Below are 69,034 nucleotides of genomic sequence, written 5' to 3'. Positions count from 1 at the left end.
AAGAGACTGTTACTTAGGAATCAGAAGTTTTGTGGAAAGAATACAACTAATAAAGAGGAACTAATATTTTCTTGTTCAAACATATTAATCATAATACTTAATGCCTATGGAACAAGCTTTTATGAGACATGTGGCCAATGCTTTTTAAGTATTTGCTCATTTCATCCTTATAGAATCCTGTGAAACAGGCATTATACTAGAGTTAACATCATTACATGTACATATTTGAAGAATAGGCACAAAGTAAAAATGTAATTTACCTGGAATTACACCAGTGACAGACCCATATTTTTAGCACAATACTGGACTGTGTCTAGCTAAGTGGGATCCATGAGGGATTCCAGTCACCTGTAGGATAGATGAGGGAACATGGGCAGTTCTTGTTTTCTGAAAAATGTACAGATTCAAAGCCATGAAATAGGACTTTGGTTTTCAATATTAGATACAAGAATCTCAGGTCTAGATTTTCAGATACAAGTGATAGTGTCTGTATCCGAAAAATGCCTGATAGATGTTGAAAAAAATATATATATAACATGTTGATATTTTTTTCTTGGTGATTATGTTTTCCAATGTTATTTATGCACCATCAAGCCAAGTATCTGTCTCTGTTCCTAGGTTCTGGGGAAGAACGTTTTCCAGATTGAGAGTATGAAATCTCTCCTGTCTCTCACAGATGATCACATATTGTTTCGATAAGCAGACCTGAATGAATTGATCTCTGGGATGGCTGTGCACTAGAATCACTGTAACTGGTAATGTTGACTACAAATCATAGAACGACATTCTGTACACTGTGAATTAAAGAGTTCTAGGCTGTGATGCTAAGTTTAAAAGTCTATTGCAACTGACTTTGATTATAGTTATAGTTATAATAATATAGTTATTATTAATATTGTAAACTAAGGCAATACTATGGCAATCAGGGTCACTCATGCAACCTGCCTGTGTGTCCACATATTGAACAGATCTACTCTTCAGGGACTGGCACCCAAGGCTCATCCTGGTGGCAAAAAAGCCTATTGACAGCTGTACGTATCCTGTCACGCACACCATTTTCTGGTTAGCACCAAAGGTTGCTTTTTTTGTTTGCTGCCTAATTTTTTTCCCTTGTTTTTTCCCTGTCTTTCATTTGAAAGAAAAACAAAATGTTTTGCAAATAGTAGTACAGGTTTTCCATTCAAGTAGAGCAGAACAGTATTTATTAGGAAAAAACTAAATTGCACAAAGCGAAATGTTGCTTGGCCAGATACTTTTCTTAATTTAACCAACATACTATTATGAAATATCATTAGCATATTTCAACATTGCTCCATGTGAGAGTTAAGAATACAATTATGATCAAATATCTTGGTCCTAAATTTTATTTTATTTTTATTTATTTATGTTTTTGGAGAGAGGGAGAGGGAGAGAGAGAAAGAGTGTGAGCAGAGGAGTGGAGCAGAGAGAGAATCTTAACCAGGCTCCACGCTCAGCATGGATGACGGGGCTCAATCCCATAACCCTGAGATCATGACCTGAGTTGGAATCAAGAGTTGGACACTTAACTGACTGAGCCACCCAAGCACCCCTCTTGCTCCTCAATTTTTCTACTGTTCATGTATCCTGCTGGGGGTAGCTCTTTAAAGAAATACAATCATGATGTTTAAGCTTTGCCATGTACAAACACTATTCAAGACTATAATCTAAGGAAATAATATTGGATCAACTAACACACTGGTGAAGTTCTTATTTCTTTTCCTATTTTATTTCAAAAATCATGTTTTGTTGATGCTTCCCAAAATAAACTATGGCATTTATATAACGAATTTCCTAAAATTAAGAAGAAAATGAAAAAAAAAAAAAGAGGGACGCCTGGGTGGCTCAGTGGTTGAGCATCTGCCTTTGGCTCAGGTCATGACCCCGGGGTCCAGGATTGAGTCCCGCATTGGGCTCCCCGCAGGGAGCCTGCTTCTTCCTCTGCCTGGGTCTCTGCCTCTCTCTGTGTCACTCATGAATAAATAGATAATATTCTTTTAAAAAATGAAAAAAAAGGGGTACCTAGGTGGCTCTGGCAGTGAAGCATCTGCCTTCAGCTCAGGTTGTGATCCTGGGGACCTGGGATAGAGCCCCACATCGGGATCCCTCTGTCTGCCGCTCTCCCTGCTTGTGTGCTCATTCTCTATCAAATAAATAATAATAAATAAAATCTTAAAAAAAAACCAAAAAGATAAAAAAGAGGAGGAGGAAGTGAAGAAGGAACATTACATGATGTATATCCTGTAGGAGGTATTACCTTCAACACACTTTATTACCAAGGTACAGAGAAGCTACATAACTCCCCCCAAATCACATGAGTGGTGGAACTAGGATCTGAATCCCCATGATCTGGCTCTAGAACCTATGTTCTTAACTTCTTTTTTTTTTTTTATGTTCTTAACTTCTACATCATACCACTCTTACTATAACTTTGGAAATGCTGCTTTCCTAATCTTTCACCTCTGTAGGTCTGTGAACTGTTTTTGAACATGAGAACCTACTGCTCTAGAAACAGAATATTTGTTTTAAATTATTCTTTTAAATTATAATTTAGATCATCTTTAATTGCATCGTCCATTCACATACTTGTAGTCTTTCATAATGGAAGCTTATACTAGTAAGGTAATCCCTGATTATCGCACAGCCGTGACTGTGTATATATGAGTTACCTGTAAGTATATCAATACACACACCTGTATTGTGCTCTGTCCCCAGAGCCCATTCCTTGTTCTCGGGGAATTTACAATTTACTAGGGGAAGTTAAGCACTTAGCAGATCAATGTCAGCGCAGTATCTAAGAGGTCAAGTACAGGTTGTGGAGGGGGCAGTCTCTACTTGGGAGAGCTAATTCAGTCTAGGATGCTCAGGGAATCAAGAGCATCCAGACCTGGAGAGCACGATCATCAGCTGGAAAGGTGGGAGGGGATGGAAGGGGTAGAGAAAGGAGGAGAATGCAACAAACCTGCAGTACCATACTCTACAGGATCACAGAACAGAACAATGGGGAAGGAAGATTCTTCAAAGTTTCCTAGGATTCTCCAATGACGACCCTCCAACCCCAGATGGTTAAGTCCTTGAGGGACTCTAATCGTTGCCAGAAATGTCTGTGCTTCCTTTGCTCTCCCCACCAGGGTGAGAACAGCTCTAGCCTCTGCAGCAGGCCTTGAAGGAGGCCCCAGTGTAAGAGGACAGGATTCTTCTTGTCTGCTCCACTGTGCGGTGGGCTCCCAGCTCCCCAAGAGGATTCCATTGTCCCTGCTATTTGGCCTGTGAGAGCAGCACCCTCTTTCCTAAGAGGAGAAAGCTGTGGGAGCTGTGCCCACTCCTACAGCACCAGTCACTGAGTAGTGTTCTCCTCCTCCCGCTGCCACAACTCCCACTCCCTGGCGCCTTCTGCCCGGTGTCTTCCCCTGGAGGATGGAACACAGCTGACTCTTCAAGAGAAAATCAAACCAGTCACCTGGGGTCAGAACGATGAGCTGCCAATATCTTTTTTCTTTCAGTACAGACCTCTTTTCTCTCTCTCTCTCTCTCTGTGTGTGTGTGTGTGTGTGTGTGTCTGTGACTTCGTGTGTGAGAGACCTAAAAGGCTGCCTTTGCTTAAGTCACGTTGGTAGAGCATTGTAAAAAGAAGGAATCCATCATGTTTATGAGGAAACCCACCTCTTAAAATATTTAGGGCCCTTGAACATACAGGAAACAAACCTGATTTCAGAAATTAGTAATGCGCATTGGCTTGCGTGGTAAAAGCGACAAGCGATCTACTAAAATCTTGCTTCTTGTTTTTCACCTGGGCACACAGCAAAAGCCATCATCCCAACCTTTATTGCACTTGTACATGGCTATAAACTCGGTTGTAATTAAAGTAATGTGAAGGGAGTGATATGTGCTCCCTCAAGGACAGACCCTGAAATTTTTGTATGTGCATTTCTCCACGCTCCTCCCCCTCTTGTTGTCTACAATTAGAGAAGCCACATATTGAAGATGGAAGGGTTCTTATTGGTCTGGGATTCCAAATGAACCCTTGGAGCAAGACTCCCCCACTCCCTCCCTCCCTGCTACCCCAGCCCAACTGCCACACACATACGCACACGCTTTTTTTTTTTTTTTTCTGTCCTGGAATCCCAGCCCTAGACTATTAGATAAGAGAGAAATATGTACGGGCACCTGGGTGGCTCAGTGGTTGAGCATCTGCCTTCGGCTCTGGGTGTGACCCCGGGGTCCTGGGATCCAGTCCTGCATGAGGTTCCCTGCAGGGAGCCTGGTTCTTCCTCTGCCTGTGTCTCTGCCTCTCTCTCTGTGTCTCTCATGAATAAATAAATAATATCTTTTAAAAGAGAGAGAGAGAAATATATTGTTCTTCCCTTGAGTCTTTAACATTTTGTATGTTAGCTTCTATAGCTCAGCCTACCCTAACCGACACAGAACCTCTAAGTTCTCATTCTACATTTGTGAAACATTTTATACTACAGATAAATAAAACTTTCTGGCCTAGTGATATGATTCACTTACCTCTTGATCAATTAAATTCCTTTGATGAGGTAAAAAAATAATTCATTGTATATTTACTTTTCTTTTATGGCTTATATGTTAAACTCACACAAGTAAAACCGGAAAATAACATTTTTCACCCAAGAAAAAATGTTTCACTTTAATGGAGAGTTCTTTTATAGGACCACAATTTGGCTGAAGTGCCCTACTACACTTAATCATGTATTTCAAATATATGAAATCAAGTTCTTGTAATATTTCTCTATAGCTCTTAGGATAAGGATTCAAAATGATAAAATTTTAATTTGGACCTCAAACTTTCTCTCTTATATTTCAGCACATCTTGTGTAAGTATGCTGGACGTTAGTGTGTTCTTCTGAAACACAGCTGTCAAAGTTTTCTTTACATAAAATTTTAAACATTTTAAAAATGTAAAACCTATTAACAAGCCATAGTGCTGGATATTATTAAAATATCTTTTCACCTAATTGGAAAATTATTAATACTGGTGATGATTCTAAAGTTACTAAAATTTTGCAAGAAGCTCTGATTTATCAGGCTGTATATATTATGCCGTGAACATTCAAGGTCAAGGTTCCTGGCAGCTGTTGGTCTAGACCTATGCCTATGAAGGAGTCCTATGAACTTCCACTATATATGCCAAGGCAAATTTTTTCCCACTGTATTATCTTACTTTTTGTACAGATTAGCAAAAAAACAAAACAAAACAAAAACAAAAACCACAAACTCAGGAAAATTCTTTCTTTGGTTAGTCATGATCAAAATACTAAGATGCCTACAAGGATCCTTTAATAGAGAGGACTTTTATAACAGACTCAGTTTCCTGCAAGAAGAGAATTGTGCATCATTTAGCTTGAAATAAAACTTAAAAATTGGAAATTGGGCTTCATATGAAGTAAATTCCTTTTTTCTCCTCCTAAGTCAGGGGTTTCTTCTTTGTTTAGTGGAACTTGTTACAACTTAGCTAAGTCAATTTTAACGCCATCTAAACAAGTCACTGCTTTTTTCTTGTATCCTGAACTGAAATTAGAAGCAAAAGTATTTTGTTGCCTATACATTCTTTTTGAAAGACAGGAAACTAATTTTTTAAAATTTATTTAAAAATGTAGCCATAGGAATCTCAGAAAAGTAGAGAAGGCAGTAAGTACAGATTCTCATAATATGTTCATGAAGTCAAGCACTCATCATCAATTCTTTGGCAAGGACTATCTCATTTCGAAACTGCCCCCCTCCCCGAATTCCAATAATATATATCCATACAAACATTCATGTGTAAACACACATAAATAATCAAAAATGCTCAGATACCAAGGGTAAACTGATATTAACAAATAGTTTAAATCAAATAATGGTGATTTCTAACATTTGCCTCTTTTTGTGTTAATTAAAAAGAATAAAGAAAAATATAGTATATTGATTACTAACTTCAGGAAGAAAATACAATGTGAGGAGATACTACTATATACTATGGGTTAACCACAGTCATTGAAAAACTGTATGAGTGAGTTGTGATTCCAGGAAGCAGAATAGAGATTCCGTTTACAGCTGACAGACTGGACAAATGCATTTATTACTTCTTTTCCACCAATTTTAAATTGAATTCCTTTGAATTAGCAGGTAAGATATTCTTTTTAAATATACAATGGCGGGATCCCTGGGTGGCGCAGCGGTTTGGCGCCTGCCTTTGGCCCAGGGTGCGATCCTGGAGACCCGGGATCGAATCCCACGTCGGGCTCCCGGTGCATGGAGCCTGCTTCTCCCTCTGCCTGTGTCTCTGCCTCTCTCTCTCTCGAGTCTCTCTCTCTCTGTGACTATCATAAATAAATAAAAATTAAAAAATAAAAATAAATATACAATGGCGACATAACAGGAAAGAGTAAAGGTAACAAAAACTGGAAGAAATAAAAACAGATGAGATCATGTTTGGAGAAGAAAAGAAAAAAAAAAAAACCCTATCAGCCAGAACAGGTACAAAATGGGACAGTTGTGTAGGTAAGAAGAGGCTTACTCTTCAGGCTACTGAGAAACTGCAAGTTCAGTTTACATCAGCTGAAAGTGAGCTGTGACAAGATTTTATGAGTACCTAACTGAAGGACCACTTAAGAAACAGATGATTCACTCATTGCTATAGGAGCAACTGGATTGTCATGTTTACCTCCAGATAAACTCGTAAACTCAAAAAGGTGGGAACTTCTTTTATTGTTATTGGGGTCAGAGATAGAAACAGAGCAGCAAACATTAATATAAATCTAGATTTTCACAATAAATATGGAGAGGTAATGGGTGAGGAGGAAAGTCAGCTCTGCTGCTCAAACACAAATAGCATACTCCAAGTACACCTGTTTCCAATTTAGTCATTATAGGAGTCTCCATCTGGCTCCCTATGTCTGCAACATGAAGGAAAACTAGCCTGTAGGACAAGGTCATACATTTCAAGATAATTTGGCAGTATTATTAAAAGTAAATATGAGGGACACCTGGGTGGTTCAGCAGTTGGGCGATTGCCTTTGGTTCAGGGCATGATCCCGGGGTTCCGGGATCAAGTCCCACATCAGGCTTTCTACATGGTGCCTGCTTCTCCCTCTGCCTGTATCTCTGCCTCTCTCTCTCTCTCTCTCTCATGAATAAATAAAATCTTGGGAAAAAAGTAAATATGGGGGTGCCTGGGTGGCATAGTCAGTGAAGTGCTCGACTCTTGGTTTCAGCTCAGGTCATGATCTTTTTGTCATGGGATGAAGCCCTGCTTGGGGCTCTGCATTTAGTGCAGGGTCTGCTTGGGACTCCCTCTCTCTTTAAAATAAATAAATAAACCTGTAAAAAATAAATATGTACAGGTGCCTTGAATAAACATTTGCACTTCTGGTGTCCACCCTAAAGAAATACTTGTACATATGCTTATATATATATGCACATGAATATTAGTTTAGCATTTTTAAAAAAGAGGAAGCAGCACTAATGTTTATCATTAAGGCACCAATAAACAAAGTACAGTACATCCTTACAAACAATACCATCCTGTCATTAAAAATTGTGTTGCATGGAGATGAAAATAAGAACAATGTAAATATTACATATCTTGATTGGAGGGATAGTTATATGGGTATATACATTTGCCAAAAGTCCATCAAACTTATTTCTACATTTTACTGGGTATAATTACATACCTCAACACTTAAAACTAACAGAGAAGCCATCATAAGTTTTGCTGTGATGTGTTAGGACATAAAGACAGGAGATCTGAGGACAAAATATTTTGTAGATATTTATGCTTTAACAAAAAGGGAGGTGCTTATGATAGCAAAGAAGAACAAAGAGTAACACAAAAATTTAAAATATACAAATGTATGACAGAGAATATAAATTACAGACTTTTCCTACCCCAGTAAACCAAAGACTATTTTGATATGAGTACCTGATAATGAGCAGCTAATGGCTGGTTCTTCAACTTGGCCTCTCATTATAATCACTGGTAAGCTTTACAGGAACTACTGATGCCTGAGTCCCATTCCCAAAGGCCGTGATTCCATTGGACGAGGGTATCACATGGGCATCAGGAGTAGGAGTGGTGAATGCCTCCCAGGTGATACTACGATGCAGCAAATCTTAGGAACCAACATCTAATCATTCTCAGGTTGAGCTGAAACCAGTGGAATGAAACTCAAAGATGGCTTTAGAAGCATTTGATGTATTTCAAATATATTTGATGTATTCAGATTACTGAATAGATGCTATTGACATAAATAAATGATTTAATACATAAACCATCAAAAGATGGGTATGGGGATCCATCCTTTTTATGTTGCTCAACTAAATGATATGAGATTTGCTAAAGAAGCTGCATTTCTTTTTTTTTTTAAAGCTGCATTTCTTAAGATGAATGAAGATCACTACTTCTCAATCAATAGATTTGTTCTCATTGTTCTCATTCTGTCTTAGCCTCTTTTGTATTATCTACTCTGGCACAAGGATACTTACAAGGACACTAATTGATACAAAGTATATAGGTTTTTAAACCCTTCTTCCAGATACACCCTTCTGAATCCCATATCATGACTGAGTATGAAAACGGAACAGAAGAATACCTCCTGACCATCTCTGAAACCTTCCTCTGGTAACCTCACAGTAACATCCAAATATGACTAAGTTCTGGCTGATGGTTGGACTCCCCCCTCAGAAACACTGTTAAGAAACAGTCCCCCATCCCCAGGGACCAGTTAACAATGAGGAGATATGCAGAAAAGCATGTTTGATGACCAACTCTTAATCTTTTCTCCAAGGGATGGGGGCTGATGCCAATTACTGAGCCAGAATGAGATATTCTTGCTTGTTCTCTAGCCAACATCTCTGTGTGCCCAATCACAATGATTTATACCCATGATGGAAGGATTAAACTCACAGGGGTAAGATAATCTTATCATGTGAAAGCCAAATGCAGGTAAGCTGATTATCATGGAGGGTTTGAAGCAAGAGAAACTGGTTACAGAACTCTAAACATTTCTTATTATCAGCAAATGTGCACAGCAGCTGCTGGTAATCACCAATCACAACAAGCAAAAGGGGAAAATATTGTGGATGCACCCAAATTCCAAATCTTGGCACCTAACTGAATTTAGCACAGAGCATCAGCATGAATTCAAATATGTGTGAATCACAGTAATCATGTGAAGTGCTAAATCACACATTTCATGGTTTATTCAAGCTATCAAAAACACGGTATTCCATGTACAACAAGTTCTACCAAGCTTTTAAGGGTCAAACTTCTGGAGTCACATCACACATACATCCACACCCCCTTTCCAACAACATGATTTGTTACAGTATTATACAGCAGTTATTCAACAGAAAGCGAACAATAGGATGTATAAATTAGGGATACTGATGAGAACATTCATCAAAATTAGCAAAATACCAATTCAAAGGACTATGTATGTACATGTATGTATACATACCTCTGTCTATCTATCCATCTACCCAACCACACACATAGACACACATACACACAAAAACATATATATGTTTATGATTGGAAAATTTACTACCCAATATTTATTAAACTTATCAATAGGCCCAATTAACTCATTGAGTTTATTATACAGAGAAAGTTAAGCACAATAAAGGTCGAAGTGAGAAATCCTTGCAGTGATAGAATTGTTCCATTTCTTTTCTTTAGTGGTGTTACACAAACCTACTTGTGTAAAACTGCATAAAACCAAATAATACATACACACACGAAATACACAAATGTCTGAGTAGATCTGAGTAAGATCGGCAGATTATATCAATGTCAATTGATTGTGCTCAGTTGCGACGTTGTGCTTTTGCAAGATATTTACCATATGGGGATACTGGATAAAGGGCATGCAGGGTCTCTGTGTTATCTCTTTTCACTGCGTGTGGATCTACAATGACATCAAACTAAAAGGTTTACATATAACTGAAATGCAGGGACACACGTGCAAAGATAAAGGGAAGCACGAGTTGTCATGGGGCACCCGGTAGGGGTGTATGATCTACATTGGGAGGTGAAAGGGTTTGAGTAGAGAGGAATTAGCCAATTAGCATGCAAAATTAAAGCAATCCAGGCCAGGTTATGTAAACAATATTGTTTCATCTAGAACACACTGTTGCTGAGTATTATTAAGTAATTTTTGAATGACCTCTAGGCAAGAACGAAGAGATTCTGTTAGTAAAAGAGTGAAAGAGTTAGTGAAATGGCCAGTTATTTACAGAATATGATTACATTGATGCTTATGGATCCAAACCATAAAAGATATGTGAAGCCCTTTAAGACTTCTATCTAGAGACATTAAAATGACCTAACGCCATATAGTGAATATCATGGAGGGGCTAAGACGGAGGCATGGGGAACACAAATAGTTGCCAAAATCCAGGTGAAATTCAAAACAGAATGCCTATCACAAATTGGGAACTGGGCAAATATTTGCTGAATGAAAGGAGGCAGTGGTTGTAGAAATGGTGAGAGGGAGAGGTATAGCCTTCCTTGAATATCCATCCATTGGATATAAATGGCGTGGTAGACAAAGTAATCAAATGACCCCTAGATTTCTCCTTGAGAAAATTCAGAAAGAAAGAACTCCAGGGTTACAGATATGCATCTTAAGTGTTTAATTATACCTTTAATCTCCATATAAACACAAGTGTTAGCTTGTAATTCCTTTTCTCCTTTCTTTCTCCTTTCTCTAATGAAATATTGTGATCCACCTTGTACAGGAAAAATTGCATGACATCAAAGATTAAGATAACAAGACAAGCAGTTTCATCTTTTTGTTTAGAGTATCCCAAACCACTCTAAGTTCTCCAAAAATTATAATATTGCATTACATTTTTTAATTTCACTTTGGAAAGAAGTGTACACTACACTTTTTGTCCCAAGTATTCAAATAATATGTTCCTCCTGGAAATCAAAAGTGTAGCAGTCACCTGGACTACATAAGCAATGACCCTCAATAATTTGCAATGCTTTGAAGACTGCCAAATAGGTGGCAAAAACACTCATTTTAACTTCAAGATAACATAGCGCATTTCTTTTATGATATCCCTGCAGTGGTGAAAATGGAAATTATTGACTCTGGGAACCAGGCCTACAGTGCTGTTAATCACTGTATTGCTATTAATTGATTTCTTTAGGAGTAAGCCAGACCCAGGATGCTACTTATTAGACCTCTCTCCCACTCATAATACAGTGATTTTGATATTCCTTACAGAGTTTTTAGAGGAAAATGTTTGGTTTTCAGAACAGAGATGCCTTTGTATGAAACAAATAAGAACCCAAATAAACTCTACAGTAATAGGTTGAGTCTTCCAATGAGACTTCAACTGTTCTTTTCTCCTCAGCATTCTTATAAGTAACCAATTTGAGAATATGCATTCAGTTCTGTTACATTGCATATGTGCATACAGACCTCAAGAACTTTTATTATTTTGAAATAACATTGAGGGGCCTTGCTACTTTGTTCAACATACTTAGAGAAATCATTCCATTTTGTCAAACAAAGCACCCAAATTTCTAAAAGCTAGGAGCTAAAAGCCACTACTTTATTTCATTTTTTCCCCATCCATAACTGGCAATGGAGAGCATGAGATTAGATATTAAATAAAACTATAACTCATATGAAAAACTATTTAATGGTATATTCAAAATAATAGAACACTAGGCTGACAAGAATACATTTATGGACATATATAAACAATAAACATATGTCTATCTTAACTAGGCAAAATCAGAGCACTGTTATCCAACACATTAGAGAGTTTGATTGATTGATCATTTTGCCCTTTTTCTTAATAGACTATTACAGTAGTAGACAAAAGAAGAAATAATGTGCCCAGCCAATCGATCTGTATCATATTGGAAAGGTCAAAATAGAATTGTACATTACTACTGTCAGAAATGTATAAAACATTAACATTTCCATACTATATTCTCATCACAGAAATTGTAATGGGTACTGAAGAAAACACAATATACCTCCATTCTTATGATCACAATAGCTATTAAATTGGAAATGAAATGGCATAAATCTAATCACAGGAGAGGTGCTGACTGGAAGAAAATACTACAGATTCATTCCTTTCTTTTGCAAGATCTTGAGGTCTCATTCAAGCCATCTTACAAGAACTTGGATACCTTTCTTACAAGAAACGCTAACACTGACACATGTGTACTCAGGACTTACAGAATAATATCTGCTAGAAATCGGCCAGGGCATAACAAAATACTAAATAATAGTAAATTTAATAAATATGATGAAAATAAACATAATAATTAGGAAATCAATTAAGAATTACATTTTTTGGGGCGCCTGAGTGGCTCAGTAGGTTAAATGTCTGCCTTCGGCTCAGGTCATGATTCCAGGGTCCTGGGATTGAGCTCCCTGCTCAGTGGGGAGCCCGCTACTCCCTCTCCCTCTGCTCTCTCTCTCTCATACGCTCTCTCAAATAAATAAATATTTTTAAAGTCCATAACAGTTAAAAAATGAAAAAAGATTCACATTTTGCATCTTGTTAAACTGAGGAAGTACAGAACCCTGTAAAGAACTACACATAAGTGTAAATATTCTATGAATAGCTTCAAATTGAAAACATTATGTATTTTTAAACATTTCTTGTCACTATTCGCTCTGTCACTGTGTTATTTACAAAGGATTGTAAAAAAAAAAATACAGTATTTCCAGGGGTGCCTGTGTGGCTTAGTCGGTTGTGTCTGACCTTTGATTTCAGCTCAGGTCGTGAGATCTAGGGTGGTGAGATCTAGCCTCAAGTCAGACAGGCTGGGTGTGGAGCCTGCTTAAGATTCTCTGTCTTCCTCTGGTACTCCCCTCTCTCTAAAACTAAATAAACAAATTTTTAAAATACAATATTTCTTATTAAACTCTGTTAGTACAATACCAACTTTATATTGTATTATGTGAGATTTTTAAAGTCATAGTGTGTGCATGAATTGTACACACATGCACACACATCAAACCATGCATTATGTTACTTAATTAATATGCCTAACAGGACGACACTAGAAGATTCACAGAGCAAAATTTTTTTAGAGATATGAATTCTAAGAAGCATTGAAAATTTGCAGTCCTTCTTAGGCTTGAAGATAATCGTATTCTTTTTCTTCCTCCTGGCAATTCAGTTTAGGTTGAAAATTATGTAGCAGACATCTTATCATAATTCCTACCTCTGAGGGTCCCTGGGTGGCTCAGTGGTTGAACATCTGCCTTCAGCTCAGGTCATGATCCCAGGGTCCTGGGATCAAGTCCCGCATCGGGCTCCCCGTGGGGCTCCTGCCTCTCCCTCTGCCTACCTCTCTCTCTGTCTCTCATGAATAAATAAATAAAATCTCTAAAAAACATTCCTACTTTTGAAGAAACTCAGTAATGATATTTGCATGGGAGGCTGCATTGTTATTTTTAAATGCCCTTATTTTGGAAAAAAATAGGTATTAAACTCAGCATAATTGCTGAAGACACAATATTTATGAAAATGAAAACTTCAAGCAAAGTTTTGTCTTTGGAAAAAAATCAACTTAGTATTAAAAATCAAATGTAAATCAATACATATTTGAATGCCTAGAAAGTAGAACACTTATGTATTTATTACGAAATACACACATGATAAAAAAGGGGAATGTTCCCAAGGAGTTTATAATCTAGTACAGATATAATAAAAGGGCTGAATACCAATAATACTACAAAAGACATTAAAATATACGGTAGGGAAAGTTAGAGGAAAAAGAGGTAATACGGGTGAAAATATCAGAAAATGCTTCATGAAGGAAGTGAACAGAGCTTAACAAGCAGAAATGTCAGAGAGAAAGTTTGAGATGGTTATGCCAAATGAAGACGTAAAAAGTGTGCAAAATAAATGGGGCTAGTGCATGAAGAAACTGAGCAATCCAGGTCCATCAGAAAATGCTTTAAGCATATAAAAAGGTATTGGAATATGAAAGCTGAGAAGTATAGTTGGGTCATATCGCTGATTGTACTGGATTTTACTTGATAGGGAATGGGGAAATTAAAACTTTTTGGATAAAGATATGAAGGAGAAAGTGAACACAATTAATTGTTGTTGAATTGTCTGAGCCACTTTTCTAATTCACTTATTTTTCAAAAGGTTTTATGCAGATTAAAGAATAATCTTCCCATGCAAGAAAATGGACTCTTAAATTTGAGTTCCTATACACACGCTTTGGCACCTCAAATACACCTATTTAAAGAGTTTTGTATAGCGTTTGACACCCAAAAGAGAGGCAAAAAATGTTTTCCAATGATTGAAAGAATAAATGGTATAGAGAAATGGTTGAACTTGTTTGAAGACCACAGTAATTCTCTAAACAACTAGAAATTAAGGCATGACGAGAAAGGAGAACCCTCTTACATTGTTGGTGGGAATGCAAACCAGTGCAGCCATCCTGTTAAAAAGTTAACAACAGAATTACCCTACCATCTAGCAATTACACAACTATTTACCCAAAGGATACAGAAATACTAATTCGAATGGATACATGAACTGCCATGTTTATAGCAGCATTATCAGCAAGAGCCAAATTGTGAAAAGATGTCCATCAACCGATGAATGGATAAAGAAGATGTGGTATGTATATACATATATACACAATGGAACACTATCCAGCCATCAGAAGGAACGGAATCTTGCTATTTGCAATGATGTGGATGAAGCTAGAGGGTATCATGCTAAGGGAAATACAGAAAGACAAAGACATTATGATTTCAATCATATGTGAAATTTAGGAAACAAAACAAATGAACCTGGGGAGGGGGCAAAGAAGAAAACCAAGAAACAGATTCTTAACTATAGAGGACAAACAGATGATTGCCAGAGGGGAGGTGAGTGGGGAAATGGGTTAAATGGGGGATGGTGATTAAGGAGGACTCTAGTAATGAGCACTGGGTGTTGTATGTAAGTGATGAGTCACTAAATTCTACACCTAAAACTAATATTTCACTGTATGTTAACTAACTGGAATTTAAATAAATGCTTGGGGGAAAAAAGAAATTAAGTCATGAACTAGGACAGGGCAGTGGTAATAAATAGAAATACTGAAATTTAAGGTAAAAAAAGAAAATCAAAGGTTTGATTTCAAAGTTTTGATCTGGAGGACTCAAAAGAATAGAAATCGAGTCCTCAAAATACAAATGAAGAGAGAGCAGTTTAAGAGTAGTAGGATCATTAATCGGTGTTTGAGAACACGCTAGGGACACCAGGGTAGCTCAGTGGTTAAGCATCTGCCTTCGGCTCAGGGCATGATCCTGGGGTCTGGGATCCAGTCCCACATCGGGCTCCTTGCAGGAGAGCCTGCTTCTCACTCTGCCTGTGTGTCTGCCTCTCTCTCTCTTTCACTCTCTGTCTGTGTCTCTCATGAATGAATAAAATCTTAAAAAAGAGAGAGAGAGAATACACTAAATTGATTTTGTATCCTGCCACACTCCAGAATGGCTTTATGAGTTCTTGCAATCTTGCGGTGGAGTCTCTTGGTGTCTAGGTACAGTATCATGTCATCTGCCAAGAGGGAGAGTTTGACTTCTTGTTTGCCAATTTGAATGTCCTTTATTTCTCTTTGTTGCCTGATTGATGATGCTAGGATCTATAGTACTCTGTTGAATTTCAGTGGTGAGAGTGGTCATCCCTGTCTTGTTCCTGATCTTTGGCACAAGGCTCCCAGTGTTTCCCCATTGAGAATGATATTTGCTGTGGGCTTTCTGTAGATGGCTCTTAAGATGCTGAGGAATGTTCTCTCTATACCTACACTCTCAAGAGTTTTGATCAGGAATGGATGTTGTATTTTGTCAAATGCTTTCTCTGCATCTCTTGAGAGGATCCTATGGTTCTTGATTTTTCTCCTGATGATATGATCAATTACATTGATTGCTTTATAAGTGTTGAACCAGCTTTGCATCCCGTGGATAAATCCCACTTGGTCATGGTGAATAATCTTCTTAACGCACAGTTGGATCCTACTGGCTAGTATCTTGTTGAGAATTTTTACATCCGTGTTCATCAGGGATATTGGTCTGTAATTCTCCTTTATGGTGGGGTCTTTGTCTGGTTGTGGAATTTAAGTGATGTTGGCCTCATACAAGGAGTTTGCAAATGCTACATCTCGTTATCTTTCAGAAGAGCTTTAGTAGAAGAGGTATGGTTTCTTCTTTAAACGTTTGATAGAATTCCTCTGGGAAAGCATCTTGCCCTGGATTTTGTGTCTTGGTAGGATTTGAGGACTGCTTCAATTTCTTCCCTGGTTATCGGCCTGTTCAGTTTTCTATTTCTTCCTGTTCCAGTTTTGGTAGTTTGTGGTTTTCCTGAAATGTGTCCATTTCTCCAAGATTGCCTAATTTATTGGCATGTAGTTGCTCATAATAAGCTTTAAAATTCGTTTGTATTTTTTGGTGTCTGTGGTGTTCTCTCATTGATCATTCATTATTTTATTAATTTGAGTCCTTTCCCTCTTCTTTTTAATAAGGCTGCCTAATGATTTATCTATGTTATTAATTCTTTCAAAAAACCAACTCCTGGATTCGTTCATCCATTCCACATTTCTTCTGGTCTCTCTTTCATTGAGTTCTGCCCGAATCTTTATTGACTCTCTTCTTCTGCTGTGTGTAGGATCTATTTGCTGTTTTTTTCTCCAGCTCCTTTAGATACCACGTTCGCTTTTGTATTTGAGTTCTTTCCAGTTTTTGGATGGATGCTCATATTGCGATGAATTTCCCCCTCAGGAGTGCTTTTGTTGTATCCCAAAGATTTTGAACAGTTGTATCTTTATTCTCATTAGTTTCCATGAATCTTTTTCATTCTTCTCTAATTTCCTGCTTTACCATTTCATCTTTTAGCAGGATGGTCCTTAAGCTCCATATGTTTGAAATCCTTCCAAACTTTTTCTTGTGATTTAGTTCTAATTTCAAAGCATTATGGTGTGAAAAGATGCAGGGGATGATCCCGATCTTTTGGTATCAGTTAAGTCCTGTTTTGTGACCCAGTATGTGGTCCACTCTGGAGAAAGATCCATGTGCACTTGAGAAGAATGTGTATTCAATTGTGTTTGGATGGGAAGATCTGTAAATATCTGTGAAATCCATCTGGTCTAGTGTACCATTTAAAACTCTTGTTTTTAGAGATGTTGTGTTTAGAAAACCTGTTGATTGTAGAAAGCGCTTCATTCCAGGCACCAAGTATGAGTGTATCATTATCTAAGTAGGCCTTAACTTTGGTTATTAATTGATTGATACACTTGGCAGCTCCCACATTGCGGGCATAAATTCTGGGCATAAATATTGATGACTGTTAGGTCTTCTTGTTGGATAGATCCTTTAAGTATGATATAGTGTCCCTCTTCATCACTTACTACAGTCTTTGTGAAGAAATGTAGTTTATCTGATCTAAGGATGGCTACCCCTGCTTTCTTTGGAGGACCATTGGAATGGTTCGTTTTTCTCCAACCTTTTATTTTCAGGCTGTAGGTGTCCTTATGTCTAAAATGAGTCTCTTGTACACAGCAAAGAGATGGGTTTTGCTTTTATATCCAGTGTGAATCGGCAGTTGCGCCTTTTGGTGGGGTCATTAAACCCATTCACATCCAGAGTTACTATTGAAAGCTATGTATTCAGTGTCATCATGAAACCTATTCAGTCCCTGTTTTTGTGGATTGTTCCCTTGGACTTCCTCTATTACAGAATCCCCCTTAGTATTTGTTGCAGAGCTGGCTTCGTGGTCACGTATTCTCTCAGTTTCTGCCTATCTTGGAAACTCTTTATCTCTCCTTCTATTATGAATGAGAGCCTTGCTGGATAAAGTATTCTTGGCTCCATGTTCTTCTCATGTAGGACCCTGAATATATCCTGCCAGCCCTTTCTGGCCTGCCAGGTCTCTGTGGAAGGGTCTGCTGTTATACTAATACTTCTCCCCATAAAATTTAGAGATTACTTGTCTCTTGCTGCTTTCAGGAAATTCTCTTTATCTTTTGAATTTGCAAGGTTCATTATTAAATATCCAGGTGTAGAGCGGTTTTTATTGATATTGGGGTGGGATCTATCTTTAAATATCATTAAATAGCAGCTCCCCATCTCTTTCTCCCTAAGGTCCTGGAAGCCACCTTCCTACTTTCTATTCCTATGAATTTGACTACTTTAGATAGCTCGTATAAGCGGCATTTTAAACTAAATCTGACCTATATTTTTATTACATATACAGTCACAAAAGCCATGGCAATATGATTTTATATGTTAGTATATTAGCACGTTAATTGTTTCAAAGAGCTTGCATTGATAGTAAGTCTCCCTTTATTCAGTACTTTCTCTCCTGTCACCCTCTTTCTCAGACTTCCCACTCTTCGAACCCTTTTCATCATGGCCTTCAAAACTCAATCCCACTGTAAACAAGCATTCTGTACTCTTAGTATTAACTGAAACCTCACTTCCCTGGAGAATCTTTTCTCTCTCTAAACCTATAATGAAGGCTCTTTGTTCTCTTATAATTCACACAGTCCAAGGCCATGGTGATGAGGTATAGGAAGGAGTATATAAGTTAATAGTTAATAGTCTTTTGGTTAGTAGTAATAGAGACTCAGACTAATGTCTAGCATAAGCTTAAAAAATTATGGACCTATATAACTGAAGAGAGGTATTCTCAAAGATGCAAACAAATATCAGAAATATTATTCCAACTTTCAGCCATTATTTCTACTTGTCTCTGCTCAAAATAATTTTCTCAGGATTCTATGGCCATCTTCTAGGCAGTGGGCAAGACGGCTGCTGATAACAAGGTCACATCATCTTTACCCTCATCTTGAAGAGTACATCTACAATTCAGAAGTACTGTAGTTGAATAGCTTAGGTAATAAAGCTATTCTTTGATCCAGTTACTTTCTATGCAAACACTTTCCATAACTTTCTATTGGTCCAGCCTGGGACATAAGTCGACTAATTTGTGAGGCTGAACACCAAAATAGATAGCTCCTCCAAAATCACATGAAGTTCATATCTTCAAAGAAAAACATAACAGGCTATCTACTAGAGAAGAAGTGGCATTCTTTAGCACCTCATGTTAGTTTGAAATCATGTCTTCTTTATCTTCCTCTAATAAAAGCTAACAAACCTCTCCTCCTTTGAGACATGTTAGCCAGCTCCTATTCTCAGCCATCTACTGCCATTGGTCAATACTTAACTTAAATCGGTTTGGCACAAGTTTTTTGAAATATTTATCATCATAGTGTACTACTTCCATGTCCATTTGGATGACTTCCCCAATAGTCTAAAGTCTTAAGTTCATAGTTCCTTGGTCCCCTAAAATCTAGTCATCTTAATTTTCTTTTTTCTAAATCTTATCAACCATGGAAATCTTCTTTTTAAAAACCTTAAGATTCTAGTGTTAATCTCTCTGACCACAAATTCTGACTTTCTCCCAACATGTCCACACAGACATCCAACAGAAACATCAAGCCTGATGTCTAATTGATAAATCATGGTAGACTGTATTAAGATTGTGCCCCAGGCACTGCTACAGTTCACACACCTTGTCTCTGACCTGCTTGCCCACCTGACAAAGAGCAGCTGCCCATCAACAGCGATTCCAGCTCTGGCCAGATCTCCTCCTTTGGATTTTCTGAGTCCTAGTCTAGGTGTACATGCAATAACATGTAAAAGGCACCAGCTTCCATCTCAGGTCATCCAGATGTTGTGAGCATCAAACAAGTTCCCTCTGGCCACATGAGTTCTAGTTTGTTTCCTCAGGTTCCACTCTGTCTCTATGGATCTCAGCTTGCATTTTCCTTTCCTATGTGTCCTGATGACCTACACTAACTGCAAGCCCACCATGATATGCAGAGGGGACTTAAAGATATTATTTCTCCAGTTTCCTTTCATGATGATTAGCAACTTTTCTCTGATCTTCTAACATCACTGTTAAGATTTCTGTGCCTCCAGGTTCTTGTACACTTTGTATGATCTAATCCCTACAATAAATCTATTTCATATCACTCATAGGGGTACTATGAGTGATAGTACCTAGTCAAGCTGTAACTGAGACACCTGACTGGAGGTTATTGCACAAAACTCTGAGAAGTATCTATAGAAAAATAAAAGTCCTTTAAGAAGCAAAAGAATTCACATCAAAGGAGAATTTATATTCTTAGATGTGTTTGAAAAGTTCTGTATGATTGGAAATGAGAGGAATAGCAGGACTAAAAAACACTCATAAATTTTATGTCTCAAATCACTTAGGATGCTATTTCTATGTATACTCATCCCTTTTTCCATTCCACATAAAATCAAGAATCATTAACAATTTTTTACTAACTGGTCCTATGCTTTTCCCCACCAACCTCAACCAAACATTTTATGTTACATCTCAGTACAAAATGGTAGATTCAGCCTATTTTCAACTTTTCTTCTTCTGTATACCCCATAAGATTACAATAAGGATTATCTAAAATTATAAAAACACAATAACTAAAGAAAATAGTGGGGGCATCCAAAAACAAGTACTTTAACATATTTCTGGAATATGGAAATTGAGAAAGAATACCTCTTGTGCTAAAGCTCTAACCCAAAACAAGAGAGAAGGAGGTTTCAGCAGATATGGGAAACACCTTGTCCAGCAGAAATCAAGATGCTTCAGAATAGAGACTATAGGTAGAAGAAAGGTCAGGAGAAAGTGGACATGAAAACGAGATTAAATGAAGACCTGTATAAGACATAGACACCTGTCTTTTCACACAGAATGACTTGTAGTTAGGCATTTCACTGGTGCCAGAAAGCAAAGCCCCTCTCCTTCTAGTATTAGCTAAAAGAAAAGGCAGTTGGCTCACTTCCCTCTAACTATAATGTAAAGCTTCTAGCCACCAAACCTCTTCACATACAGAACACACCATAACCTTTTAATTCCCTCAGTTTTAAATAGAAATGGGCAACAAATGACTACCAGAAAACTGAGGGAAGGTTGCAGTGTAACAGAAAGACCAAGATAAATAGCAAAATTTTCCCCTAAACAAAAAGAATATCCAGGAAACAGCAGAAGAGAGCCTTAAGTAAAACTTTAGTGTCCTTACACACAGAAGATACTAAAGAAAAGATCAACAAAATTGAGAATCAATATAAAGCCTAATTATTAAGAATTCTAAAGACATGAGAACAATTTATCAAAGAATTAAAATAAGATAATTCTCCAGAGATGAAAGGAGGACCTGTCTCCAATCTGGTAGGGTCTACTTGCAACCAATGGTATGAATTTAAAAAGATCCACACTTGGGCACATTATTATAAAACTTCAAAACTCCAAAAGTTAAAAGATATTAGAAAGCTTCCACAGAGGGCTGGGAAAGACAATTGTGTACACAGAAATTAGAATCAGAAGCATTGATTCCTGGGATGTCTGGGTGGCTTGGTGGTGGAGTGTCTGCCTTTGGCTCATTCTGAGGTCCTGGGATAGAGTCCTGCATCAGGTTCCCAGCAGGGAGCCTGTTTCTCCCTCTGCCTGTGTCTCTGCCTCTCTCTGTGGGCTCTCATGAATAAATAAATAAAATCTTTTTTAAAAAAGCATTGATTCCTTTTTGTTTTATTAGCGACACCACATAGTACAGCAATATTTTTAAGGTTCTGTGGGAAGCTTTTTTCCAACTTAGCATTCTCTACCCAGCCAAACCATTAATCAAGTGGGAGAGAATGAAAAAGAACTTTTTGGTCTGAAAGCACTGATAGATTTATCTCCATACCCACTTCCTTGGGAAGTTCCATGAGGAGTGGTGACAGGTGTGAGAGTTGTGTGAGGTAAACCCTCATGACTCATAGCAGGATGACACTAGGAAGTGTCAAAGTTGATAAGTCAAGAAATCGCATTATACATGATTTATTGGAGACATGGAGTTAACCACCAGAATAACAAAAAAATTGAAGTTGTAAAAGTAGCGACTTCTAAAGAAGGACTTAGGTGGTAGGGTAAACCCTTCAGTACAACTTTAACCATGTACATATATTAACCTGAATTAATTTTTATTTTATTTATTTTTATTTTTTTTAGATTTTTATTTATTTATGAGAGTCACAGAGAGAGAGAGAGAGAGAGAGAGAGATAGGCAGAGACATAGGCAGAAGGAGAAGCAGGCTCCATGCAGGGAGCCCGACGTGGGACTCGATCCCGGGACCCCAGGATCACGCCCTGGGCTGAAGGCGGCGCTAAACCGCTGAGCCACCCAGGGATCCCCCACAGTGGAGAGTTTTTCCTCCTTTATCGAATATTATTAGTTGACCGTAAAGTTGAGGGTCCACTTCTGGGTTCTCTATTCTGTTCCATGATCTATGTGTCTGTTTTTGGGCTGGTACCACACTGTCTCGATGACCACAGGGGGGATCCCTGAAGTAATTTTTAAATGTACTACCAGAGCTCCAATTAAAATTCTTTGTCTAATGTTTTATAATATTAACTACACGGACTGTGGTGAGCAGAATGATGCCCACAACAGGACCACATCTTGTGAATATGTTATCTTATGTGGCAGGAAGGGACTTTGCAGATATGATTAAGGTTCAGGATCCTGAGATGGGGAGATTAGCATAACTTAACTAGATGGGCCTGACATAATCACAAGGTCCTTAAAAGTAGAAGAAGAGGGCAGCCCCGGTGGCTCAGCTGTTTAGTACTGCCTTCAGCCTGGGGTGTGATCCTGGAGACCCGGGATCGAGTCCCACGTCGGGCTCCCTGCACAGAGCCTGCTTCTCCCTCTGCTTGTCTCTCTCTATATATCATGAATAAATAAATAAAATCTTAAAAAAAAAAAAGTAGACGAGGAAAGCAGAAGGGAGTCAGAGGAGATGTGACTAGGAAGAGTAGGTGGAGAGGTGTAACTTTGCTGGCTTTAGAGATGGAAGAAGATGCCTACGTTTGTAGGCAGTCTCTGGAAACTGGAAAGGCAAAGACATTGATTCAACCCCGGAGACTCCAGATAGGAATACAGCCCCGTTGACCCCTCAATTTTATTTCAGGAAGATCCATGGCATGCTTCAAACCTGCCAAAGCATAAGAAAGATTTTTGTTTTATTTTACCATGTTTGTGGTCATTTGTTACAGCAACAATAGAAGACTAATACATGGACTTACATCTGACTGGAATTAACTACTTTTGATGTTTTCCCATCTTAGAGTATTATTTTCCTTTCAGCTATTATGATCAGGTTTTCCATTTTAAAGGGCAGCAAAACAGACCCTTTGCTTTTCCTATTTTATAGGTACTGGCTTTTTTGTTTCATATTTCAGGCAGTTTACCACCATAGTATCAAATCTTCCTTGGTATCAATTTTGGATCCATTATAATGTGTCTATTTTCAGTGAAGGCATGATGGAACATTTTTTGATGATCTTCTTTCCTAGAAACCTGAATAATTTCATCTGATTGCCCATGTCTTTTTTCAAGAGCTTCAACATCCAGAAACCACATTTTCAGAAACAAAAAAGAAAGTGATTAAGTGAAAGAAAAAGTGATTCTGTTTTTTCTGACACAATTAGTTTTATTTCTCTGTATCGAGTCTTCTAGACGTAACTTCAGGTGTCACAGCAAGGTCAGAAGCTTTTGCTAAACACTCCACTTAACAATCATGTATTTTCATTTAATTATACCTTAACGTAATTTTATGGTTGTCATTATATATGTACTAATCTTCACTTTCTCTAAACTGAAATTCTCTTTGCCTCTTTGTGGGGAAAACATGGACTTTGAGCTAAATATACCTCTATTCCATACCTGGCTCTCTCATTTATAGTCTACATAACCTTGGGCAAGTTATTTAACCTCTCTGAGCTTTCTCCAACCATAAATACAGAGGTTGTAATGCTTTATACTGCCTACCTCACCTCTGCACTACTGACTTTTTTTTAATAATAAATTTATTTTTTATTGGTGTTCTATTTGCCAACATACAGAATAACACCCAGTGCTCATCCCGTCAAGTGCCCCCCTCAGTGCCCATCGCCCATTCACCCCCAACCCCCACCCTCCTCCCCTTCCAACACCCCTAGTTCGTTTCCCAGAGTTAGGAGTCTTCATGTTCTGTCTCCCTTTCTGATATTTCCTACCCATTTCTTCTCCTTTCCCTTCTATTCCCTTTCACTATTATTTATATTCCCCAAATGAATGAGACCATATAATGTTTGTCCTTCTCCGATTGACTTATTTCACTCAGCATAATACCCTCCAGTTCCATCCACGTCGAAGCAAATGGTGGGTATTTGTCGTTTCTAATGGCTGAGGAATATTCCAGTGTATACATAAACCACATCTTCTTGATACATTCATCTTTCGATGGACGCTCTTTGTTGTAAGGAGCTGTCCTCGTGTTTTTCAGCAGCCCTGGTCTCTCTATTCCTTAGATGTGAGTACATCCCCCACTCCTTGTTACAATCAAAATTTTTTCCAGACATTGTCAAATGCCCCCCTGGGGCAATGATTACTTGTTTGTTGAGTGGGTTAAATGAAATTATGTGAGTCATTTAGCACGTTTTGACACATAATAGGTACACAATAAATGTAATTTTTGTATTATTGGTAGACCTGGCTTCTCAAGAATGACAACAACCACATTGTATTGCATAAAAACAAAGGATGAGAAATCAGAGAATGAAAATTTTTAAGTTATTATTATCAGGGGTAAGATTGGCTATAATTCAGAAAGGAAATAATTCAGTATTAGTTCGATTAGGATTATAGGAGTTTGGTTGTGCCTATTCTGAGGGAAGGAGAGGAGGGAACGTGAGTAAGTTAAAGCATTTGTGAATTTGACAGATACCAATTTCAACACTAGCTGACATTTTTTTCTTCTTTTAGTCCCCCGAGAAAAACACAGCCATTGGAATTATTTTTTTAATAATAAATTTATTTTTTATTAGTGTTCAATTTGCCAACATACAGAATAACACCCAGTTCTCATCCCGTCAAGTGCCCCCCTCAGTGCCCAACACCTATTCACCCCCATCCCCTGACCTCCCCCACCACCACCCCCAGTTCGTTTCCCAGAGTTAGGAGTCTTTATGTTCTGTCTCCCTTTCTGATATTTCCTACCCATTTCTTCTCCCTTCCCTTCTACTCCCTTTCACTATTATTTATATTCCCCAAATAAATGAGACCATATAATGTTCGTCCTTCTCCGATTGACTTATTTCACTCAGCATAATACCCTCCAGTTCCATCCACGTTGAAGCAAATGGTGGGTATTTATCGTTTCTAATGGCTGAGGAATATTCCATTGTATACATAAACCACATCTTCTTTATCCATTCATCTTTCGATGGACACCGAGGCTCCTTCCACAGTTTCAGCCATTGGAATTTCAAATTAAATTCAAGCCTTATTTCCAACTGTCTGATAATGTAGAAAGAGTTCAGCATTGAGAAACAGGCAGGAAAATGTCTAAACATTCTGAGCCTATTTCCCTATCTGCAATATAAGGAGCAATAATATTATTACTTGATAGTGTTTTGTGAATATTCTGTGTTTCATCTGGCAACCTACAATAGAAATCAAGGATTAAGCACCTGAGACCCTACCATTTATCGGTACCTCCTATGAACCAGGCATTGGTTGAAGAGCTTGGCATATATTAACTCATTTATCTTTAAAACAAAGACAAGAAATCCAAGAGCAGGACAGCACTAATCTAACCCTTTTTTTAAAAAGGCACCAAGGTGCTAAGGCACTTGCCAAAGGTCACATGACCAGGGGGTGATGGAGCTAGAATCACAACCTTCCAACTCCAAAGTCTAAACTTATAACAAGTAACATTTCCTAACTCTTATCCTCGCCTAGTTAGATATATATAGCTGGAGTCTGCATAAGGTCCCTTACTTAGGTTGATGGAAATGCCTTTTCACTTTGTTTTAAAGAATTTTGGGTTAATAAAGAAGACAGATGTGATAATTCAGATTCCAAACTCTGGATTCAAAGTCTTGTGTAAATTTGGATCACAGTGAAGGATAAGAGCCTGAACATTTAACAGACCAGAAAGGAGAGTGATTAAAGACTTACAGTGACCAAATAGCTAGGGATTAATTGCTTACAAAGCAAGTTTATTTTTATTACAAGAGGTTAATTCATTTATGGATCATGTGCAAATCTTTTACAAAGTGTGGGGAGAAGTTGGAGCAGAAGCAGATATCTCTGAAATGTTCTCACCTTCCTGAGAGTCTATAGGTTTTAGAGAGATGTACATGAAGAGAAAATAAATGAAAAGAATATACATGGTTTTGGGTTTTTTGCTTTTTGGTTTTTTTTCTGGGTAACTGTTTTACTTGTTGAGACACATATTAGAGATGCCCCATTAGGAAAAGTCCTTCTAATATTACATTCACTGCAGTATTTAAAACTAAATGCTTATGCAATTTTTTTTTTATCACAATCTTTGTTAAAAAATAAATCCTATATTAAAGAAACATTTTGTTCAAAATTTGCCTAAAACAAGAAAAATACAAATATTTGCTTTTTTTTTTTAACACAAATTGTGAAAAGCATGTTGGGTTGAATAATAAATTAGAGTCAGACTAGGAAGGGCCCTCAAAGCCATTCTAAAGAGTTGTGAAGGTAAAGTAGTGAATAATGAGGGTAGAAAAAAAGAAACTGTATCTGAGGGACATCTCCCAAGGAGAGTGGATAGGTCCCCAAAACTGATTAGATTTAATGAGTGAAGCAAAAGGGGGAGCAGAGTAAGACTCCAAGGTAGATAAGTGGTGAAGCCATTAGCCAAGACTAGGCAAGGCATCCCCTATCCCCTGAGAGGAGAAACAGTGGAAGAAAGGGAATAACAAGCGATAGAACGACTTCAGTTTTAGAAATGTTGAGATGGTGCTTAATACACAGGTGTAAATAGCTGATGCGATACTGGGTATATGAATCTGAGTTTGCAATGATTACAACCATAAGAATTTTATTTATTGCTAGACTCTACGCTAAGCATTTTGTACTCTGTGGCAGAAGCTGCTATTTCTAAATATATGTGCTCCCTCAATAACTATATTCACCTTTATTGATATTAAAAGAACCCATGATTTGTGGCTAAGTACATAGCTACTTGGAAAGAGACTGTGTGTCCTAATCTTCCTTGGCTAGGTGTCATCATGCAACTAAATTCTGACCAATGGCCTGGAAGTGGAAGTGTTCTCAAAAAAGCCTTTCCTTATCTTTCTTAATGCAAGAATGCAGACAATGACATGGCTAGGATAGACAGATACTTAGATATGGAAGTCATCCATAGTACAGCAACCACACAAACCAGTACCTGCATACCAGGAGCACCACGTCAGAGCCCTAGGCACCTAGTGAGATTTATTCGTAAGACAAAAGTAATTTGTCTCTTGTTTAGACTACTAATATTTGGATGTTCTGCTTTTTAAAACAAAACCAAATCTTAACTAGGTCATGTACATCATCTCATATAATCCTCATAACAACACTATCATACCTAATTTAAAAGTGAGGAATGAGGGGTGACTGGGTTGCTCAGTGGTTGGGCATCTGCCTTTGGCTCAGGTCATGATCCTGGGGTCCTGGGATTGAGTCCTAGATGGGGCTCCCAGCAGGGAACCTGGTTCTCCCTTTGCCTATGTCTCTGCCTCTGTGTGTGTGTGTGTGTGTGTGTGTGTGTGTCATAAATAGATAAATAAAATCTTAAAAAAAAAAGAAGGGAGGGATGAGCCTAAGAGAAATGAAGAGAGAGATTTGCCCAAGGTCATCCAAACAGGTGAAAGTAGAGCTAGAATTTAATCCAAGAAATCCAATGGCAGAGGCCATGCTCATTATCCCTAAGCTTTAGGAAACCATCTACTCTTTGATCTATCCAAAGGCATCCCACCTAGATAAAAATCAGTCGTTTCATTTTTTAACTTTTTCTTAAACTATAATATACGTAGAGAAAAGAACACGTCCCTATTTTTTAAATGAGGAGCATATTCAAAGTGTTATCTGGTTTCTAACCTATACTCTTCTTCCTCATTCATGTGCTCATTTTCCCTTGTCCCCAGATGACTATGTAAGCACCATTCTTTCCATGTTTATTTTATGACCCAGAAACACATTATTAAAGTACTCTGGAGACTTCTCTTTTGTAGGCTAGAAAACCACAGGTCCTTATGCTTTTATTTATAGATTTAATTTTCCAACTACTTGAATTATTCCCACTGTAAATCTTTAAGCATTCTTTAATCCCTCTCAATCTTTTACCTAAGTACCCTTCATGGTGGCAAACTGAGCAGCATATATGGCTTGAGAATGGGTTTTTCACAGCACTTCCTTTGTGCCAGGCCAGGATTCATGCATTAGGCCACCCATCATATTGAGTAGATTTAAATACTTGGTGAGTTAAGAAGTTCTTTCTGTTTTTCGGAGACAAAGAGAGCTTTGTGTCATTGCTGAAAAGCCACATAAATAACTTGAAAACAAAGAGTTTGTCAATTACAATCTGTTCTTTATATTTTCAGGATTTGAATTTGGTTAGCCATAATCCACTAAAAGTCATCTGTAGACAGGAAGGCATGGGAAAAAGTGGTGCAATAGTTTCTTTCTGGGACAGACCCAGGGGGTCAGCAAATAGGGAGAGGTACCATGCTCGAGAGGTACAATTTCCATGGGTTAGGACATTGTCATGAGGAGGAATAAGCTCAAGAAATACAACTTGCTGTCACACACCCCCAGAAAAATCCAGGTGCCCAAATAGCTTATATTCAAAAGAAAGATCTATGCCACTGTGAAATTCTAAAATTTAGAAGTCTAGAAGTTAATTTGTTTCCAGATATTTGGGTAAAAATTTTCAGAAAAGAAACATGCCTTTTGCTAAGAAGGAGTACTCAGAGGTAAGATTAGAATCTCAGAAGGTTCTCTAAAGATGCTCAGAAATATGGAAAATTGAAAGTTGAAATTCATCAACACTGTAAATTAATTACAGAGATGAAATAATCTTACAGGAAAGAAACAAAATTTACATGCAAATAGATAAATAATGTGAAAGATTTGCAAGTTCTGGAGATACTATCATTAAAAGTGATTTTTATTATTTTAGTATAATGATAGGAACATGAAATTTAGATCCAAAAGTCATGTGCATCACACAAAGAATGGATCTCTCTAATATATGAAAACTGCTGTTAATAAATTTAAAAAAGACCTATCACCCCAATGAAAAGGGACATGAAAAGATAGTTTATAGAAGAAAGACAAATAGTTCTTCTATATTTGACATAATGCTCCACTGTACTCAAAATATGACAATAAAAATTAAAACTACCAATGAAATACTTTTCATCTCTCAAACTGGCAAGCATCAAAAAGTGTAATAAAACATTATTTGCAAGACTGTGAAATAGACCCTTTCATAATTGCTGGCAGGAGTGAAAATTGATCCAATTTCTTAGGAGAACAATTTGGCAATATCTATCAAAATTACAAAGGTATACATCCCCTCACCCAAAAGCTTTGCACCTACATCCTTAAGTCATCTACTCCCACATCTTGAAATGACTTGTGTTCAAGGCCTTTATATTGTAGCATTTTAAAAACCCGAGTATAGCTGACACACATTGTCACATTAGTTTCAAGTGTACAACATAGTGATTAAAAATGTTTAATCATTTTGCTATGTTCACCACAAGTACAGCTACCATCTGTCACCACACAAGGCTATTGCAGTATCATGGACTATATTCATTATGCTGTGCCTTTTATTTTTCTGACTTATTCATTCCCTAACTGCAAACCTGTATCTCCCACTCCCTGCACCTCGCCCCCGTCTCCTCTCTGTCAACCATCAGTTTGTTCTTTGTATTTATAGTCCCAATTCTGCATTTTTTTTTGTTTATTCTTTTTTGTAGTTTTCTTTTGGATTCCACATGTGAGTGAAACCATGGTATTTGTCTTTATCAATCTACCTTATTTCACTCAGCATAATATCTGCTAGGTCCATCCCTCTTGTCTCTGAAGGCATGATCTCATCCTTTTTATGGCTGCATAATATTCCTCTGTGTGTGTGTGTGTGTGTGTGTGTGATATCTTCCTTCTTTCTTATCTTTTGATAAGTGTCCTATTGATGGACACTTAGGTTGCTTCCATATCTTGACTATTGTAAATAATGCTGCAGGAAACATAGCGATGCATATATATCTTTTCAAATTAGTGTTTACATTTCCTTTGGGGTAAATATCTAATAGTGGAATTATTGGATCATATGATATTTCCATCTTAATTTTTTGAGGAAGCTCTGTACTATTTTCCACAGTGGCCGTCCCAGTTTATATTCCCACCAACAGTATACAAGTGTTCCTTTTTATCCACATCCTTATCAACACTTGTTTTCTTGTCCTTTTAATTTTAGCCATTCTGATACATGTAAGGTGATATCTCATTATGGTTTTGATTTGCATTTCCCAGATGAATGCTGTTGAACAACTTTTCATGTAGTCTGTTGGCCATGTATGTTTGTATATATTGTAACATTTTTACCATGATGAAAGATTTTAAACTATTTAAATCCTCACTGGTAAGGGCCTGGTTTGATCAATAGTGAATCACTCAATCAATGCCCTACTTAGTTGTTTCAAATAAAAATTGAAGATGAATTCTTTATGCATAGATCTGGAATGATTTATGTGCAGAGTTAATAGGTGAAAGAAGTAAGGTACAGAATAAAATGTATAGTATTTTAGCATCAGCATAAAAAATAGTAGAGGAGACTTCTATTCACTAGTATATGCATAGAATATCTCTGCATAGATAGCCAACTAACTAATACTAACCTAATGATATTGCCCCAAAAGGAAAATGGGTGGGTGGAGGACAAATGTCAGAGGGAAATTTTCTCTGCATAACTTTCTGTATCTTATAAATATTGACCATAGGAAAGTAGTGGTTCTTTTTTATCTAAGAATAGTTCACATACAATGTGAATTGTTTTTAAATTAAATAAAAGCTAGATTAAAAAATCATCTAGGCTTGGGCTCTGCCTCTCCAAGAGTTATTTTAACCTATTTTGAAATACAATTTACTATTTTGGAATTTCCCTAGCAATAAATGGTACTTCTTGCCTATCACACATTATTTCAGGGAACCAATGAGAAAACAAGCATGAGAGCACTTTGTAGACTATAAAGTACTATGCAAAGGCAAAAAAAAAAAAAATGTGTATATATAACAGTATTGACTGAGCCTACTGTACTGTAAAATAAATACCTAATATTCTAATAGTTTTGTTGAAACTCAGTTTAAGAATATCGTACAAATTCTAACCCATTTATTTGCAAATTGTTTATTCTGGCTCCAAACAATGACTTTTTTTAGCCTTAAACACAAAAAAGAACTCACCTCATGTCATGTAATATTAAAAGATAGTCATGTGTAACTCAAACAATAACACATTTAATGTACTAGGAAAGGGAACACCTAGGTGGCTCAGTCCAGTAAGAGTCTGCCTTCAGCTTAGGTCATGATCCCAGGGTCCTGAGATGGAGCCCTACATTGGGATCTCTGCTGAGCAGGGAGCCTGCTTCTCCCTCCACCTTCTCCCTCTGCACCCCCTTCCTGTTCATACTATCTCTCTCTCTGAAATAAATAAATTAAATAGTTTTTTAAATGTTCTAGGAAGGCTTGTGATCTCAAAAAATCCTACTGTGAGGATTTGCTTACCAGGAAGAGAACTTTTAAAGAATAAACAATTACCCAAAACATGAGAACGTATGTATATAAATGCAAATTATCATATATCGAATTTACCCTAGAAAGAGATAAATGCCCCATGTACATTCTAGAATGAGAATGCCATGTATGATTCATTTTCTTGCCAACTTCTGTTGATTGATGATATCTTCTTGTATCATTCTGTTGAATGAGATTCCAAGGCAAACTCTGGACTTAATGGGACAATATGCAGCAATAATTATGTCTGCCATGTATGTGAGAGTAAGGAATAGTTGGAAGGCCAGACACAGTCACAACTGCTCTCTACATTCGCATATGTTTCCCCTTTCTGCCCTTTAGCACCATAATTTTCTACAAAAAGATTGCTAGGAAAGAGGTTCAGGATAGGATTTAGGCAGACTGGTAGTAAGAAAGAAAGAGGGATCCCTGGGTGGCGCAGCGGTTTGGCGCCTGCCTTTGGCCCAGGGCGCGATCCTGGAGACCCGGGATCGAATCCCACGTCAGGCTCCCGGTGCATGGAGCCTGCTTCTCCCTCTGCCTGTGTCTCTGCCTCTCTCTCTCTCTCTCTCTCTCTCTCTGACTATCATAAATAAATAAAAAAAAAAAAAAAGAAAGAAAGAAGTGTTCTCCTCCCTAGACTTCCTTAGCAAGAAGAAAGGATGAAGAGATGGAAGAAAAACTTGTTTGGAGCTCAGTTAGTTTTTCACTCTGGTTATTATCACGACTAGTTCATATCAATTCTACTAGATTTCATTTATATACAATGTAATCAATGAAGGTCAAGAAAGTCCAAACAGTAGCTCATTTAAATCAACATTAGAATCCACAGAAGTTGAATGATCTCCTTTTTGTGTATGTCTCCTTTTTTTTGTTTTGAGATTTTTATTTTTATGAGAGAGAAAGAGAGAGAGCGCCAAAGCCTTAAAATGTATATACTTTGATTCTCTATTTAAACTTTAAGGGTATGTGGTCTAAGTAAATAAACATGGCTACATGAAGAAGATAATTAAGGAAATGCTTGTCGCATAAAAGTTTATAGCAGCAAAACTTTTGAAACAACCTAACCAGCTAAAAATTGGGGATTGGCTAAACAAATTGTGGGATATCTCTACAAAGGAATCTATTGTCATACCCATGATGTAGCAGATTATCAAATCAAAAGATGCTCCCTAATCACCAATAAGTGACAAGAGCAATTATAAATTATAAAAGGAATGCATAATATAATCTTCTTTTAGGTGATACTATAATATTGTTGAAAGCCTACATACCAAAATATTAACAGTGGTTATCTATGGGTGGTGGTATCACGGGGGATGTGTACTTCTTTTACTTTCTACATATATTTATTTCCAATGCATTCAATAGACAAGCATATCCTTTGTAGTAAGCTATACTTGAAACTTCAAGAGAAGTAGACTTTGTTATATTCATTGTTTATGTCCAAGGTATAGCACAAAATATTGCACATAAGTGTTCCATAACTGTGTGTCAAAGAAAAATATATTTAAACATATATTTATATTTAGTTATTATAAATAAAATTAATATAGGATATAAATATAAGAAATATATATTCTCTAAAGCAAGAGTTGTGGCAGTCGTAATCTCAGAGGAAAGCAATATGTCACCAACACGACCATTCACAGAAGAAACAGTCACACAGGTCAGGCCAAATAACTACAGTTAAAGGAAGAAAACCACTAAGTAATCACTAAGTAAGTAGAACCAGCAACTTAGCTAAAGAAGCCAATGAGTATACTGAGTTCTAGAAACTGCATCCTCCACAGAGGGCCTAAGAAATCCAGGCTCTTGGCCAACAGGACTGACTCAGGCCTCCTTCACTTCCTTCTGGAATTCAAGTGAAAATAACTCCTCTCTTCTGAGCCCTGATCAGTAAGCTTGTTTCACACAGCTAGGGTGGGTGCTTAGAACCCTCCAGTGGGCTGGAGACATTTTGTAAGATAGGGAATGTAGTCTGGAAGAAGGAATTTTTGGATTTTAAATGAGAAACAACTCTGCCATTACCAGCGTGTGAGTTTTGCCAAGTTGCATTTTCGTTTTACTTGTTTAGTATGAATTAGAAAAATAGCTGTTTGTCACAAGATTGAGGACAAAATGGATAATGACTGAAAAAAATTAAGAAGTACCATAACTAGGTGTTAAACTATAAAATATATTATCTTTACTACCCTAGAAAGAAATGCCCCATGTACATTCTAGAATGAGAATGCCATGTATGATTCATACGGAAGATGCTGAAATATAATATGTACTTAGGTTTTGGAGACCAGATACAAGTGGACTTGGGTGGCAGCCCGGGTGGCTCAGCGGTTTAGTGCCTCCTTCCACCTAGGGTGTGATCCTGGGGACCCGGGATCGAGTCCCACACCAGGCTCCCTGCGTGGAGCATGCTTCTCCCTCTCCCTGTGTCTCTGTCTCTGTCTCTCTGTGTCTCTCATGAATAAATAAAATCTTCAAAAAAATGAGTGGACTTGGGTAACTAGATGAACACATGCAAATCTATTGGTTAAGTCTCTGCACAGAAGCATTCCTAGGTTTTTAGGTTATGACAGCCACAAATAGATGTGTTAACTGGAATAGCAGGGTGTGATTTTGCTGAACTTCGATACCTAGAGACAGGTCCCGACAACGCACAGGAATACATTTGCATTCCATACTTATTTTCCTATTATCTGAGCTCTATCTGCTATTCCACACCAAACAGCAAACCCTTCCAGACAGCCCCATTTGTACAAATAAAGAGCCATTACTAATTTGTCATGAAACGCAGAAGGGGGAAAGTGTGGCACAATAAATAACTGTACTGAACAGTAACAACAAAAGGATGTGAAAGATTGCATAGGTTAATGATTAAAATGATAGCCAAAGGGATGGAGTAGCTGGGGAGGGGTTAGGGATTCTTAAAGGAAAGCCCATTAGAACTATAAACAGAATGATCTTTTTTATTAAATCTGCAACTTCAACTCATTCAAGGTGGCTTTAATACAAGAACATAAGAGACAACACAGTGTGTGGCAAATGAGCTGTGATGTCAAGTGGAAATGACTTCATTGTTGGCATTGGACTTATTAGCTAAGACCTTGAGCAAGTAACTTTTCTGAGCCCCAGTTTCAATATCTGTTCAAAAAAATAAGAGAACAGTTGTAGGAATTACTGATAATCTATGTGAAGTGCACAGCTGACACGTAGGTGCGCATTAAGTAGTATCCATTGACAGTGATGACCTCTCACCCATAAACCTCAACCAATGTACCCAAGTAGTTTTATTCAAAATAAACTCCTTCCTCTGAAAACATAATGGAATTAACTAGGGAGGGGAAATCCTCTCCTTACGCACTGAAGGTGAGTCACTGGCAGGCAGGCCAAAATTACACAAAGGGAGTGTTTCTGATTTGAATATTGCTCAAAGTGAAAATTTTAAGCAAGATTTTCCAAAACAGCTTGGTGCTCTTTTGGCTTTTCTTTAAGTGTTGTGAATTTAAAGAATTTATTCAAAGTCTGTTCCTTAGAGTGCCTCGGCTCAGTTAGTTAAGTGTCTGCCTCTGGCTCAGGGACCCTGGGATGGAGCTCCACATCAGGCTCCCTGCTCCATGCAGATCCTGCTTCTCTCTCTCCTGCTACCCACCACCCCCACCCCTGCTTGTGCTCTCAGTCTCTCTCTCTCTTTTATTTTTATCTCTGTCAAATAAATAAATAAATAAATTTTTTTTAAAAAGAAAAAAGAAAGAGTATAGGTAAAGTAAATGAAACTGTAGACATATGCAGACAAATATTTTACACGGCTGTTTTTATGGAACTGTCAATCAATCTCTCTCTCCCTTCCCCTGCCCTCCACACACACTAAGGATGAGCATCATTTTAGCTAAACTCAATGTCAGCCTTGCTTCTTTGTTACCTTTACCTGTCCTTACTCAAATTATTCTCCTCAGATTCCAAACTGGTCCTCACTATCCGATTGTGTGAATCCAAGATCAGACATCTCTAAAGCTTATTGTCTACGTGGCCATGACATTATTGTTTGGCTGTCTTCATTAACATGACTTCTATTGTCTTCATCAACACAACTTTTTTATTTTAGGAAGCTCTGGAGCAGAGAGATAAATGTTTATCGATTCTCAATGCTTTTTGAAACACTCACCTCAAGACACTCATCTTATGTCCACCAATCCAAAACTAGTTTATCATAATCATTAGCTAATTCTAATCAAGCCCTTGTATTGAAAGACCCATTTTAAACTCAAACCCAAAAACCACTTAAATAGTCCAACATTGTCCTTCCTGCTCCAAGATGCTATTAAAACTTTGTTAAGGAAGAAAGCTTACTTACCATGGTAAGCAACAAACTCAGTTTTGCCTTAGCAACAGGCTGTTTTGGTAGTATTTTTAGGGAGCTAGCATTCAGCAATTGCAAGCCTTCTTGGAGCGGGTGTTCTTAGTTTGATGATTATAGTATATAGGAGGGGGGTGTATGGGTATAATTTGATCTATAATAAGAAAGGTTTTTATATCTAGTGTTAATGTGGCTGCTGCCTTTTACTGTTTTCTTCTGTCATTACATTCTTGCTTTACCCTAGTGAAATTCCCTTAAGCTTTCTTCTAAATGCTGTACTTTCCCCTCACTTTCCTTTGTTCTTCTGGTGTGCAATGAAAGGTCTCAGGCATTCCGCACATCTAAAAGACTACAACCATGACCCCATATTCACTAGACAACAACTCACTGAAGATTATCATAATCCTCCAGAGGACCCTTCTCCTAATTAGCAGATCTCTCCCTGGTCACACTAGCTACACAGCTCAACCTGGCCAGTCCAGAATTGTTACATCTCTACAAGTGGTTACTGAGACAGCTTCACAGCTTCTGAGGACAAAGAAGACTGTCTTTTCCATGGAAGAACAATGCTTCAAAAAAAAGCTAAAAAAAAAAAAAAAAAAAACTAAAAAAAAAAAAAAAAGAACAATGCTTCAAAACATCCTTTGAATGGCTACTTTCTAACCTAGGGAGTCTCAACTCATGTTATTTTATTGCAGATTCCTGTTTCCTATTTTTAAATTCCCCTCACCCTTATGCCCACCAACTCCCAGCAAGTTGCTGCTTTAACAGGTGGATCTTTGCAACCTAATGTTTGTAGTAGTCAAGACCAACACAGAAATGCTTTTAAGCATTTTTATGATCATGGAGATTCTGATGCAACCATTGTAAATTATAAAATCATCATGGATCAGCAAAGCCATGCTGCAGTTTTCCATTTGGAAACCAGCAATGAAGTGTTTAAAACAAAAGAACAATGTGAAGATAAAGCAAAAACAAAGATTGGTATCATTGGTGGGCTAGCTTTTCAGAATGGTAGAAGATATTCACTTTTTTTAAAATGAGGCAATGAGTGTATATAATTAATAATAGCAAGTTATATAATGAATAGTTTCCTTGCCCCTTGTTTCATGCCTTTTTAAAAACTTTCCTTTTATCCTTTTGGTCTACTTTTTAAAAAAGTTAGTGTTTCATACATTTTGAAGTGGCATAACTAAGGCGAGGCCACAACAAAAATATAAAAAGAAATATAGAATAACAGGTAATAGCTGCTTTTTCTGCTATGGACTTATAACTGTTAATTTCTATTTTGCATTACTTCTCCCGGAATAAATGAGAAACAGATTCAAAAAAAGGACCTAGAACATTGAGATTTTTAGTAATCTAACCCACTCCCCACTTAGCAGAGCAATACATTGACAACAGTGGTGAGACACAAGCTTTTTATTATACATTCCCTAATTTTAAAAAATTAGCGTGTTTAGAACATGCATGTACTATACATGCATAAATTTTATACATGTCTTATTATACCAATATAATTCATAAGACATGTATGGTACACAAAATTGAAATTTTGTTAAGTGTGGAGGCTAAAAATACAGAAATAGAAGATACCAATTTTTGTGTTTAATCCAAAAGATTTTCCTACATTCCCTGAGATGAACTAGTCTGAACTTTCAAATTAGACCTTTCAAGGTTTTCCTTGCATCTTTAAGAAAGTTTATAATAGGGCAGCTCCGGTGGCTCAGCAGTTTAGTGCCGCCTTCAGCCCAGGGCCTGATCCTGGAGACCTGGGATCGAGTCCCACGTCAGGCTCCCTGCATGGAGCCTGCTTCTCCCTCTGCCTGTGTCTCTGCCCCTCTGTCTGTCTCTCATGAATAAATAAAATCTTTTAAAAAAAAGCACAGCCCCCAACACACCAAAGTTCTAGATTCTCTCATTCTACCTTAAATAGATTAATTAATTAATTAAAAAATCTCACTCTCAGTCTTCATCTCTGGGATGATCTAGTTCTGCAAGGAGAAAAAGCAGCACTGGGGTGTAAGAGGCAGAGACACAGACAGAGGAGAAGCAGGCTCCATGCAGGGAGCCCGACGCAGGACTCGATCCCGGGACCCCAGGATCATGCCCTGGGCTGAAGGCAGGCGCCAAACCGCTGAGCCACCCAGGGATCCCTCAAGGGTGCTATTCCTGACAAGAGCCTCCGCGGCAGCCAGAGCAACGTCCAACCGAACTGGCCTCAGATCATTTCATAATTCGGGGGTGGGAGGTGGGGGGTGGGGAGCTTTGAATCTCTGTCTTGGCCCCTGGCAGACTAACCTAGGAAAACAGGCTTGTCGGGGAGAGAGAGTGAAAAAGTGAACCAGGGGACATTTCGGATGCTGGGGTGCGGCACGGAGTCTCGTGTTTATTCTTCGTGCCTGGGACACGGCCGGCTTTGAATCAGAACATTAAATACACAGCACCGCAGCCTGGGCCCGGCCCGGCCTCTGGCGTGTGGCGCGAGGCCCTCCGCCTCGCCAGCGGGCCCGGCCCTGGTTCCGCGCTCCCGGGAGTGCCGGGCCCCCGCGCAGCCGGCGCAGCTCGGGTCACCCCTGGTGGGGGTTTCTCCGCTCCTGCCTCCCCCGCCGACGCCGTCCCAGGAGGAGGGCGGAGAGGCGCGGCCGGGCTTCCTCGCCGGGACCCCGCGGGCCTCTGCGCGGAGGGCGGAGCGGGAGGGGGGCCCGGCGAAGGCGGGAGAGGGCGAGCCGGAGGGGAGCACCGGGAGGCCGGGAAGGGCGTCACTGCTCGCTTTCCGCTTCAGGAGCGGGCGGCAGAGGCGGCGGGGCGGGGCGGCGGCGGCGACGGGGTTCGCAGCGGTCCTCGCCTCCACTCCTCCGTGGGCCGCGCGGAGGGAGCGCGGGCGCGGCCGGCTGCACCCACCCGGGCCGGAGGGCAGGGCGCGGGGGGGGGGGGGTGCTGCGCGGGGGGCTCCGCGAGCTGGGCGGCCGCGCGTCTCCCGGACACTAGGGCTCCGGCTGCACCCACCCGGGCCGGAGGGCAGGGCGCGGGGGGGGGGGGGCTGCGCGGGGGGCTCCGCGGGCTGGGCGGCCGCGCGTCTCCCGGACACTAGGGCTCCGGCTGCACCCACCCGGGCCGGAGGGCAGGGCGCGGGGGGGGGGGTGCTGCGCGGGGGTGCTCCGCGGGCTGGGCGGCCGCGCGTCTCCCGGACACTAGGGCTCCGGCTGCACCCACCGGGCCGGAGGGCAGGGCACGGGGGGAGGGGGGCGCTGCGCGGGGGGCTCCGCGGGCTGGGCGGCCGCGCGTCTCCCGGACACTAGGGCTCCGGCTGCACCCACCGGGCCGGAGGGCAGGGCGCGGGGGGAGGGGGCGCTGCGCGGGGGGCTCCGCGGGCTGGGCGGCCGCGCGTTTCCCGGACACTAGGGCTCCGGCTGCACCCACGCGGGCCGGAGGGCAGGGCGCGGGGGGGGGGGCGCTGCGCGGGGGGCTCCGCGGGCTGGGCGGGCCGCGCGTCTCCCGGACACTAGGGCTCCGGCTGCACCCACCGGGCCGGAGGGCAGGGCGCGGGGGGAGGGGGGCGCTGCGCGGGGGGCTCCGCGGGCTGGGCGGCCGCGCGTCTCCCGGACACTAGGGCTCCGGCTGCACCCACGCGGGCCGGAGGGCAGGGCGCGGGGGGGGGGGCTGCGCGGGGGGCTCCGCGGGCTGGGCGGCCGCGCGTCTCCCGGACACTAGGGCTCCGGCTGCACCCACCCGGGCCGGAGGGCAGGGCGCGGGGGGGGGGCGCTGCGCGGGGGGCTCCGCGGGCTGGGCGGCCGCGCGTCTCCCGGACACTAGGGCTCCGGCTGCACCCACCCGGGCCGGAGGGCAGGGCGCGGGGGGGGGGGCGCTGCGCGGGGGGCTCCGCGGGCTGGGCGGCCGCGCGTCTCCCGGACACTAGGGCTCCGGCTGCACCCACCCGGGCCGGAGGGCAGGGCGCGGGGGGGGGGGGCGCTGCGCGGGGGGCTCCGCGGGCTGGGCGGCCGCGCGTCTCCCGGACACTAGGGCTCCGGCTGCACCCACCCGGGCCGGAGGGCAGGGCGCGGGGGGGGGGGGCTGCGCGGGGGGCTCCGCGGGCTGGGCGGCCGCGCGTCTCCCGGACACTAGGGCTCCGGCTGCACCCACCCGGGCCGGAGGGCAGGGCGCGGGGCGGGGGGGGGCTGCGCGGGGGGGCTCCGCGGGCTGGGCGGCCGCGCGTCTCCCGGACACTAGGGCTCCGGCTGCACCCACCCGGGCCGGAGGGCAGGGCGCGGGGGGGGGGGCTGCGCGGGGGGCTCCGCGGGCTGGGCGGCCGCGCGTCTCCCGGACACTAGGGCTCCGGCTGCACCCACGCGGGCCGGAGGGCAGGGCGCGGGGGTGGGGCTGCGCGGGGGGGCTCCGCGAGCTGGGCGGCCGCGCGACTCCCGGACACTAGGGCTCCGGCTGCACCCACCCGGGCCGGAGGGCAGGGCCGCGGGGGGGGGCGCTGCGCTGGGGTGCTCCGCGGGCTGGGCTGCCGCGCGTCTCCCGGACACTAGGGCTCCGGCTGCACCCACCCGGGCCGGAGGGCAGGGCGCGGGGGGAGGGGGCGCTGCGCGGGGGGCTCCGCGGGCTGGGCTGCCGCGCGTCTCCCGGACACTAGGGCTCCGGCTGCACCCACCCGGGCCGGAGGGCAGGGCGCGGGGGGGGGGGGGCGCTGCGCGGGGGGCTCCGCGGGCTGGGCGGCCGCGCGTCTCCCGGACACTAGGGCTCCGGCTGCACCCACCCGGGCCGGAGGGCAGGGCGCGGGGGGGGGGGGGCTGCGCTGGGGTCTCCGCGGGCTGGGCGGCCGCGCGTCTCCCAGACTCTAGGGCTCCGGCTGCCATCGGGCCGCGGCCGGGACGGAGCTCCCTGCGCTCCCCCGGGGGCCTCGGCGGCGCGGCCCCGCAGCTCCACGCACGCAGCGATGCGGGCGCGGAGGGGCGGGCGGGCGGGGGCGCGAGGCTGCCGCCAGCCGCCCGGAGCCGCTGTCCACTGCTGAAGCGCCGGCCGCCGGCGCCGCGCTGCCCACCTGGAGCGACTCTGCTAGTACGGGACGCACGGGATGCCCGGGACGCCTCGCTCGCAGCCCGGACCTCCGCAGGCTGGGGTTCTCCTCGCCCGCCGCCGCCTGCTGCACTCGCTCACCCGCTTCGCCCCGGAGAAGGTCTGCCTGCCGGCCGCGCTGCCCCAGCGCCTTCGTCTTCAGTTCTCCGGCCTCCCCGTCGGCCCGCGTGGCGCTGCAGACCCCGGCGGCCAGGCGCTGCGGCTCGGCCTGCGCGGCGGACCGGGCGCGGCGGTGCGGGGCCGCTGCGCTGGGGCTGCGGGACTGCAGGACGTGCTGGCGCTCTCCCGCGGCCCAGTGCTCCCGAAGCGCTTCCTGCGCCTGCGGCACCGGGGCCGCCCGAGCAGCGGCCCCAGCCTTGGCCGCGCGCGCCCCCGCCGCTCCGGGCGCAGGTGGCCGGCGACGACCGCCGAGGCACCGGGGGCGTCGGGGAGCCCCGCTCGGGGGCTGCCGGACCCGCTCCGCTTTCTCTTCTTCGGAACGCACGGCTTTTGGGATGAGATCCTCTTCACTTTCTTGGGCAGGCAGACGGGCCGACCAGCGGCCACACGTCGCTCTGGTCCTCCTTTCTGTAGGGCAGCTGCAGCTTCGTGGTGGAGAAACTCTACTTCCACCTGCACTGGAGCCGCGGCTGGAGCACCTGGAAGCGGTGCCCGTCTACGTGACCTTCCTCTACGCGTGGGAGCTGTGCCGGGGCCTGGGCCTCCGCTCGTGCGGCGCTTGCTCCGGGGACTATTCTCACTACCCACTCAATTTCATGGGCCTCATCACCCTGATGTATTTACCTGGTTGGATATTCCTTAGTGTGTACCAGGACCTACTTGGTGTTGTGACGGGTTCAGTACATACCAACTATCTAAAAGAAAAAAAAAAAGTCATTCGAGTCCCGCGAACCAATTCGATTTATTTTTACACGTTTAAAACGGAGTGGTTTTTTTAGCCTTTTATTTTTATACGGTTTCCTAAGCTCTTCTAATATGTTTTATTCGACTTTTCGGTTTTTCTGACACTTTGGAACCTATGCATAATACAACATTTTGAAATTTTACTCGAAACATAACTCAAAGTACTTGTCAATATTTAAAATCCCTTACAAGCCCAAACAGCAAAACCATGATACCTTAACATCAGAAGCTGTAGTATATTCACTTATTTGGGCATGGGTGGGTGATAACTACTAGGTTTTTGTTGTTGTTGTTGTTTAAGAATGAAGTTATTCAAATCAGAAATTAATGATCTACAAGATTTGGTGAAATTTTCTAATTCAGTGATTTTTTTTACTTTCTTTTTAATCCAATTTCATTTTAATTCCCTGCCCTATTTACCAATCACTGCTGAAACTCAGTGTCTTTTATTCCTAGAATGACAGTTAATAACTCTTAAAGTGCCTCCCTCTAGCGCGCAAGTGGAAAGAAACTGACAAATGTGAAAACACATCCTATGGATCGATTTTTAAATAAATCTTTTCTAGCAACTCAGACAGGTGACACTGTGTTAAGATTTTTGATCTTCATCCTGGAGATGATTGTTTTTCCAATGTGGATTAGCCTTAAACGCCAAGTGTGTTGACATTGATCAGATGCTGTGTTATCTATAGTTGTAAACTTTTGTTGTAAAATGTTCACCTTATATGCCCAAAGGCCAAGCAAAATTTTATCACCCACAATAGTATTCTAACCCTAAGGACTCTTTCTACACGGAGCTTCAAGAGCAGAAACAGTTCCTTGGAATAAAATGAACCTGAATGTTCATTATCCTCGCATTAGACCTAATTGCTTACCGTGAATACAGATAGGTGTTTTCAGAGTATTTCTGCCACGGCTCACTTGTAATCGTCTTTCTTTTTCCTTCTGGACCCACAGAGTTCTTGGGCCAAACCTGATGTGCTAATGTGCAGTATAAATCAATGATAGCTTTTTGGTGACTCATTATTGTCTGGAAGCTCCAAAGTTAAATGAGATGATAAAAACCACTTTAAGAAATCATGTCTAATCAATAATAATGTACTTTAAGGTTGTTTGTTGTTTTATTATATTTAGAAAAGATGTAGAATTGAGTATAGCTCAGCCAAGGATGACTAACACTTTCTCAGTTTTAGTTATGAAAATTATGAGGAAAACTTACAGTTTGTACAAATGAATTGTTTCCACTTCAAATTATTAGCTTGTCTATGCTATGAAAGGGGACTTCTTTCTGGTTTCAAAAAATATTTGCTATGGCAGTAAAAACAAATATGTATTTAGATGATTGTTGGGAATAATTTTGAGAATGTTATTTTAATTCACTATCTGAGGTTGTGAGCTAAATTATAAATAATGCAATATAATCAACCCCACCTGTGGAATGGATCGTGTCAAACTGATTATTTTAGCTAGTCAAAGCTGAGTAGCAAACCAAATGTTTGCAGAAAGTTAAAGTGTCACTTTATGAAACTTGGTCATAGGTAAAGGATTTCTGAAAACACTGGCCAGAGAAAAGTAGAAGTATAGACACTAAAGTTAGTCAGATGCTAAGCAAATATTTGTAATATGAATGTGACCCATTGCACAGGAATCTGAGTTAGGTGTGGCACCACACCACACATTCCTGTGAATGCTTAACCAAATCCTTGACTTCTAGGATACTTGCTAAATGTACATGTTTGCACTTACATCCTTCATATACGGCTCCTCATCCCTGCTTACCTGCTTACCAGCGTTCCTAGGTTCAGAAATCTGTCAGGAAGTAAGAAAGCCTGCTACTTTTTGTTTGTTTGTTTTTGCTTTTAATGTTAATCCTATTTTAAAGAAAAAAACAAGTTTTCCATCCATTCATTTCATTCAAGAAATAATTACTGTGCACCCATTATTTGCAAGGCATTTGCCTAAATTCTGCAGATACAGCAATGACCCAACACAAACAAAATCTGTCCTTATGAAGCTCAGGTATTAGTGTTTTGGAAGTTATACTTAACTCGGAAAGCTACTGTTTTAGTACTAGGCAGTGAGAGGCAGTTGCTAGGAGGGTCCTCATCAGGCTGGATATTCATCAGAATAAACATCAATCCATCATCTCTAAAACAAAAGTCCATTAACAGCCCCTCTTCTAGTTCTACAAAGACTTCATCCGTATGTATTCCGGAAGTGATTATCCTGTCTATGAACTCGCACCTTGCTCTAAGACTTCTTGTTATGTGTTTACTCAATTTCTTTTTTTTTTTTAAATATTTTATTTATTTATTAGAACACACAGAGAGAGAGAGAGGCAGAGACACAGGCAGAGAGAGAAGCAGGCTCCATGCAGGGAGCCTGACATGGGATTCGATCCCAGGTCTCCAGGATCACGCCCTGGGCTGAAGGCAGCACTAAATCGCTGAGCCACCCGGGCTGCCCCTGTTTACTCAATTTCTTAATTGACATTTTGCTATAACTGAAACTTGAAAGAAAAAACATGGCAAGAATCATCAGATCAATCAATTTTGTTAACTCATTAGCAGTTCAGACATAGAAGTGACAAGCCAATATAATAGTTAATATTTAAGGAACACCACCTGCCAAAAATGAGCCTCTATTACATACATAAAATCTGAAGTGAATATATGTATATATCCATGTATATGTTTTAAATGAGTAACATTTATACATCTTAAGTAGATGTATATAATCTTAATATATATCCATATACAAAGTAATGCATATAAAATATGATCTATATCTCTTAATTGTAGATATATATACATATGTATACAGATACATACAGACACAAACCCACAGATTTTACTTAAAACTCTAGCAACCCTCCTTTTACAACCAAGACAATGAAACTGAAGCCGGAAGAGGTTAAGTAACTGCTCAAGTCATACAGCTATTGAATATTTAGACTTGAATCCAAGTACTCTGTACTCCAGGGTCTGTTTTTAACAGCAACACTGTCATGCCTTTGTCTACTGACCGCAATGATTTTGGATCTTCTACGGATTTCGCCTTGCAGTTTGTATTGCTCTTCCCTTTCACTATCACAAATGCAAGTGTAGATGTCTAATAACCAGGCACTAGTAACAAAAACACTCTATTCCATGGGAAATAACAACGATTTATTAATACCAGGATACATAACTGAAAATCAGCCTAGTAATAGTCTTATACTTAAGCAGAGCTCTGAAGTGGAGTTCTTCATTTGAAGTCAGGCAATCTTGATCGAAGAATAATATACCAAGAGGCATGATACCTTATATCACAAGCTAGGAAAAATACATAATTATTGCTACATATTTAACATAGCATTTGGAAGGATCATCATTGTGAGAGCTAAATGCTCCAAAAGTTAAAATTAAATTTTTTTGCACCAACATTTATTCTGAGTTGGATTAAATACCTTAAAGTCTAAGGAGTCCTGAACAAAAAACATGGAAGAAAAGTAACAAGTATGATTTTTGCTCCATGTTTAACTTCAACAACACTGAAATTTTCTTCTAAAGGTGCTTTAACTTTTAAATCAATTCTATCTGGGCACTGTATCTACAGAGAAATATGATCTTTCAAGTTTCTCATGTTAACAATGACATTTTTAGGTTCTGCAAAGACTCCAAAAGGTTGATAATCTATATCAATATTTCAGACATTTCGGTGTACCTAACTTTGAATATTTTATCAATATTTGACATTTCATGTTTCGACTCAGCAAAACACAACTTAGAAAAGTATGACCTGTCCTTTGTTATTTAAAAAATGTTTCTAATTGGTTAATCCTATCCTTTTGAAAAACTAATTTTCCCTACTGTTTTGAAATAGACTCCATTGACATAATGGACCTGGTTCTATTTAAGAGGGCTGGTGAAGAATTTTGGTAGACTGTTTTGGTTCTTTTTCCACTTCCATAATACAGTTAAAAATCGATATACTTGGAAAGGAAGTTATAGTCATGCTACAGACTTGGAGTGATAAATAAATGATTGTATTGTAATATCTGAAAGCATTTTAATAAAATCATTTCTTGTTTATATTAAAAGGCATTAAAAACACTTTACATTTTAAATTAATTTTAAATATACTATCTCCAATATGTTTTCCAACATTGTTTAATGGAACTAAGCTCCTTTACTGAGGGGAAATAAAAGAAACACTCTTTCCCTCCCTCCATCAAACACATGCTTCAGTTTATGCTGAAGAGAAAGATGGCTGTAAAAGATGATGTTGTTGTGTTGCCAGGTTTTTTTTTTCTTTCTATTCTTAGACTTGGTACCAGAGGAACCAACAAAAGCAGCAATTGTTTGTGTGGACTTCTATTCACTAGAATTTGCCTCATTCTGATTTTTAACATTGAGGTATGAAACCATCACAGAGGCAGTGGCTTCTAGACACTAGCAACCCAATTGTAAATTAAACTGGGATGAGTGTAGCGAATTTTTCCCTAGAGACTTTTTCTCTTAATATAAAGAGAACATAAATTTAGAGACTTTTCCCCTTAATTCTGAAATTCTCTTTGCAGAAATGGTCTTTCTTTCTTTCTCTTTTCCCCTAGGGAGAAAGAAAGAAAGGGTGGGAGTGAGGGACTGGTCTTTGACATACAGAAAGACTTGATTTTCATCTTTTAATGATTCCATTAGAATCCAAACGTCACATGGACCAACTTTCCCATTTGGAAAAAATGAATTTTTACCATGGTTAAGGAGAGTCCAGGTTTGAAAGAAAGCTGGTTAAACTGGTTAACAACCAGTTCCATCCCAGGCAGGAATTATTGACATGACATCTCTGACAGATGGTTTCTCAACTCAGCTTGGACTATTCAAGGCAGTATTAATTATGTTTTTCATGCAAAGACTGAATGAAGGGAAAGCTATCAACAGCTGAGCTGATAAAACCCACTCTCTGTCAGTGAAGGAAAAGGCTTTTCAAGGCTTTCAGGAGCTAACATATCTTGTGTGTTGCACATTGCTAATGTATTGCTTAATACATTGCTTGTGTATTGCAATGAAACGTTTTATAAGGCACTCTTTTCTTGTCATTAAAAAATCAGTGTTTCATTCTTTTATCATGATACGTATGGTCTTACATCTTTCCAAATGATGCCTTCATTCACTGAGTCTAAGCAGCAAGGCTTTGAGAACTTTGAGAGTAATTGACATTACTTCAGAGAAAGAGGAAAAAAGAAACATTGGCTGTAGATAGAGGAGTTGAAGGTTAAATGGTAGGGAGCCTGCTTGGGTTGCTGGAGTCTCAATGTGGCTGGACCCAGGAGAAGCTTTTGGTTGCTTCTCAGGGCTACCTACAGAATGTCAACTGGGGGACTTTCCTGATAGTTTCCTCTGGCAGGCCTAAACAGCTGCATTAAGAAAGGAATTGAGAGGCCACAGGTGTCACAGAAGCAAGTAGCTAGCCAGGAAGGATGAAAGATGCCAATCGGAAAAAGAGAATTATATATTAAAGGGAAAGCTAGCTCCACTTTTGATGGGATTCCAACAGACATTTAGGTTATATCTGAGATACTTTATTAACGTATTATTAAATATAATGATGAAAATAAGACTTGTTTCACAGGATCTCAGATTCAGAACTTTAAATATTTGAAAGGTAGTTGTTGTTGGAGAAAAATGGTATTGAGAAGAATATGCAGAAAGTTTACATCATCTAATTTTGATTACCCACTAACTTTTAGATACTAAAGCAAAATTAAATATGCTGTTGTACATTTCTGAGGGAGAACTATTTTAGTCTTAACCTTTTATTAGAAACAATGAATGGACAGGAAGATAAAATAAATAAGAAAATTCCCTGGAGTACATCAGAGCAAGTACTCAGATCCTAAGTACTCAAAAGCAAATATTTAACAAAATTTATCATTGTTCTTACTTGTAATGAGGATATTTTCAACAAACAAAACAGAAACAAAAGAATAATAAAGGCATTAATAGGAGATATAATGAAAAGGATAGTATTCAGTAGCTTTAGAGAGCCCATGGATTATCTTTCTATGTAAAATAATTCAGATTATGAATGCTTTTCTAAGTCTTTATATCATGTAAGATTTGAATTAAAAGAAAATGTTGAGTTCATGAAATGCTGTACACCCTTAGTTTGGTGAGGTATCAAAATGTGTACTTTATTATGTTAACATTTATTCAGCAAATTTTCTGAGGTTTTTTTTTTTTTGCATGTGTAATGATGTGATTGGACATACTATAAAAGTTTTAATAATGTGCTTTTAAAGTCTCTACAAATGTACAAGTAAACAGTCCACAACTTACTAAAACCTAAAATTATGGTATTTCAGGGGCACCCGGCTGGCTTAGTTGGTAGAGCATGTGACTCGATCTGGGGTTGTAAGTTCGAGCCCCACATTGGGTGTAGAGATTAATTTTTAAAAAAATTAAATCTTAGGGAAATAAAAATAAATAAAACCATGGAGTTTCAGAATTTGAGGAGAGAACTAAAGGTCATCTAATTTAACTTCCAGACAGTAGAATAATTCTTTCTAGATCCTCTTTTACAGGTGTCATCCACTCTCTTCTTGATCACATCCAATGAGATTATGATACTTACTCAGCTCTCGCAGGCCAAGAGAGCTGAGTCAGTATCATTTCTTTGTTCTATTGTTTTAGTCGCTAGAAAGTTCTTAACAGTAAGGGATATCTATAATTTTCACACATTTTCCAAGTTTTCACCCATCAAAAGAGGACCAAAGGTTTGAAGAAAGTTTCCAAGTGTGTCTTAATTGTTTTACTCCTGGTGAAATATCCAAGATCTTTCAGCAATAGATAATAAAGTGTACAATTAGAAGATTATTATCTACTTCAATCAGGGCACTTTATTTCTGCAAATGGGAACAACATTAAGCACTATTACCTTCTTTAGCAGCTCTGACCACTTGATTGTTTCTTTTCTTTTTTTTTTAAGGAGATTTATTTATTTGAGAGAGGGAGCAAGCTTGGGGGTAGGGGAGGGGCAGAGGGAGAGGAAGAGAGAGTCCTAAGCAGACTCTGCACTGAGCATGGAGCCAGGCTTGTGATCTCAAGATTCTGAGATCACCACCTGAACTGAAACCAAGAGTCTGACTGATGTTCAACTGACTGTGCATCCCAGGTTTCCCCCCACTTCAATTGTTTCAATTGAACTTTTATTTCTCCAAACACCCCAAGTCTCTTGTAAACTGCTGTTAAGCCCGTGATCACTTTGTGTATATGCACATTCGTATAAAAATAATTGGCATGGATCTGTTCTATTCCCATACTCCATGAATTGGCTTGAAGTGAATGATAGAGAAATGAAGGCAAGTTGAGTGAAGAACAGAGAATCGACCATTGAATTCACTCTTCATTTCCTTCATTCCTCTGATTTTCCTACTCTCATTTTGAGAATGAGCATTTGTCATTCTTTATGTTTTCTCCACAGTTAGGAAAGAATCTAGCACAGAGCCGTACTCAAATTTTGTTGCTGATGATGAACTTATCTGAGCTTTCATGTCAGACAATTCAATAGTGGAAGCAGGAATTAGGAATATGCCACATGGCCACATGGCCACACAGGACATTAATTTATGGAACATACACGAGACTCACCACGTGCCTAGAATTATGTGGAATTTGCTTAGTCTCTCCTCTCCTTCCCTCATCTGTTCAGCAACTTCTTTTGTCAGGTGCAGAGATTTTAGCTACATTATAGATTAAAATTTGTAAGCTATTTATAGAACCTAAATACCCTTTGAAATGTTATTTTGGAAATATGAATTTTAAAAAACCGACGTGCAAATGAACTAGTTGGTGGTATAAGTATTACTACATGTCACTTCCCTAAAGACTGTCTTGCTCAGTTTGCAGCTTACTGATACCTGTCTTGATTTTTGTTGTTTTTTTTTTTTTTTTGCTGATGACTTTCTGGATTTTGGCAATTTTTGAATAAAAAAGAAAAACAAAATTCAAAATTAGTTATATTTAGAAAATTGCTGCTAGTGACAGGTGGTAAAAATTTATGTTTATTATCTATGTATCTGATCACTTCTTGGTATATTTCCAACTCCAAATATTATTGACAGATTGTATTAGTCAGGATTCTTCAGAGAAACAGAACCAATAGGAGATATATATGTATAGGTAGACAGATATTGTGATAGATAGATACAGAGATAGATAGAGATATACAAAGAGAGAGGCTTATTATAAGGAATTGGCTCACACAATTATGGTTGCTGACAAGTCCTGAGACCTGTGGGGTGAGTCTACAAGCTGGAGACCCAGCAGGGCCAATGGTGCAAGTTCTAGTCTGAGCCCAAAGACCTAAGAACCATAAGAAACAACAGTGCACCTTCAATTCAAGACTGGCAGTCTCAAGACAGGAAGAACTGATGCTTCAATTGGAGTCTGAAGGCAAGAAAATACCAATGTCCCAGCTAGAAGGCAATAAGGCAGGAAGAATTTCCTTTTATTCAGAGATGGTCAGTCTTTTTGTTCTATTCAGGACTTCAGCGATTGCATGAGGCCCACCCACATTAGGAAGGACAATCTGTTTTACCTCATCTATTAATTTAAATATTAAACTTGGGGCACTTGGGTGGCTCAGTCACTGAGCATCTGCTCAGATCATGATCCCAGGATCCTGGAATCGAGTTCTGCATCAGGCTCCCTGCAGGGGGGGAGCTTCTCCCTCTGCGTATGTCTTTGTCTCTCTGTGAGTCTCTCAGGAATAAAATAAAATCTTTAAATATATATGTTTATATACTATATGTCAGCCAGAAATATCTTCACTGAAATATTCAGAACATTTGATGAAATATTCAGGCATCCTTGGCTCCATCCAGTTAAGACATAAAATTTACCATCATACAGAGCAAAGCATTTGAACCAAAGGATTAAAAATGAGCATAAGGAAAATTGAGGAGGGTTTATTCACTCACCTGTTCAACAAATATTTAAATGTGTATTATGTGTTAAAAGCCAAAGGAGAAATAGATAATTCTTCTTCTCATGGAGCAAAGATACAGATTTTAAAACAAAATTTTATGTCAGAGAAAGGTGCTATTGGAGGAGAAATAACAGACCGCCACCTAGACTGAAGAACATGGTGGCAAAATTCTACAAAGAGGGTCCAGGATGCTAAAGGTCCTGGCAAGAGTGAGTATCAGACACTGAGTAACTCAAAGCCCATGGAGTGTAGATTAAGAGAGAATAGTATAGAAGGGTGAGTGAGCAGGTCCTGCAGCCTTCCTGGCACATTAGAGTAGGAGAACCATTTCCTAAGGGTGTTGACAAGTTACTTAGAGAGTTCAAACAGACAAAGGACTGATCCACTTTGCATTTTTGAAAGGAAACTGAGAGAGGACAAGATGAGAAATAGAAAAAGCCATCTAAGGGGCTATTATACAAAAAAGTGAGAGGGGCACCTGGGTGGCTCAGTGGTTGAGCATCTGCCTTTGGCTCAGGTTGTGATCCCGGGGTCCCTGGATCAAGTCCCACATCGGGTTCGCTGCAGGGAGCCTGTTTCCCCCTCTGCCTGTGTCTCTGCCTCTCTCTGTATGTTTCTCATGAATGAATGAATGAATGAATGAATGAATGAATCTTTAAAAAAAGTGAGAGATGGATGCTGGGCTGGGCTAGGATTGATGGTGGAAATGGACTAGCATATTACATCTGAGAGACACATAAGAGACCCAGCAGACACTGTGTGGTGATTAGATGCAAGGAGAAGGAGAGAAGCAGATGCAGTTGGCTGAGAAGTGACTGTAGACTCAGAGCCTTGAGGACCTCCCAGAGCAAGTGATAAGAGGAAGTCTGCAAGAGATGCAGGGATAAATGGTCAGATAAGCAGGTGGTCCAGAGAATGTGGTTTGGCAGACAACAGAAGAGAGAAGGAGGATGTGTTCAGTATCATTAAATTCAAGTTGAAATGAAAGCAAATTAAGAACAGAATCAATGACCATTGTATTCCAAGATATTCAGGAAGAGGAAGTGTAGGCAAGGATCTGAGATGTGAAACTGAAATATACTGAGGGTTGCAACTTGGGAAAATGATGATGGTGGCATATGTGACTGGTCTGAAAAGTGGCTGTGGGGGCACCTGGGTGGCTCTGTTCACTAAGCCTCTGGCTCCTGGTTTTGGCTCAAGTCATGATCTCCTGGGAGGGGAGGGTGGGGAGATTGAGCCCCATGTGGAGCATCACAGAGGACTCCCTGCTGAGTGGAAGTCTGTCCCACTCCCCTGTCCTCTGCCCCTTCTTCCCCCCCCCCCACCCTATCCACATGTCTTACTCTCTCTCTCAAATAAATAAATCTTTAAAAAAATATAAAAGTAGAGGGAAAGGACTGGCCTGTAGGCAAAGAGAGGTAAAGGGTCAAGGGAGAATTTTTTATCTTCTAAATCGGGAGATTTGTTCATATATAAATGTTGCTGGGAAGGAGCCAGTATAGAGGTTGAGGGTACAAAAGGAAGGAGATATTAGATCTCTGGTTAAAGTAGGTTTAAGAATAATTGATAAGTATGAGTGATGAGAGCTCACTATTTGTTTTCTATGCATGACATGTATCAGTTTAATTCCCCCAGCAACCTCCTCATAGGTACTATAATTATCTCCATTTTTACACATGCTGTTATTGGCACATGGGGTAGTTAACCACCTTGCCTAAGGCCATGAGAGGTAGAGCCAGGACTTGGGCCCAGGCAGTCTGGATCCCAAGCTGCATTCTCTGAACACCTACATAGTCAAATGGAGGAAAAACGTAAAGGGGCAGATAGAAAGGGAAGAAGAACCTGGGATTGGCTCTACACTGAATGTCCATGCTGCCCATATACAATCTAATAAACAAGCCAGAGAATGCATCTGAAACCAGTTCTACTCAAAGAGAATTCAGATGCTTATCTGTTGACTAACTTTTGTATTTTGGATTCAATTATAGATTTGTTTATTCAGTAAAGACTTTTTGAGCACCTACTATGTAATAGGCACTGAAAATGCCCTGGGATTACAAAATGAGCAAATCTAGGAATGCCTGGGTGACTCGGTCAGTTAAACATCTCCCTCTGGTTCAGACACGATCTCTGGGTCCTGGGATCGAGCCCTGAGTCCATGGAGTCTGTGTCTCCCTCTCCCTCTGAACCTCCCCCCTTTCTTGTGCTCTTCCTTGCTCTCTCTCAAATGAATGGATAGAAAAAATCTTTTAAAAAATATGAGCAAATCTAACATGGACCCTACCCTTGATACCCTAACTTATTGTATTACTCAGCTCAGGCCGCAGACCGGTGCTGTGAGCAGCAGAAACTTATTTTCTCTGTTCTGGAGGCTGGAAGTCCAGGATCAAGGTCCAGCAGGATGGTATCTTCCCAGCTTGCTGATGGCTGTCTTCTCACTTGTCCTCATATGGCAGAGAGAGAGCAAGGTCTCAGGTGTCTCTTCCTATAAGGACTAATCCTATCAAGATCAGAGTCTTACCCTTATGATCACATTTAAACATTACCTCCATAAAGGCCCTGTCTCCAGATATAGTGACATTGGGGGTTAGGGCTTCAACATATTCATTAGGGAGGGGAGGAGGGGAGATAAAATTCAGTTCATAGTATATATTCTTTCTTAATTCCCCCAATGACCCTGTATGGTGGTGGTTGTTGTTATTTTTTTATTATCGTTATTAATTTACAGTTCACAGATGAAGTGATTGAAACCTATCTGCCACACAGCTAGTAAGGGACAGGAATGAGACTCCATTTCAGCATTCTTTTTAGGCAACACATCAGTCTCTTAGAAAGTCCAGGGTGGTATTATTAGTCAAGAGGGAAAGACTATAAAAAAGAAGCAGCATCCTGTTAGTCTTAACCCTCTATAGTTATATAAACTAATCATCATTGGTTTTTATTCTCTCTAGAGATAAATTCTATTTTGTCCATGCCTAATTTTAACCTTTCTTAGTAATTATTCACAGATTTCTAAGTGAGTCCCTCCCCATTTTTATTTTATTTTTTCTCCAGAGTCTATTTGTTACCCAGAAAATTAGCTCTCTGGAAACATCGGATCACAGACACTATGTCTCCAGGACTTTCTGCAAGCTAACACAGAGGTTTAAAGGGCAACTACACTCAGAGTCAATTCGCTTCAATTTCATACAATATATCTTGAGATTAGTGTTTAATATAGTTGCCCAGTGTTATATTTCCGATGTATTATAACTTTTACTGGGTAATCACATTTCCATTAAGTTTATAGGGTATTTATTTCCATTTCAGAAACATGAATTCCTAATATTATTTCTAGATGATCTATAAATAACTGTAGATATGCTTGCCAGTGTGTTGCTTTGCCTTTGATGGTATAAAATGGAAAACATAAATAACAAAGTATTTTGTTTTCTTACCCAAAGGAAAGAATATCTTTTTTAAATCCATGAAACTGTATATTACTTTGGAAGCTGTATGCAAATCATACAGTTTAGACACAATATCAGAAGGAAAGGTGGTCTCCTAGGAAACTCTTGGCAGTTTAAATGTTTGGTAGGTTCCTTCTTCAATTAAAGCAGAGTACAGTAAAGGGACATATCCCTTGAGTCACCCGATGTATTAGAAGTCATCAGCCTTCCCAAAACACTAGAGGTAGTCTGAGTGAAAACTTGTTGTTGGAGCAACTGGGTGAAATCCTGGAGCATAAATAAATTCCAGATTTTAACTTCACCACACAAATCACATTTTGGGGGATAATATGTTTAATTTCATGGTAAGAAATTCTGTCGAGGGTCAACTTGCTGTCCCCAAATAGTTGAAGTATGTCAATGGAAACTTCTCAAAAATGGTAAAGGTCAGTGAATGGCCTTTCTACAAAAATACTTTTCCAAAACTAGACTTTCTTGAATAGGCTCATTCACTAAATCAGATAAATGTTAATAAATAATTTGATAGTCAACTTTACACCAGGATGAACCAATAGAACACTTGTTTTGTTTTGTGCTTTGGTCTTTTATAAAACACAGTTGGGAAAGGGTTGCCCTAAATGGATCAACTAACATTCAGCCTATGCCATGACTCACTCTGATCTTCTTACTGTTGGTAACTCTACAACAAAAGCACTCCTTTTGCCCAGGATTTAAATGTATTAAAAAAGTTTCTCAAAATTTAAGAGTAGTTGAGATTCCTCCTTTTTACATACCTTACATGCAGCCAGGAACCCAGAATCTCCTCTGATATATCATTTACGTTAATTTCTTTCCATTCCCTCGGCCTCCAGAGCAAACAGAAATCAACTACAATCTCATACATTACCTCCCTCACCCAAATTTCTGTACAGTTCAATGTTTAAACTAATCTTAGAGGACAGTATCAGGAGCTACATCTTCTACTGTACACCTAATACCTGTAGTTGACTTTTAGCAAAGCAACTTCATCCATCATATTAAACAGTTTATTTTTTATGTTATTGCTTTATATTAATATATAGATGCATTTCAGTTTTATCTTCATGTAGAGCCATGAATATGAGGTTTCATCCCCATTTCTGTTTATTCATTATTTAATATCCCTGATAATTTTTTCTCCCTCAAGGACATTTCTGTAAGTTTATTTCATGTAAGTGCCAGAAACATACTTTCTGCAATTTCCAGTTTTTATATACTGTTTTGTAGAAGAGCTTGGTACTTCAAATTGTGGCATTTTTTAAGGTTTTTATTTATTTATTCATAAGAAACATACAGAGAGAGAGACAGAGACATAGGCAAAGGGAGAAATAGGCTCCCTGCAGGGAGCTTGATGTGGGACTCCATCCCTGGACCCTGGGATCACAACCTGAGCCAAAGGCAGATATATGCTCAAACACTGAGCCACCCAGGTGCCCCAAAATAACAGAATTTAAAGACTGGTGCTGGCAAGTTCCAGGACTTGGGGTCAGCAAATAAGCAGAAGCCACACTTCCAAGCAAGGTACACTGTCTGCTTCTCATCCTCTGTTATCACCCCTCAGGCTGCCACAGGCCAAGTTTTGGAGTGTACATTTTTAGTAGAAGTAAGACAGCCCTCTTAATTGCAGCTTGCAAGAAAGCACTAGGACCAGAACTATGTTAAGGACACTTTCCCAGGAGGGCACAGATGTTCTGGGTGAAGCTCAGGTCTAATAGTTATGAATCCTTCAGTGGATCCATATTTTTTTATTCCAGAAAGTGTGTGTATGATCTGACTCTGAGCCTATGTACAGACGTACATGGGAGATCTAACAAGGGAAAGTCCTGTTACCTGACCTATTTCCACATTGTCTAAACCAAAAGTGAAAAATCCATTTAGCCATGGGCTATAGAAATACAAATAAGAAAGAAAGATTTACAAGTAGAATATCTCTGACTTGATTTATGATTGTATAAAACAGTATGTTTTTCTACTTGTTTTTCTTGTTATCTGAGAGTTGAAAGCTATCCACTTTAAAACAAATACAGCATCATAGAAACATAACTTATTACATTACCTAATAAATGACAAATGTAAACATAATACTTATAAATATATATTAATAACTTTCTTGTATTAGTCTGGGGCTTCTTTTGATTACCTTGCATAGTATATTAAGTGATTCATACAGTTGAACTCTTTTACATGTTTTAGAAGACGAGCATATCTTAAAGTAATATGCTTAACGTTTTCAAACAGAAATTTGCAAGTCTTTCATCTTTTAAAGTGCCCTTGCTTTCTTTTTTGAATGTATTTATCATTCAGTGGCCCATAAGAAATGGTTACATTAGCACATTATAGTAGCATGTTGTTATAAATTTGTTGAGTATGGATATGGTTTAACTTAAGGAATATTAATTTGGAATAAAAATGATTTATGTATTTTTATCATTCAAATATTAATGTAGTCTAAGAGCAAGATACTTTAATACGCAGAGTTACTATTGAAAGATATGCATTTAGTGTCAGCATACCTATTCAGTCCCTGTTTTTGTGGATTGTTCCCTTGAACTTCCTCTATTACAGAATTCCCCTTAGTACTTCTTGCACAGCTGGCTTCGTGGTCACATATTCTTTCAGTTTCTGCCTATCTTGGAAGCTCTTTATCTCTCCTTCTATTCTGAATGAGAGCCTTGCTGGATACAGTATTCTTGGCTGCATGTTCTTCTCATTTAGGACCCTGAATATATCCTGCAAGCCCTTTCTGGCCTGCCAGGACCCTTGGAGGGGTCTACTGTTATGCTAATACTTCTCCCCATAAAATTTAGAGATTACTTTTCTCTTGCTGCTTTAAGGAAATTCTCTTTATCTATTAAATTTACAAGTTTCACTATTAAATATCCAGGTGTAGAGCGGTTTTTATTGATATTGGGGTTGGATCTATCTATTTCCTGGATCTGAATGCATGTTTCCCTCCTCAATTTAGGGAAGTTTTCAGCTATGATTTGTTCAAATACATATTCTGGACCTCTGTCCCTTTTGGTACCCTCGGTAACACCAGATAAACGTAGATTTTTCTTTCTGAGGCTGTTATTTTTTCCCTTACCCTATCCTCATGACCTTTTAGTCGTTTTCTCTTTTTTCCCAGTTACCCTCCTTGCCGTCAACTTGTGCTCTATGTCACTCACTGTTCTTGTACCTCGTTAACCCTCATCGTTAGGACCTCTAGTTTGGATTGCGTCTCATTTAATTGATTTTTAATTTTGGCCTGATTAGATCTAAGTTTGTTGTGCCCAAGATCGCGAATCCGAGAAACCACCGAGGAGCCAACACTGATGCAAACACATGAGGGTTTATTTACAAGCTCGAGCTTGGGTCCAGGAATACCCGACACAGCAGAGCAGGGACTTGGACCCTGAGGTGGGTTTCAGATTAGTTTTTATAGGCTGGTCTAGGGGATCTTCAGAAGGGCTAGAGGAATTTCTCAAGTTCTGTTTACATTTTGATATGGGACTTTCAAGGGCATTGAGCTCTGTTCTTATTCTAATAGGGGCTTCCTGCCCTTGTCTTGGGCTCTGTTCTCTTTCTAATAGGGGCTTTCTAGGACGTTAAACTGTAAGCTGTTTTCTTCCTGTAACTGAAGTAAGGTAAAGTTCAGCTCTTATTCACAGGGGCCTGGGATGGCTGCACTTGTGATAACGCTGAACTCAAAGTGGAATGGCCTTAATTTTCTCAGCCTCCACATTTCCCCCTCTCAGAGGAGCCTAAGGAAGGACCCAATCATGGGTCCAGGTTGCTCTCAGAGTGAGCCAGGGGGAATGATTAAACCAGGATTCTAACCAACCTTGTTGCTATTCTCGCTCCCATTTACATTCCAGGGAAGAAGCAACATCTTACGTTTAAGGCAGCACATAACCATCCCCACTCCACCCTTTGTTGTAAGACTAAATCTAATCCCCTTCTATTTTGAAAGACAACCTCAGACTAGGGAGTCTTGGAGGTGGGAAATAAGTGAGAATGGCACAGTCTTAGCTTTAGGGGATTGTCCTTGTCCGGTTGGCTTTTCCATTCTGGAACAAAGTCCTTGAGAACGGCGTGTGGGTCAGCTGGCCGGATGTGGGTGTAGTGGACCCAGGGAGTAATCCCGTCGACCTTGAGAGCGGTGAGAGTGGTCAGGATCACGATGTAAGGTCCCTTCCAGCGAGGTTGAAGTGTCCGGTGTTGGTATCTCTGCACGTACACCCAGTCACCTGGCCGATATCAATGGGGGTCTGGGGGTGGCCCAGTCTCATAGAGGGCCCTCAGCTTAGGCCACACCTGCTCATGGGTTCATTGTAACACTTGGAAGTAGAAAAGAAGTTGGTGATCATCAAATTCAGCAAGCACCTCAGGTTTTAAATTGGGGATAACGGGTGGAGGAAGACTGAATATGATCTCGTAGGGAGTCAGTCCCATCTTATATGGGGAGTTCCTCACCCTATATAGGGTGAAGGGGAGGAGAGTCAACCAGTCCCCACCAGTCTCCAGGGCTAATTTAGTTAAGGTCTCCTTTAATGTTCTGTTCAACCTCTCTACCTGTCCTGAGCTCTGGGGCCTATATGCACAATCTAATTTCCAATCTGCCCCAAATACTAGGGCCACTCCCCGTGTTACCTTAGAGATGAATCCTGGGCCATTGTCTGACCCAATCTTAACAGGAAAACCATACCTCGGTAAGATGTCTTCCAGCAGTTTCTTGGTCACGGTCTGTGCCGTTTCAGGTTTGGTGGGAAATGCCTCTGTGCATCCTGAAAAAGTATCTACAAACACTAATAAATACCTGTATCCGTATTTTCCAGGTTTTACCTCAGTGAAGTCCACTTCCCAGTAGGCTCCTGGGCGGTCCCCCCAGAGCCAGGTGCCTGGGTTAGATCCATGGACGGTGCCATTAGTTAACTGGCATGAGTGGCAGCTTGCCACGATCTGCTCGATCTTTGCTCGAGAGTCTTTAATAGTGATCTTTGCATGTCGTATGAGGTCTTCCATCTTCCTTGTTCCCGTGTGAGTACTCCGATGCGTTTTGGATAGGACTCGCCATCCCAGTTCCTCTGGCAAGATGATGCTGGAGTCTGCGGCCCTCCACCAGCCACACAATCACTGGGTCTTAGGCAAGTGTTTGATCCAGTGTAAGTCAGCATCACTATAGTTGGGGGTGTCCGGCAGGGTCCGTTCCCCCGGATCAGGTAGCGTGGTTGCTAAGACCTGGGTCACCAAGAGGGACGCCTCCTTTGCTTTTAAATCGGCTAGCCGGTTTCCCCTGGCTACTGGTGTGTCTGCCTTTTGGTGCCCCGGACAGTGGATGATGGCTAGGGCCTTGGGCAGCCAGAGGGTCCTCAGGAGTTCAAGAATCTCCGTTTTGTTTTTAACAGTCTTTGTCTCTGCTGTCAGAAGCTCTCTCTCTCTCTGTAAAGGGCTCTGTGAATGGGAGCGGTGGCAAAGGCGTACCTGCTGTCGGTGTAGATGTTTATTCGTTTACCTTCCCCCATGGTCAGCGCCTTGGCCAGTGGGATCAGTTCTGCCCATTGAGCCAACATTCAGGCTGTCAATGGCTCCGCCCAGACGGTCTCTGTCTCCGTGGTTATGGTATGGCTGCCCCCGCAATTCGGACTCCTTCTCGGACAAAACTGCTGCCGTCCGTGTACCAGGTGGCATCGGCGTTCGGCAGTGGCTGGTCCTGGAGATCAGCTGTGATTCTGTGCACCTGGGCCCAAATTTCTTGACAGTCATGCAGAGGGGGGTCCCAGTCTGGGTTAGGGAGTCGAGAGGCATGGGGTATTGGTGGACCCTGACAGGGTCTGCCCCCGGCTTTAGTTCTATGTATATGGCCGGTGGGTGCCGGCCCGGTTTCTGCCCATGCTTGGGGAATTCCTGAAGCCAACGGTCAATGTCAGTCATTGGGGTTGAGGGCATTTAGTGGGGACGATAGAGACGATATTCGTCTTCTAAACTCAGGACAAGCACCTGAATAGGGTGCCCCTTCTTGTTTAGGACTTTTGCCCCTTCGGGGTGGAAGCAAATTTGTGCCCCCATCTTGGTGAGCAAATCCCAACTTAACAACGGGTAGGGACACTCAGGGATGACCATGAAGGAGTGGGATACCCGGCCCGTGCCGAAATCCACAGTTCTTCGGGTAGTCCATGAGTATTGTTTGGTGCCAACAACACCCGGTGTTGTTTTGGGGACCGGGCAGGTCCCCAAAAACATTGGTGTTTTTTTGTTTTTTTGTTTTTTTTTGTTTTTTTGTTTTTTGTTTTGTTTTTTTTTTTTTTTTTTTTTTTTTGCAGCTTCATGGTTGGTTTTGGCCAAACTTTTTATTTAGTATTTTGTAGTTGCTTAACACACACTTAAATGGTCTTATTGGGGGAGGGGATAGGGGAGGTTCTTGTAGATTCCCAAGGAAATGTCAGAAAGGCAAAATATGGCCAGCATTATCCATTTGCTTTTTTGGATTTACTGGGTGAATAGCACTTTCCTTACATAAGCATCTGATCTCAGGTTTTTCATTACTGAGAACATTGAGATTTCAGTTTGAAGACACTTTGAAATCCTAAGAGTGGCATACCCCGACCACCCTCTAATAGCTAGCTTGTTTGTATAGGCAGAAGGATTCACCTCTCCATTTTAGAAGGCTAGATGTTTGTGGAAGGTCTTAGAATTGCTTTGCCTCATTTACTGGGAAAAATCAGATATAGGAAGTGGCCTTTAGGGACACTTTTAACTTGAAAAATTACAACACTAGTACACAAGTTAAGTCTTAACACATTTAACATTTGCTTATTGAAAGCAATGTCATAAAGTCAAATAAGATTAAACAGGTTTTACTTTTTTCCCTCACAAGAACATAAAAATTATGGAAGGGGAACTTAACAGGAAATTTTAAAAAGGTAACACAATTTTTCCTTTTAGTAGTCCTTGGGTAGTTATGACAGAAAAGGTTCCACTTTTTTGTTTGTTTTCTTTGAACGGGGATTTTGGTCCAAAATCCCACTTCACCCATGAAGTTTTGTTTGCCAATTTCCCTTGGGGTTGTAATAAAGCCGAATGTTGTGCCCCAGTGTCCACTAGGAATTCAACAGGTTGCCCCTCCACTTTAAGAGTTACCCTGGGCTCGGGGAGGGGTGCCAAACCCCAACTCCCCTAATCGGCCAGGTCCTCCATTTTCAAGACCTTGGCAGGGGCCTTAGATCTTTTGTTAGGGCAGCTTTTCACCCAGTGGCCCTCTTCTTTGCAATAAGCACATTGGTTTTTGTTCAGCTTAGGGCGCTCCCGATGGGGACCAGGGCCATCCTCCTTACCTGTCCCTGAAGCCAGCTTCTTGAGGTGCCTTCGTCTTTCCTGTGGGTCATCCATGGGTTGTGGCCAGCAGGATCTTGGTCAGGTTTCGGGTCTGCCAGTCACTTAGTTTGGTTTGTTGTTCTTCCGGACTTTCTCTATTATTATAGACTCATTCTGCTACTATCACTAAGTCCTGCAAGCTCTTCTCTCCCAGTCTCTCTACACTTTGCAATTTCTTTTTAATGTCCGGAGTGGCCTGGTTAACAAAAGCCATGATAATTGCAGCCTTTGTTTCCAGGGCTTCTGGGTTCATAGGGGTGTACTGCCTAAAAGCCTCTATTGCTCCCTCTAAGAAGGCTGCTGGACTCTCATCCTTACCCTGTCTCACATCATAGACCTTGGCCAGATTGGTAGGCTTGCACGCGGCAGCCTTGAGACCTACCATTAGAGTCTGGTGGTAGACCCGGAGTCTCTCCTTACCTTCAGCTGAGTTGTAGTCCCAGGTGGGGCGGGATAAAGGGATGCTGAGGGCATCCCCGCCCCTCCTGGGATCCCCGCCAACTCCTGGGAAGATTGGTGAAACCCCTGCTTCCCCAGGACGGGGCTTTCCTGTCCTGGGGACACTCGCCCTGGCCTTAGCCCAGGTCTTCATGGGGCCCCTCCCACTTAGATGCCTTTTGTTTCTTTCTTTCTTCCCTGCCCCCTCTTCCTACCGAGATAGAAGCGTGAACTCTTCTCACTGTAGCATTCCAGCTGTTCTCTCTTTAAATCTCAGGCTGAATTTGTAGGTTTTCAGGATGATTTGAAAGTTATTTAGGTAATCTGGTGGGGACAGGGGAGTTGGGGACCCTAGTCTTCCACCATCTTGCCCCCTCCTACTCTGTTTTTTGTTTAAAATTGTTTCTAGGGCTAGCATCCAAGATCTATAAAAAACTTATTAAACTCAGCAGCAAAGAAACAAACAATGCAAACAGGAAATGGCCAAAAGGCATGAACAGAAATCTCACAGAGGAAGACATAGACATGGCCAACAAGCACATGAGAAAATGCTCTGCATCTCTGGCCATGAGGGAAATACAAATCAAAATCACAATGAGATACCACCTCACATGTGTGAGAATGGGGAAAATTAACAAGGCAGGAAGCCACAAATGTTGGAGAGGATGTGGAGAAAGGGGAACCCTCCTGCACTGTTGGTGGGAATGTGAACTGGTGCAGCCACTCTGGAAATCTGTGTGGAGGTTCCTCAAAGAATTAAAAATAGATCTGCCCTATGACCCAGCAATTGCACTGCCTGGGATTTACCCCCAAAATACAGATGCAATGAAATGCCAGGACACATGCACCCCAATGTTTATAGCAGCAATGTCCACAGTAGCTAAGGTGTGGAAGGAGCCTTGGTGTCCATCGAGAGATGAATGAAGAAGATATGGTTTATGTATACAATGGAATACTACTCAGTCATTAGAAATGACAAATGCCTACCATTTCCTTTGATGTGGATGGAACTGGAGGGTGTTATTCCGAGTGAATAAGGCAGTCAGAGAACGACCTACGTTATATGGTCTCCTCCATTTGAGGTATAGAAAAAATAGTGAAAGGGAATAAAGGGGAAAGGAGAAAAAATGAGTGGGAAATATCAGAAACTGAGACAGAACATGAGAGACTCCTAACTCTGGGAAACGAACTAGGGGTGGGCAATGGGAGGTGAGTGGGGGGTGGTAACTGGGGGACGGGCACTGGGGGGGCATTTGATGGGATGAGCACTGGGTGTTATTCTATATGTTGGCAAATTGAATACCAGTAGAAAATAAATTTTAAAATTCCCAGCAGTGCAATTGCTGGGTCACGGGGCAGTTCCATTTTTAACATTCTTTGATAAACCTCCACACAGTTTTCCAGAGTGGCTGCACTAGTTCACATTCCGTCCAACAGTGCAAGAGGGTTCCCCTTTCTCCACATCCTCTGCAACATTTGTTTCCTGTCTTGTTAATTTTCACCTTTCTCACTGGGGTGAAGATGTATGTCATTGTGGTTTTGATGTGTAAATCCCTGCACATAGCAAGCATATAGCGTATCACCCAGAGCTCATCCGGTCAAGTGCCCCCCTCAGCGCCGGTCATCCAGTCACTGCAACCCCCAAAGTACCTCCCATTCCACTACACCTTGATCCTTTCCCAAAGTTAGGCGTCTTTCATAGTCTGTCATCGTCAACTGATATTTCCACTCATTTTCTCTCCTTTTTCCTTTATTCCTGTTCACTATTTTTTATATTCTCTAAATGAATGAGACCATGTAATGATTGCCGTTCTCCGATTGACTTATTTCCCTCAGCATAATACCCTCCAGTTCAATCCACATAGAAGGAAATGGACGGTATTTGTCATTTCTCTTCTTTCTTTTTTCTTTTTTAACTTAACAAATATATTCAGAACATTTCTTCTTAAAACAGCAGAAGACAGTCTTTTTGAGTGCATATCGAACATTCTCCAGAATAGACCACATACCCCGTCAAAAATCAGCCCTTAACAAGTACAAAAAGATTAAGATTATACCATGCATATTTTCCAACGACAATGGTATGAAACTTAAGGTCATCCACAAAAAAAAAAAAAAAAAAAAAAAATTGGAAATACTACAAATACATGGGGGTTAAAGAATATCCTCCTGCTAATAATGCATGGGTTAACCAGGAAATTAAAGTATTAACTTAAAAATACATGGAAGGAAATGAAAATGAAAACATGAAGGTAATATTAAAAGATGTCTTAAGTGATCCTCTGATTTTCACACATGCTCTTCTTAACCTCCATTGTGGAGCTCATCCAATTTCTCCCAGGTATTTGGGATTAATCCCCCAGCCAGCATAGTAACTTCCTTCCTTGCCTGTTGATTCAGAGGCATGAAGAGCTCAAAGTGGCCAGGCAGCAGTTTCAATTTCCAGATCAGTGGGATTGTTTTTGTGTCTCTCTTTGTAACTGAGACCTCTAGGCCAGCAGAATATAAAATCGTGGGAACAGAGAGTCAACATTTTGCAAATAGATCATGAAGCGTTGTAGTGAGTAGTACCACTCCCAGTTCCAGGCCTTGACTTCTGCAGCTGTGAATGCGCACTATGGGAGAAACAGCATCATATATTAGGAGCAGATTTGGAACATATATAGCCCTATGGAGAACCTTCTCATAGCCTGCAAGGAATTGCCACATAGCTGGCACTACAGCTGAATCTTCTTTTTTAAAATTTTTTTAAATTTACTTTTATTGGTGTTCAATTTGCCAACATATAGAATAACATCCAGTGGTCATCCCATCATGTGTCCCCTAAGTGCCTGTCTCCCTGTTCCTCCCCCCACCCCGCCCACCTCCCTTTTTACCACCCCTAGTTCATTTCCCAGAGTTAGGAGTCTCTCATGTTCTGACTCCCTTTCTGGTATTTCCCACTCATAATTTCTATGTTCCCCTTTATGCCCTTTCATTATGTTTTATATTCCTAAAATGAAGGAGACCATATAATGTTTGTCCTTCTCTGATTGACTTATTTCACTCAACATAACACCCTCCAGTTCCATCCATGTCAAAACCAAAGGTGGGGGCAGGCCCGGTGGCGCATGGGTTTAGCGCCGCCTGCAGCCCATGGCGTGATCTTGAAGACCCGGGATCGAGTCCAATTTTGGGCTCCCTGCATGGAACCTGCTTCTCCTTCTGCCTGTGTCTCTGCCTCTCTCTCTTGCTCTGTATCTCTCATGAGTAAATAAAATAAAATCTTAAAAAAAAAGGAAACCAAAGTTGGGTATTTGTCGTTTCTAAAGGCAGAGTAATATTCCATTGTATACCTAGACCACAGCTTCTTTATCCATTCATCTTTCGATGGACACAGAGGCTCCTTCCACAGTTTGGCTATTGTGGACATTGCTGCTATAAACATTGGAGGGCAGGTGTTCAGGTGTTTCTCTGCATCTGTATCTTTGGTGTAAATCCCCAGAAGTTCAATTGCTTGTTCATAGGGCAGTTCTATTTTTAACTTTCTTTGACAATCCTCCACAAAGTTTTCCAGAGTGGCTGCACCAGTTCACATTTCCTCCAACAGTGCAAGAGGGTTCACCTTTCTCCACATCCTCTCCAACATTTGTTTTTTCCTGTCTTATTATTTTTCACCATTTTCCCTGGGGTGAGGTGGTATTTCATGGTGGTTTTGATGTGTATATCCCTGATGGCAAGTGAAGCAGAGCATTTTATCATGTGCTTGTTGGGCATGTCTATGTCTCCCTCTGTGAAATTTCTGTTCATGTCTTTTGACCATTTCATGATTGGACTGTTTGTTTCTTTGCTCTAGAGTTTAATAAGTTCTTTAGAGATCTTGGATACTAGCCCTTTATTTGATACGTTATTTGCAAATATATTCTCCCATTCTGTAGTTTGTATTTTAGTTTTGTTGACAGTTTCTTTTGATGTGCAGGAGCTTTTTATCTTGAACTATTGGGAATTAGTTCCTTTTTTCTTTTGTTACCCTTGCCTTTCCAGATGTATCTTGCAAGAAGCTGCTGTGGCCAAGGTCAAAAATGGTGTTTCCTATCTTCTCCTCTAGGATTGTGATGGATTCTAGTCTCACATTTAGATCTTTCATCCATTTTGAGTTTATCTTTGGGCATGGTGTAAGACAATGGTCTAGTTTCCTTCTTCTGCATTTATGTGCAATTTTCCCATCACCACTTTTGAACACACTGTCTTTTTTCCAGTGGATAGTCTTTACTGCTTTGTCAAATATCAGTTGACCATAGAGTTGAGGGTCCATTTCTGGATTCTTTATTCTGCTCCATTGATCTATGTGTCTACTTTTGTGCCAGTACCACACTGTCTTGATGACGACCGCTTTGTAGTAAAAGGTGACATCTGGTATTGTGATGCCCCCGGCTCTGTTTTTCATTTTTAATATTCCCTTGATATTCGGGAATGTTTTGTGATTCCACACAAATCGTAAGTGAATTGTGCCAACTCTCTGAAGAAAGTCCAAGGTATTTTGATAGGGATTGCATTAAATGTGTAAATTGCCTGGGTAGCATTGACATTTTCACAATATTAATTCTTCCAATCCATGAGCATGGAATATTTTTCCATCTCTTGGGGTCTTCCTCAATTTCTTTCAGAAGTGTCCTGTAGTTTTTAAGGTATAGATCCTTTACCTCTTTGGTTAGGTTTATTCCTATCTATCTCATGCTTCTGGGTGCAACTGTAAATGGGATTGACTCCTTAATTTATTTTTCTTCAGTCTCACTGTTAGTGTATAGAAATGCCACTGACTTCTGGGAATTGATTTTTTTTATCCTGCCACACTGCCAAATGGCTGTATGAGTTCTTACAATCTTGGGGTGGAGTCTCCTGGGTTTTCTAGGTACAGTATGATGTCATCTACCAAGAGGGAGAGTTTGACTTGTTTTTTGTCAATTTGAATGCCCTTCATTTCTTTTTGTTGCCTGATTGCTCAGGCTAGGACTTCTAGTACTCTTGCATAACAGTGGTGAGACTGGTCATCCATGTCTTGTTCCTGATCCTAGGGGAAAGGCTCTCAGTGTTTCCCCATTGAGAATATTGCCTGTGGGCTTTTCGTAGATGGCTTTTAAGATGCTGAGGAATGTTCCCTCTATCCCTACACTCTCAAGAGTTTTGGTCAGCAATGGATGCTGTATCTTGTCAAATGCGTTCTCTGCATCTATTGAGACGGTCCGATGGTTCTCATTTTTTTCTCTTGCTGATACAATCAATTACATTGTTTGTTTTATGAGTGTTGAACCAGCCTTGAATCCCGGGGATAAATCCCACTTGGTCATGGTGAGTAATTTTCTTAATGTATTGTTCGATCCTCGTGGCTAGTATCTTGTTGAGAATTTTTGCATCCGTGTTCATCATGAATATTGGTCTGTAATTCTCCATTTTGGTGGGGTCTCGTATGGTTTTGAAATTAAAGTGATGTTGACCTCATAGAACGAGTTTGGAAGTGCTCCATCTCTTATTATTTTTCTGGACATCTTTAGGAGAATCAGTATGGTTTCTTCTTGAAACGTTTGATAGAATGTCCCTGGGAAGCCCTCTGGCCCTGGGTTTTTTGTGCCTTCCAAGGTTTTGAGGACTGCTTCAATTTCCTTCCTGGTAAGCAACTTGTTCAGCTTTTCTATTTCTTCCTGTTCCAGTTTTGGTAGTTTGCAGTTTTCCAGAAATGTGTCCATTTCTTGTAAACTGCCTAATTTATTGGCATATATATGCTCATGATAAGTTTTTAAGCCGTTTGTAATTTTTGATGTTGCTGGTGATCTCTCCTTTCTCCTTCATGTTTTTAATAAATTGACTGCTTTCCCTCTACCTTTTAATAAGGCTGGCGAATGATTTATCAATCTTATTAATTCTTTCTTTTTTTACCTTTGAAGTTTTATTTATTTATTTATTAAATAATTAATTTATTTTTTATTGGTGTTCAATTTGCCAACATATAGAATAACACCCAGTGCTCATCCCATCAAGTGCCCCCCTCAGTGCCTGTCACCCAGTCGCCCTCACATCCCACCCACTTCCCCTTCCACCACCCCTAGTTCATTTCCCAGAGTTAGGATTTTCTTATATTCTGTCTCCCTTTCTGATATTTCCCACTCATTTGTTCTCCTTTCCCCTTTATTCCCTTTCACTATTTTTTTACATTCCCCAAATGAATCAGACCATACAATGTTTGTCCTTCTCTGATTGACTTATTTCACTCTGCATACTACCCTCCAGTTCCATCCATGTCGAAGTAAATGGTGGGTTTTGTCGAAGATAAAGGGCTAGTTTCCAAGTTTTATAAAGAACTTATTAACTCAACACGAAAGAAATAAACAATCCAATCCTGAAATGGGCAAAAGACATGAAGAGAAATCTCACAGAGGAAGACATAGACATGTCCAACAAGCACATGAGGAGATGCTCCACATCACTTGCCATCAGGGAAATACACATCAAAACCACAATGAGAAACCATTCACACCAGTTAGAATGAGGAAAATTAACAAAGCAGGAAACCACAAATGTTAGAGAGGATTAGGGAAAGGGAGACTCCTGCACTGGTGGAGTCTTAAGACTGGTACATGCTCGGGAAAACTGTGTGGAGAGTTTAAGAGTGAAAATAGATCTCTGCTGTTGTAGCTGCATGCAGTTTACCCTACTTTAGATGCAATGTAATGCTCAGACACCTGCACACTGATGTTTGTAGATAGCAATACATGT

General features: G+C 40.7%; 1 pseudogene; it reads left to right on the top strand.

Annotated features, from left to right (window-relative positions):
- Positions 1 to 35,041: 35,041 nt before the first annotated feature.
- Positions 35,042 to 43,498, top strand: LOC125752118 (collagen alpha-1(I) chain-like; annotated as a pseudogene).
- Positions 43,499 to 69,034: the final 25,536 nt, after the last annotated feature.

This window comes from Canis lupus (assembly GCF_003254725.2).
Source record: "Canis lupus dingo isolate Sandy chromosome 14 unlocalized genomic scaffold, ASM325472v2 SANDYCHR14.02, whole genome shotgun sequence".
Lineage (NCBI taxonomy): Eukaryota > Metazoa > Chordata > Mammalia > Carnivora > Canidae > Canis > Canis lupus.
Note: the sequence above shows the minus strand (reverse complement) of the source record. Positions and strands in the feature narration are given on the sequence as shown.